The sequence below is a fragment of the Manis pentadactyla genome, chromosome 12, assembly GCF_030020395.1.
Source record: "Manis pentadactyla isolate mManPen7 chromosome 12, mManPen7.hap1, whole genome shotgun sequence".
NCBI classification, from domain to species: Eukaryota; Metazoa; Chordata; class Mammalia; order Pholidota; family Manidae; genus Manis; species Manis pentadactyla.
The window spans coordinates 14980895-15052983 of record NC_080030.1 but is presented as its reverse complement, the minus strand read 5'-3'; the positions used below and the strand labels follow the sequence as shown (position 1 = coordinate 15052983).

General features: G+C 42.2%; 3 protein-coding genes and 1 pseudogene across 3 annotated transcripts; 2 read left to right on the top strand and 2 right to left on the bottom strand.

Moving 5' to 3' along the window:
• The first annotated feature begins 17331 nt into the window (after positions 1-17331).
• LOC118920750 (olfactory receptor 7D4-like) lies at positions 17332-18331 on the top strand. Its single transcript, XM_036902107.2, has one exon. The coding sequence runs from the start codon at positions 17332-17334 to the stop codon at positions 18250-18252; it is 921 nt and encodes a 306-aa protein (XP_036758002.2). The 3' UTR covers positions 18253-18331.
• A 9263-nt stretch (positions 18332-27594) lies between these two features.
• On the bottom strand, positions 27595-28497 carry LOC118921774 (olfactory receptor 7D4-like). Its single transcript, XM_036903786.2, has one exon. The coding sequence runs from the start codon at positions 28495-28497 to the stop codon at positions 27595-27597; it is 903 nt and encodes a 300-aa protein (XP_036759681.2).
• A 23606-nt stretch (positions 28498-52103) lies between these two features.
• LOC130680078 (olfactory receptor 7D4-like) lies at positions 52104-53022 on the top strand (annotated as a pseudogene).
• Positions 53023-70948: 17926 nt separating this feature from the next.
• On the bottom strand, positions 70949-71866 carry LOC118920739 (olfactory receptor 7D4-like). The gene has a single exon (XM_036902085.2). It carries the CDS (start codon positions 71852-71854, stop codon positions 70949-70951), a length of 906 nt encoding a protein of 301 aa, XP_036757980.2. The 5' UTR covers positions 71855-71866.
• Between the last annotated feature and the right edge of the window lie 223 nt (positions 71867-72089).

Sequence of the window (72089 nt, the reverse complement as noted above, 5' to 3'; positions counted from 1 at the left end):
TTGCCTTTTCTTTCCAAAAAATTCAGCCTCTTTGGGTACAGCATGTATAATGGAAAAGTTTCAGCCAATGTTGTGCCTGCATCAGTAATCATAGATGAAGAAAAAGGTGTTTTCTCCAAGCAGAAGTTCTTTCTTTGTTTTGAATTAAGATGACAAGGCATCTCCTAAGGATTTTTTACTTTCTGCAAGAACCAAAACCTGGGAACAACTTTCTGTGATGTTCTTCCCTTAAAGGACCTCTTGGGAATTTCAATGATCACTCGGTGTCCACAGTGTCATGGAGCCCTTTCTGAAGCGGTGAATAGTCTTGCTTCTGTTGAAATGACTAATCAACTGAGACTGAAAAATATCCCTTCACATCAGCTGGTGACACGGAGGCATTGTTTGTGTTGGGGAGGGTTCCGTACATCACCTCTAAATGGACAGGCAGGGGCGGAACAAACCAGGGAGAGTAAGCGGAATAGTGTTGAGGAAGCGTCAGTGACAAATATAAATAACAAATGAAATTTGTCAGGGAAGGGGAGGGCAGAGATAAGACACAGTCTAAAGGGAGTGCGCTATATGGTTAGTTTAAAAAATGTTTTTAATGGAAAATATGGAACATGTTTAATTCCAAAGAGGATGATCATATTTAGTGTAGGCATTGAATGCACAGTTCATTCCAGCCACATAATTCACAGGATGCAGTATACGCTGTAAATCAGTGACCATCCCAAGGTGTTGTATTTCCAGTTTATAGAGCCCATGGGTCCTGAGATCAAGGGTTGGAAGCAGAAGTGGCCCTCTAATGTCACTCCCAGTGAGCCACTGGGAAGTTTGTGCCTCAGGGTCCAGCATTCCAGCCTCTGCATGTATAAACGTCTGGATTTTAAAGGGTAACACGTCCAGAGACACGGCAAAAGTCCCACTGACCTTCAGACTATGCTGCTGCCTGCCACTTCATGTCCTTCCTGCCAAGAAGAGGAGTCACTGCCTGGCAGGGTAATTGGCCATGGTCATCGTGTCATTGTGTGACCGTGCAGAGGCCATGCCCTGGTGGATACAGGGGGCTGTCCCTCAAGCTCCCACAGCATGAAGTCTGAGTGGTGTGTCCTTGGGTGGGGCAGCTTCCTTTAGCAGAGAGCAATTCTCTAGGAGGATGAAGGCTGAGGGCTGTCACCTGGTGGCACTCCCTGCACCTGGAATAATAATCCCTTAATTCTGGTGGGAGAAGTGGGCAACCCCTCAAGGGACTCACCACAGTCCACCCCACCAGCCATTTGGATCAGGATCTGTAACAGCACGTGCAGTGCCCCATGAGCGTTCATCAGTGATGCGTGAGCTTAAGGAGCTGGGATGGACTTTTCTTGAGAAGTGAGTGCCAAATGCACTACTCAAGGATTAAGAGTAAGGCTCAGCCCGGCTCCATCTGTCCTTCTGACCTCCTGTGTAAACCCAATTCTCTCTCCCACTCCTGCCAGTAGGACTGAATGTCAGAGCAACGTGAGGCATTATCTAGTTGAAATCATTAGTGGAATATTTCACAGGTACATCACACTGAACCGTTCCAAGAACAAACTCCATGTTTTCCCCTTGCTTCTCTACTTCCCTTCCTACTTTCCAAAATCCTCTTGCCCATCTTATGCTCCAGCCATGTCTGCTGTAATTATTTCAGTGGAAGCTGTGACCAGCTTTGCACAGCTGCAGCTGGATAGCCACTTGCCACAGGCCCAAGCCGTATACCTGCTGTTTCCCACTCTTAAGCTTCCCTAATCATACCACAAGGGATGCCTGAGAGAATCTGTTCTGTACTGGTAAACATGTGGATGTTAACCCCTCGAGGACCACCCTGGCCAATGGAAGGCATAAGCTGATATCCTGTACCCACCGAGCGGAAAGTTCTGGGGCACATGTCATAACACCCCTCAGAAGGGTTTGGTGGAACTGAGCACCAGGCATCCATTGGGGCATCAAAGTGACAATGATCCCTTTCATTGGCTTTCCTTCCTTCCCTGTTTCACTCCCATTGCTCTTTACTCTTGTTCCTGGGGGTCAAATTCTCCCCAGAAAACCGTTTGCTCTACACAAGCCTTTGTGATGAAGTCCTTTTTTTTTTTTAAGGTATCATTGACATACAATCTTATGAAGGTTTCACATGAGCAACACTGTGGTTACTACAGTCATCCATATTATCGAATCCCCCCCACACCCCACTGCGGTCACTGTCCATTTGTGCAGTAAGATGCTATAGATTCACTACTTGACTTCTCTGTGCTATACTGCCTTCCCCGTGGCGCCCCCTACATTATGTGTGCTCATCGCAATGCCCACTAATCCCCTTCTCCCTCCCTCCCCGCTCATCCTCCAAACCCTTTTCCCTTTGGTAACCGCCAGCCCCTTCTTGGAGTCTGTGAGTCCGCTGCTGTTCTGTTCCTTCAGTTTTGCTTTGTTATTATACTCCACAAATGAGTGAAATCATTTGGTACTTGTCTTTCTCCACGTGACTTATTTCACTGAGCATAATACCCTCTAGCTCAATAAGGGCCTGTTTTTAAGGACATACATAAGATGGAAGAACAGCAGTAAAATAGTGCTTTGGTTTATGAGATAATAATCAATATTTTAATGTTAATAAAAAAATACTAAACTACTTGCAGTTATATTACTATGCCTTGTTGTTTTATACCTCATGTCTTTCTATAGGCTATTTCTGTTTGTAGTGTTCACTCACTAATTCCAGTGATAGGATTTAGCAGTCAGGTACATACACATATTCAAGCTAAATATTCTATGTACAAAGTTTTTCATTACGGCATTATTTGTTATATAAAAAGAAAAGAGGGAATAACATACCTGTCAGTCATCTACATAAATGTGGGTACGTACACTCGTACAATGTAATGCTGTGCAGCAGTAAAAACCAAGATGCCTGGTTAATACACACACACAAAAAAAAATAAAAACCTACTACAGCTAAGTAAATTCAGCAAGACTGCAGGGAATGTCAAAATTTAAAAGCAGGTAATATCAGATAAATGTAACAACTCCCAGCTTCCTCCAATGGACTGTTTATAACAACCCTTCCCAAGTGCCCCTTTCCTTTATAAGAGAGTGGTCCTCTTTGTCCTTGGAGTTAGTCTGTATTTTGCCAGAACTTGCACGTCTTCACTGTTAATTCTACACTACTTGCAATGAACCCATTTTTGCTGGTAAAGTAACCTAAGTTTTAAGGTTAACTGAGTTTACCATGGTGTCCAACATAAAGAAAAAGAAAAAAAAGGGAACTACGGAATTGACTGAAGGCAGGAGATAAGCCTGCGACCAGACTGGCAAATTTACCAACAGGGGAGAAGCACGTACGGGGCGGGGAGAAGTGAGGAGCGCTCAAGGCGAGGTGCGCCCCCAGCCCCGCCCCTCCGACAGCTGCACTCAGCGCGTGGCCCGTCCCACCCGCAGCCACGTCCCCGGCTGTAGGCCCCGTCCTCGAGCCCGGTGCTGGCCACACGCTAGTCGCCAGGCCCGATCATCTCCCCCAGGCCCCCGCGCGGAGCGTCCCCGGGGTGCCTGAGCACCCGCGGGAGGCAACGGATAGTTCCCCCTAACGCGCCCGGCTGTGGCCCCGCTCGTTACGGTCGTCGCGCAAAGCGGAAGTGGTGTACGTAGCGCCCAACGGTGTTTTCCTCCTGTGGCTCGGCGCCAGCGCATGCGTCTTACATCCGTGGCGGGAGGGCAGGGGCCGCAGGGAGGGCGGCGGACAGTGGGTGAGGCTCGGGCCCCGCGGAGCCCTTAGGAAGGCCGGACGCTGCCGTGCGCTGCCCCCGGCCGTCGGACCCTGCGCCGAGGAGGGCGGGGGGGCGCAAGCGCGCACGTTCCCAGTCCGGGGGTGAGGGTGGGGGATTCCAGGCCCGGAAGCCACCGAACAGCAGGGGAGCCTCAGCTCGCGAGGGGGAGGCGAGGGGGAAGGCCCCGTGGGCGAGGCCCGTTTCTCCTTTCCAGCCTCAATCCCTTTCACGAATGGAGTTAATAACAAAGTATCTCAGACATGTTTTCAAAATTATATAAAATTACACATACACGACAAGAAACACCTTGATAGGACAAACTCTTTGATGATGACTATGGCTTAATTTTTATATCATTTTTTTCCAACAGAAAAACAACCAAATTAAGGTGACAAATATAAACATTGGAGAGGGTGATTTGGGGGAAGACCATGTCAACACTTGATGCAGGTGCTTCACGTTTTATGTTGGGGTCTCCAAAATGTCTGTAAAAAGCTGAGGAAGGATAGAACGTAACAGGTGACAAACAGGGAAGAACAGGACCATTCACAGAGGGAGCTGCTGAAGATAATACAAAAACACATAAAAGCAAGCATAGGTGCCCTGGAAATGGAAGAGGTAACGTGTCTCTTAGGAGAAGAACACTGATATCTGCAGCTGTACATTTGCCTCTGGGGCCCAGTGTCTGCTGAGTTCTGAGGCCAGTGACCCAGCACTGACAAGAGGCTGCCTGGTCGAGGAGCCCTCCCGGGGCCCCTTCTTGTCCTTGTTCCTCAGCCTGTAGATGAAGGGGTTAAGCACTGGAGTGACCTCAGTGAACAGTGCACCTCAGCTAGTCAGCACCTGGATACCACCTGTATGTACACGGACATCCTTCACCCTCTGTTCGTCCTTCAAATGCCAGTCACTCGGTCAAAAGGGAGCTTGTTTTCACTTTAAAGGCATTTATCCTTTTCAAAATTTAGCAGAAATCTTTCTATCTTCTACACACTGGTTGTAATTGTGTTTGAAGCTATGGACATAACCTGACTTCTATGATACGATGCTTCTAAAATAATTGAAGGCATCCAATGTCTGTTCTTTGATACTCTCCGTACTTCATTTATACAACTCTATGAGAGTGATTAAGAAGTGGATTCTCAAACCACCTTGAATCATGATGTTTGCCACTGTTGTGACATGACAGCTCTCTCTCACATGCCCTTTTTTTTCTGAACAGGTGTTGAATGCTCTCACCTACTATGTTGTCAGTATTCAAATGCCTTTGTATGCATTAGGTTATAAATAAATGATAGCTATTATTATAATTAATATAGCTAATTTATTCCATTTGTGAAAACCATGCCTGATATACAGCTCCCCCAAATTAGAAAATGGGACCTTGAGTTAAACTTCCTGGGTAGAATTTTGTTCTGCCAGCTTACTCTCTGTGTGACCTTGACCAAGTTATTGAATCCCTCTTAGCTGCAGAAACATCACATCTACAATGGGAAAAGTAAATATTCCCTACATTGAAAGACTGCATTGAATGAGGTGACACATGTAATTTTTCTAGTGTACTTCCTGTGACATACAGGGGACATCTGGTAAACATGAGCTTTGGTTCTTAACATCACAATAAACCTGAATTATATGGCTATTATTTATCAATATTTCCTTGAAGCTGGGGCAGCCATCAATGGGGGGATTCTGATCATTATAAACACAGCAGTCTGTTACCTCTTTTGGCTGCCATGCAGCACTTCAGGTCAGTGAAGGTCTTTACAGCTCCCTCCCAGGACCACCTGCCAGGTGAATTCTTCTAAGAAGAGGGCAGAGCATGTGGACTACATAGACAATACGAAGGAAAAAGACACAACCATTTAAGTAAAATACAAAGTATGTGTGGGAATATGTTTCTGTGTAGGTACTCTCATGTCGGGATGTTTGTATTAAAATTCAGGGGTGATAATTACTTTCACTCCCCAACTCCAGGCCAGGACGTCAGGCCCACTAGGCAGGAGGGTGCCTGCAGGCCTGCAGGGAGGAGTTCCCCAGCCAGACTGACCTCCCGGGGGCTCTGTGGATGCAACCCCCGGGCTCTGTTCCCGCAGAGGGGGAGCCCACGCGGACCTCTGGGCCAGTCTCCGCGACCGCGAAAAGGCGCTCCCGCCTCCTATGCCTCAGATCATTATTCGAGGGATGACAGATGGGGAGAAATGGGAGAGGAAAACATGAAAGGCAGGTGAGACCTGGTGCACCCCAGCCCCAGGAGGTTGTACTACCAGTCGCGCCCAGTCATTCCCGAGAAAGCCTCCCTAGTGGGGAGAAGAAAGTGAAAAGTAGGGAAAACACGTTACTGTGTGTGCTTGTGTGTGTGTGTGTGTGTGTGTGTGTGTGTGTGTGTGTGCGCCTACACAGACACTACATTGGCTGAAACTTCCCCATTCAAACAAACTTGAACCTCAGTGCAGCTGAATTGGCTACACAGCGCAAAGGCAGTGCGACAATTTGTTTAATGAGTGGCTCTGAGAATTCAACCGCGGAGACACTAATGACTTGTCCCCCCTGTCACTGACATATAATTCTCTGATGCCAACCGAGGTGCCAAGCACAAGGCCTTCCCCAGGACAGCCTGCAGGCGCAGAGAGCTCCGGGGCTGACCTTCAGCGGGGGACCCGTGAGAGCAGGTGGAGTGAGACACAAAAGGGGAGAGAACGTGGGTTCGGGGCTTTCTTTCTGGAAAAATGCCACTGAGACAGCCGCATGTTCGTCTAATCCACAAAGGTGTAGTCCCAGTTCTCTGAAGGTACTTTTGTTTAAAAAAAAATTCTTCTCCACCCTTGTTCTTGTCCTTCTCTCTCCTTATGGAATCTAGATCCTCTCTTACAAGAGCGATTTTTCTGGAGAGTCTCCACCTCTTCCCACTCTTTCCCACCTTTCTAGGCTGGTCTTAGATTTCCTGTGGCCAATATTTTGCTCACTGACTACTCACTGGAGATCTATGATGCACGAGGTATTGTCTCTTTCATTCCTAATTCAATTTGATTTTTCTATTAAATTATTTTGGTTTTGCTGTTCTCGCTGCATATTCGACTTACTGATTGACACCTAATACTTCTCTGTAGTTGCTGTTTCACATTAATGTCCACAATATTATCTACAAATACTGTATGTCTGATGTTTGCTACTCAAGCTTATTTCCTTTCCTCATTTTACCAATCTCTTTAAATACTCAAGGGCATATGGCAGGATTGAAGTTGGGTACACAGCCTTGGGCTGTTCATGAGCTTGACACAAATATTTAGTGTGTTAACGTAGAATATCCTGTTGTCTACTGTTTTAAGACAACCATTCTTTACTGGGTTTGGAGATTGTCCTTATTTCCTCATTCAGTGAGAGGCTCTGACCTAGCCACTAAGCAAGTAACAGATGTTACATTTTCTCAGAAGCATTTTCTATTTTGATTATGGTTATTATTTGTTTCAGTGACTCGTTTTGGAATAAATTAAGTGAGCAAACGTTCTAGAATTGAACATGCTGCCCATGCCTAGAATACTGGTCATTTTATTCATTATGATTCTTTTAAAATAGATATAGATGCATCTTATTTAACTTGACTATTCTACTTTGTGTCTTCATTCAGATAGATAATGAGCTTGAAGATTGCTTTTCTGTGTCAAAGTTCGTTGACGCTTTGGGTGTCAGTCTTTATTGTACATCTAACGTGCACGTTCTGAACACACACTACATGCCAGGCAGCACATAAGTCCCTGGAAAAAGAATGGTGAGAAAAAATAGACTTAACCTCTGACCCACAAGTAAGAACTGAATCGCCCACAGGAGAGGCACATCAAGGGACAGCCTGGGAGGCCCGGCCAGGGAGGCCCATGCAGGGTTCCTGCCGACCCCACGCTCTGCTCGCATCTTGCCGGCCCCTCAGGTCCCTTCCATCACCGAACTCACCGACCCACACGGCAGCTGCAAGTTCTGTGCCCCGAATGCTTGCCCTTTATTTACCCTGACGAATAATTTCCCATCCTGCCCCTCACAGCATAGGGATTCTTCTTTTACTGAAGAAGTCTAAATACTTCTTTTCTACCCACCCATCTTCAGACCGAATTAGTCCTCAGTGATATTGTCCTCTCCCATTAATTGCATTCTGTGTATATTAACCACACTGCCCTTTTCCCATGATGGACAGTGTAAATATTTTCTTCTTAAACTTGCCTTTTAATTTTTCAAGGACAGTTTGATTCAACAGAAGCTTTGAATATTTTAATCAAATTGATAAGTCATTTTTAAAAATAATTAACTCCCCTGAATTGTAATACTAACATCCCCACATGACAGTAGGTACACATAAACACACACCCACACATGCTTTGTATTTTACTTTAAAGGTTCTGTGTTTTTATTTCCTCCTCTTATCTACATAGTCCATAGGCTTTCCCTCTTCTTGGAAGAACCCACCTGGCAGGAGGTACTGGGAGGGAGCTGTAGGGACCTTCACTGACTAGACGTGATCCATGGTAGTCAAAAGAGGTAACACACCTGCTGTGTTTATAATGATCAGAATCTCCCCTTTGATGGATTTCCCAGCTTCAAGGAAATATTGATAAATAATAGCCATATAATTCAGGCTTATTGTGACATAGCTCACACTTGTGAAATATACACTCAGTGTCACAGGAACCACACTAGAGAAATTTCATGCATCACCTCATTCAATTAGGTCTTACAATGGAGCGAATACTTATCCCTCCTCTTGTAGAGGTAACGTTTCTCCACCAAAGTGGGAATAAATAACTTGGTTGCGGTCACACAGAAGGTGCACTGCTGGCCCTAAATTCTATCCAAGAAGTCTGACTCAAGATCCCATTTTCTTTTTTTTTGTAGATAATTATTTTTTATTGAAGGGTGGTTGACACAGAGTATTACATTACATTAGTTTCAGGTGTACAACACAGTGATTCAAAAGTTATATACATGATAATTCTAGGTACCAGCTATCACCATACCAAGTTGTTACAATATTTTGACTATATTCCTTATGCTATACATTACATCCCGGTTACTAATTTATTTTACAATTGGAAGTGTGTACTTTTGTTGTTGTTGTTGTGAGGGCATCTCTCATATTAATTGATCAAATGGTTGTTAACAACAATAAAATTCTGTATAGGGGAGTCAATGCTCAATGCACAATCATTAATCCACCCCAAGCCTAATTTTTGTGAGTCTCCAATCTTCTGAAGCATAACAAACAAGTTCTTACATGGAGAACAAATTCTTACATAGTGAATAAATTACATAGTGAACACTACAAGGGCAGTCATCACAGAAGCTTTTGGTTTTGCTCATGCATTATGAACTACAAACAGTTCAAATATGAATACTCATTTGATTTTTATACTTGATTTATATGTGGATACCACATTTCTCGCTTTATTATTATTATTTTTAATAAAATGCTGAAGTGGTAGGTAGATACAAGATAAAGGTAGAAATCATAGTTTAGTGTTGTAAGAGAGCAAATGTAGATGATCAGGTGTGTGCCTGTAGACTATGTGTTAATCCAAGCTAGACAAGGGCAATAAAACATCCACGTATGCAGAAGATTTCTCTCAGAACGGGGGGGTGAGGTTCTAAGCCTCACCTCTGTTGATCCCCAATTTCTCACCTGATGGCCCCCCTGTGACTGTGCCTGTCTTAGGTTGTTCCTCCCTTGAGGAATCTTACCCGTCTCTGGCTAACCAGTCATCTTCCGGGGCCATACAGGGAAATGTAAAGTTGGTAAGTGAGAGAGAAGCCTTATTGTTTGAAAAGTTTAGCTTTTTACTTCTTGGCATATTTATGCCCTGTGGCTTCTATGCCCAGCATTTGTCTTGAGGTATCTTTACCACTTGGAAGAATTATGATACTCGGTAAATCTGATATGAGGCACGAATTCTATTTAAGGGTTGTAATTAGGAAGGAAGAAGAAAAGCTATAGAAGTAGCAGGCGGAAGAAAACATGGGAAGATTGATTATTTCTTTGACATATCCTCTTGTAGAGTAACTTCAGCATTTATAGGTTTTAACCTACTAATTAAATTGCGCACACACATTAACATAATAGGAGTATAGTTACAAAACCAAAGCGTACCTGTAATTACCAGCCATCTCCAGTGAAACCAAGAAAACCAGTTAGGCACCTTAGGCATTTGTGAAAACTTATCTATGATATGGTGGATATTGTCCAACTGAACTTGAACAGTCTGAGAGAAATCAGACAAATTAAAACAACCTATTCCTGGGGACTGTTAATATCCCATATGTTCTTTTAACAGTAAATAGTCTGTAGTTGTAAGATTTTGGAGTGCTACAATTTGCACTTCTCCTAATTCTTGTTTGAGTTCCAACAGTATAGATCCAGTCAAATTTGTTGTTCTACTGTATGCTCAGGCCAGCTTAGATATCTCCTTCTTCATTCCCATGGCAAGTCCAGGAACTGGTGGGATGAGTGCATCTACACCTGTGGCAGTGCGTGGATCTTTGTTGGGGTTTTTTGATGATCATCTTCTGGCATGAGTCTTCCAGAGAGTGCTGATGTTGGAAGTTCTTTTTCATATCGTATCTTAGATCCTTTTCGGGGTAACCCAATTAGGCTTTGATCCTCTGTATAAACACAAACAGACCCTTTGCCTAGACTGTTATATGCCCTTTATACCTTTCTGTAGGACTCATTGGACGTCTCCACACAGAAACTGCCTTTTTTTTTTTTTGGTATCACTAATCTACACTTACATGACGAATATTATGTTTACTAGGCTCTCCCCTATACCAGGTCCCCCATATAAACCCCTTTACAGTCACTGCCAATCAGTATAGCAAATGTTGTAGAATCACTACTTGCCTTCTCTGTGTTGTACAGCCCTTCCTTTTCTCCTACCCCCCCATGCATGTTAATCTTAATACCCCCCTACTTCTCCCCCCCTTATCCCTCCCTACCCACCCATCCTCCCCAGTCCCTTTCCCTTTGGTACCTCTTAGTCCATTCTTGAGTTCTGTGATTCTGCTGCTGTTTTGTTCCTTCAGTTTTTCCTCTGTTCTTATATTCCGCAAATAAGTGAAATCATTTGGTATTTCTCTCTCTCCGCTTTGCTTGTTTCACTGAGCATAATACGCTCCAGCTCCATCCATGTTGCTGCAAAAGGTTGGATTTACCCTTTTCTTATGGCTGAGTAGTATTCCATTGTGTATATGTACCACACCTTCTTTATCCATTCATCTATTGATGGACATTTAGGTTGCTTCCAATTCTTGGCTATTGTAAATAGTGCTGCGATAAACATAGGGGTGCATTGGTCTTTCTCATACTTGATTGCTGCATTCTCAGGGTAAATTCCTAGGAGTGCAATTCCTGGGTCAAATGGTAAGTCTCTTTTGAGCATTATGATGAACCTCCATACTGCTTTCCACAATGGTTGAACTAATTTACATTCCCACCAGCAGTGTAGGAGGGTTCCCCTTTCTCCACAGCCTCGCCAACATTTGTTGTTGTTTGTCTTTTGGATGGCAGCCATCCTTACTGGTGTGAGGTGATACCTCATTGTAGTTTTAATTTGCATTTCTCTGATAATTAGCGATGTGGAGCATCTTTTCATGTGTCTGTTGGCCATCTGTATTTCTTTTTTGGAGAACTGTCTGTTCAGTTCCTCTGCCCATTTTTTAATTGGGTTATTTGTTTTTTGTTTGTTGAGGCATGTGAGCTCTTTATATATTTTGGGCATCAAGCCTTTATCGGATCTGTCATTTTCAAATATATTCTTCCATAATGTAGGGTTCCTTTTTGTTCTATTGATGGTGTCTTTTGCTGTACAGAAGCTTTTCACCTTAATATAGTCCCACTTGTTCATTTTTGCTGTTGTTTTCCTTGCCCGGGGAGATATGTTCAAGAAGAGGTCACTCATGTTTATGTCTAAGAGGTTTTTGCCTATGTTTTCTTCCAAGAGTTTAATGGTTTCATGACTTACATTCAGGTCTTTGATCCATTTTGAGTTTACTTTTGTATATGGGGTTAGACAATGGTCCAGTTTCATTCTCCTACATGTAGCTGTCCAGTTTTGCCAGCACCATCTGTTGAAGAGACTGTCATTTCACCATTGTATGTCCATGGCTCCTTTATCACATATTAATTGACCGTATATGTCTCGGTTAATGTCTGGATTCTCTAGTCTGTTCCATTGGTCTGTGGCTCTGTTCTTGTGATACTACCAAATTCTCTTTATTACTATGGCTTTATAGTAGAGCTTGAAGTTGGAGAGTGAGATCCCCCCTACTTTATTCTTCTTTCTCAGGATTGCATTGGCTATTCGGGGTTTTTGGTGTTTCCATATGAATTTTTGAATTATTTGTTCCAGTTCATTGAAGAATGTTGCTGGTAGTTTCATAGGGATTGCATCAAATCTGTATATTGCTTTGGGCAGGATGGCCATTTTGACGATATTAATTCTTCCTAGCCACGAGCATGGGATGAGTTTCCGTCTGTTAGTGTCCACTTTAATTTATCTTAAGAGTGACTTGTAGTTTTCAGAGTATAAGTCTTTTACTTCTTTGGTTAGGTTTATTCCTAGGTATTTTATTTTTTCTTGATGCAATTGTGAATGGAGTTGTTTTCCTGATTTCTCTTTCTGTTGGTTCATTGTTAGTGTATAGGAAAGCCACAGATTTCTGTGTGTTGATTTTGTATCCTGCAACTTTGCTGTATTCCGATATCAGTTCTAGTAGTTTTGGGGTGGAGTCTTTAGGGTTTTTTATGTACAGTATCATGTCATCTGCAAATAGTGACAGATTAACTTCTTCTTTACCAATCTGGATTCCTTGTATTTCTTTGTTTTGTCTGATTGCCGTGGCTAGGACCTCCAGTACTACGTTAAATAACAGTGGAGAGAGTGGGCATCCCTGTCTAGTTCCCGATCTCAGAGGAAATGCTTTCAGCTTCTCGCTGTTCAATATAATGTTGGCTGTGGGTTTTTCATAGATGGCCTTCATTATGTTGAGGTACTTGCCCTCTATTCCCACTTTGCTGAGAGTTTTTATCATGAATGGATGTTGAACTTTGTCAAATGCTTTTTCAGCATCTATGGAGATGATCATGTGGTTTTAGTCTCTCTTTTTGTTGATGTGGAGGATGATGTTGATGGACTTTCGAATGTTGTACCATCCTTGCATCCCTGGGATGAATCCCACTTGGTCATGGTGTATGATCCTTTTGATATATTTTTGAATTCGGTTTGCTAATATTTTCTTGAGTATTTTTGCATGTACGTTCATCAGGGATATTGGTCTGTAGTTTTCTTTTTGGTGGGGTCTTTGCCTGGTTTGGGTATTAGGGTGATGTTAGCTTCATAGAATGAGTTTGGGAGTATCCCCTCCTCCTCCATTTTTTGGAAAACTTTAAGGAGAATGGGTATTATGTCTTCCCTGTATGTCTGATAACATTCCGAGGTAAATCCATCTGGCCCGGGGGTTTTGTTCTTTGGTAGTTTTTTGATTACCGCTTCAATTTCTTTGCTGGTAATTGGTCTGTTTAGATTTTCTGTTTCTTTCTGGGTCAGTCTTGGAAGGCTGTATTTTTCTAGGAAGTTGTCCATTTCTCCTAGGTTTCCCAGCTTGTTAGTATATAGGTTTTCATAGTATTGTCTAATAATTCCTTGTATTTCTGTGGGGTCCGTCGTGATTTTTCCTTTTTCGTTTCTGATACTGTTGATGTGTGTTGACTCTCTTTTCCTCTTAATAAGTCGGGCTAGAGGCTTATCTATTTTGTTTATTTTCTCGAAGAACCAGCTCTTGGTTTCATTGATTTTTGCTATTGTTTTATTCTTCTCAATTATATTTATTTCTTCTCTGATCTTCATTATGTCCCTCCTTCTGCTGACCTTAGGCCTCATTTGTTCTTCTTTTTCCAATTTCGATAATTGTGACATTAGACCATTTATTTGGGTTTGTTCTTCCTTTTTTAAATATGCTTGGATTGCTATATACTTTCCTCTTAAGACTGCTTTTGCTGTGTCCCACAGAAGTTGGGGCTTAGTGTTGTTGTTGTCATTTGTTTCCATATATTGCTGGATCTCCATTTTGATTTGGTCATTGATCCATTGATTATTTAGGAGCCTGTTGTTAAGCCTCCATGTGATTGTGAGACTTTTTGCTTTCTTTGTACAGTTTATTTCTAGTTTTATGCCTTTGTGGTCTGAAAAGTTGGTTGGTAGGATTTCAATCTTTTGGAATTTACTGAGGCTCTTTTTGTGACCTAGTATGTGGTCTATTCTGGAGAATGTTCCATGTGCACTTGAGAAGTATGTGTAACCTGTTGCTTTTGGATGTAGAGTTCTATAGATTTCTATTAGGTTCATCTGCTCTACTGTGTTGTTCAGTGCTTCCGTGTCCTTACTTATTTTCTGCCCGGTGGATCTATCCTTTGGGGTGAGTGGTGTGTTAAAGTCTCCTAGAATGAATGCATTGCAGTCTATTTCCCCCTTTAGTTCTGTTAGTATTTGGTTCACATATGCTGGTCCTCCTGTGTTGGGTGCATATATATTTAGAATGGTTATATCCTCTTGTTGTACTGAGCCCTTTATCATTATGTAGTGTCCTTTATCTCTTGTTATTTTCTTTGTTTTGAAGTCTATTTTGTCTGATATTAGTACTGCAACCCCTGCTTTCTTCTCACGGTTGTTTGCCTGAAATATGTTTTTCCATCCCTTGACTTTTAGTCTGTACATGTCCTTGGGTTTGAGGTGAGTTTCTTGTAAGCAGCATATAGATGGGTCTTGCTTTTTTATCCATTCTGTTACTCTGTGTCTTTTTATTGGTGCATTCAGCCCATTAACATTTAGGGTGACTTTTGAAAGATAAGTGCTTATTGCCATTGCATGCTTTAAATTTGTGGTTACCAAAGGTTGAAGGTTAGCCTCTTTAGTATCTTACTGCCTAACTTAGCTCGCTTATTGAGCTGTTATATACACTGTCTGGAGATTCTTTTCTTCTCTCCCTTCTTATTCCTCCTCCTCGATTCTTCATATGTTGGGTGTTTTGTGCTCTGCTCTTTCTAGGAATGCTCCCATGTAGAGCAGTCCCTGTAAGATGTCCTGTAGAGGTGGTTTGTGGGAAGCAAATTCCCTCAGCTTTTGTTTGTCTGGGAATTGTTTAATCCCACCATCATATTTGAATGATAGTCGTGCTGGATACAGTATCCTTGGTTCAAGGCCCTTCTCTTTCATTGCATTTAATATATCATGCCATTCTCTTCTGGCCTGTAGGGTTTCTCTCGAGAAGTCTGATGTTAGCCTGATGGGTTTTCCTTTATAGGTGACCTTTCTCTCTCTAGCTGCCTTTAAAACTATTTCCTTGTCCTTGATCTTTGCCATTTTAATTATTATGTGTCTTGGTGTTGTCATTCTTGGATCCTTTCTGTTGGAGGTTCTGTGTATTTACGTGGTCTGTTTGATTATTTCCTCCCCCAGTTTGGGGAAGTTTTCAGCAATTATTTCTTCCAAGATACTTTCCATCCCTTTTCCTCTCTCTTCTTCTTCTGGAACCCCTATAATACGGATATTGTTCCTTTTGGATTGGTCACACAGTTCTCTTAATATTCATTCCTGGAGATCCTTTTATCTCTCTCTATGTCAGCTTCTATGCGTTCCTGTTCTCTGATTTCAATTCCATCAGTGGCCTCTTGCATTCTATCCATTCTGCTTATAAACCCTTCCAGAGTTTGTTTCATTTCTGTAATCTCCTTTCTGGCACCTGTGATCTCCCTCCGGACTTCATCCCATATCTCTTGCGTATTTCTCTGCATCTCTGTCAGCATGTTTATGATTCTAATTTTGAATTCTTTGTCAGGAAGACTGGTTAGGTCTGTCTCCTTCTCTGGTGTTGCCTCTGTTATCTTTGTCGGCCTGTAGTTTTGCCTTTTCCTGGTGCTAGGAATAGTTTGCAGAGCTGGGACGAGTGACGGCTGGAAGAACTTCCCTTCTTGTTGGTTTGTGGCCCTCCTCTCCTGGGAGAACAGCCACCTCTAGTGGCTTGTGCTGTGCAGCTGGACGCAGACAGGGCTTCTGCTTCCTGCCCGGCTGCTATGTAGTTTATCTCTGCTGTTGCTGTGGGCGTGGCCTGGCTCAGGCTGCTGCTCCAAAATGGTGCTGTCGCGTTGGAGGGGGAGCGGCCTGGAGTCTATTTATCTCTGTAAGGGGCCTCTGAGCTCCCTGCAGCCCAGGGGATTAGGGTGCCCAGAGATCCCCAGATTCTCTACCTCTGGATTAAGTGTCCCACCCTACCCCTTTAACACTTTCCAAAAGCACCTGCCAAAACAAATCGACCACAAAAAAAATTTTTTTTAATTAAAAAAATAAAAATAAATGGCCGCTCTTTTTTCTTTATTCTCTGGCACCAGCCTCAGGCATCTTCTCACTGGTCTTGCTGCCCTGTTTCCGTAGTATTGGGGTCCCTATCCCTTTAAGACTTCCAAAAAGCGCTCGCCAAAACAAAACAGAAAAAAAATGGCTGCTCACTTTTCTTATGTCCTCCAGCGCCAGGCCTCCGGTACCCAGTCACTGTTCTTGTTGCTCTGTTTCCCTAGTATCCAGGCCCCTCCGCGCACGCACTGTGTCTGCGCTCTAGCCCGGATGGCTGGGGCTGGGTGTTCAGCAGTCCTGTGCTCCTTCTCCCTCCCGTTCTCCCTACTCTTCTCCCGCCGGGAGCTGAGGGGAGGGGCGCTCGTGTCCCGTGGGTCCGGGGCTTGTATCTTACCCCCTTTAAGAGGCATTGAGTTCTCACAGGTGTGGATGTGGTCTGGATGTTGTCCTGTGTCCTCTGGTCTTTATTCTAGGAAGAGTTGTCTTTGTTATATTTTCATAGATATATGTGGTTTTTGGGAGAAGATTTCTGCTGCTCTACTCACGCTGCCATCTTGGCCCCACCCCACCAAGATCCCATTTTCTAAATGCAGCTCTGAACTGTACTTGGGAAGAGCTGTATATCAATAACAATTTTCGTAAATGGAATAAATTAACAAAAACATAACAATAGATATTTGTTATTATTTTTGAATCCTCACAAAGTAGGTGACAACAGAGAGTGTTTATCAATAAAAAATTAAGGCACTTGAGAGCTAGCTGTCATGTCACATCTGCAGGAAGCATTCAGTCATGGAATAAAGGTTGTTTTGGAATCCACTTCTTAGGAAGCATAATAGAGCTGTTTAAACAAAGGAAGTATGGAGATTATCAAAGAACAGACATTAAATGTCTCCAGTTATTTTGGAAGGGTCATAAAATAGACAAAATTGGCTTCATCGATAGCTTCAAATACAATTACAACCAGTGAGATAAATGCAATTTCGGCTATATTTAAAAAAGGCAAAACAGTTACCTTAAAAATGAAAAAAGGCTACCATTTGACTGAGTGAATCACTGGCCCTTGGTCCAATAGAGGGTGGAGGATGTCCATGTGCAAGTGGTGTCCAAGACTGATGGTTGCCAAGGTGCCGGCAGGCTGTTCATGGAACGTTGTCTTTCCCTCCTTTCCCAGCCGACACCCCACCTGCATGGAAGCAGGAAACAATACAAATGTACCCCAATTCCTCCTCCTGGGCCTATCAGAGGATCCGGAACTGAAGCCTGTCCTCTTTGGCCTCTTCCTGTCCATGCACCTGGTCATCGTCCTGGGGAACCTGCTCATCATCCTGGCCATCGGCTCTGACCCCCACCTCCACACCCCCATGTACTTCTTCCTGTCCCAGCTGTCCTGTGTGGATATCTGCTTCACCTCCACCACCGTCCCCAAGATGCTGGTGAACATCCAGACACAGAGAAAAGACATCTCCTACATAGGATGCCTCACTCAGGTGTATTTCTGTATGGTATTTGCCGGGCTGGACAACTTCCTCCTGACCGTGATGGCCTATGACCGGTACGTTGCCGTCTGCCGCCCCCTGCACTACACGGCCGTCATGAACCCCCGGCTCTGTGGGCTCCTGGTCCTTGCGTGTTGGTTCACCGTTTCCTCGGTCTCCCTGCTTCATACTCTACTGATGGTGCGGCTGACCTTCTGTGCAGGCACTGAGATCCCGCACTTCTTCTGTGAGCTGGGGCAGGTTCTCACGGCGGCCTGCTCTGATGCCCTCATCAATGACATCACCTTGTATGTGGCCACTGCTCTACTGTGTGTGTTTCCTCTCACCGGAGTCCTGTTCTCTTACTCTCAGATCGTGTCCTCCATAGCAAGGATGCCCTCCACGGAGGGCAGGTATAAAGCATTTTCCACGTGTGTGTCTCACCTGTCTGTGGTCTCCTTGTTCTATGGGACAGGCCTGGGGGTCTACCTCAGCACTGCTGTGACCCATTCTCCACAGAGGAGCTCGATTGCCTCAGTGATGTACACGGTGGTCACCCCCATGCTGAACCCCTTCATTTACACCCTACGGAACAAGGACGTGAAGGGGGCCCTGGGAAGGCTCCTAAGTTAAATAGCCTCTTGTCAAGATGGGTCATTGGCCTCAGAACTGAGCAGACACTTTGGGCCCCAGAGGCACAACCACAATTTCAATATCCTGATTCTTTATCTCCCTAAATGACGCACCTCAATATTTCCATTTCCAATTCTTGTATGACTGCCTTTGTTCTTGTATTACCTTCTCAACAACTCCATAACTGTTTACTCTTCTGCCCTCCTTGCAGCCCCTAAAGCTCTAGCCCCAGTCAGCTTTCTGACAGCCATTCCTGAGACTTTCAGCGTTAGGGGTGAAGCACTTCTCTCAAGTGCTGACATGGTTTCCCCATAAGTTATCCTCACATGTTCATATTCTTCACCTTAGTTTGGTTGTGTATTGGTTTTTTCCTGGAAGAAATGGAATGAAAATTACACAATCAGCATAACTGAGGTGCATATCAAGACTGCTCCTGTTTACAATGTTTAACTTTATGTATTTCCGACCATATTTCTTTGCGATGCTTTCTCTCATTCACCTCATTTTTCAGAGGAAGAGATTGAATTGGGATCGTCTTTAACCCCAAAACCTCATATACTTGTAACTTTGCTATTGAGGTTTTCATGAAAAGAGTGATTTGATTTTCAACTTGAAGGGTAGGATCTATATTTGAAAGCATTTGTCCAGGTGAGTCAGAGGAACATGTTGAAGAGGATAATGCTGAGATACCACTTCCCCTTTGCCTTCTTTCTCTCCTCCTTCATTCCTTCCCTCTCTCCTTTCCTGGTTTTTGGACATTTATTTCCCATCTATGAAGATTTACCATGTTCCCCTAAGTCCTATAAATGTATATATGAACACAATAGAATGAGACTTGTTCTCTCACATGGTTTGTGTTTGGAGGAGGGTGCTCTCTGTAGATGCCACCAGGAATGGTAGCTACACACTTATGGAATGTTTTCAGAATCTAGTTAGTTTTTGAAAAGATTATTGATAGGATTGAGTCTGCAGTGAAGGATGGAGAAGTAGATGTTTTCAGCATTTCTGCCACATTTCACAGGATCCTTTTTCTGTTTCCATTGCATACCAGCCTGACTGACAGTGGTCAGCACCAGATGGAACTTACTTTTTTTTCCATATTTTTTTGTGGCTTGATGGCTTGTTTCCTTTTCATTACCAAATAATATACCAGTTTGCAGACATACCAGTTTGTTAGTCAATTCACCTTTGAAGGACACTTGGATTGCCCCTAGTTTTTGGCAGGTTTAACTAAAGCTACTACAAATATTTGTGTATAGGTTTTTCTGTGGACATAATCTTTGAGTCATTTGGATCACTGCTGCAAGACCACATGGTACAGTGATGTTGGGCCTCATAAGGAACTGCCAACCCCTTATAAAAGTGACTGTGCCATTTTGCATTCCCACCAGCAATGAGATTCCTGTTGCTCCACATCCTTACCAGTATTTGAAAGTCATATTTTTACATTTTAGCCATTCTAATAGAAGTGGATCTCTATGCTTTTTATATTTGTATCTCCCTGATGGAAACGTTGAGCATCTTTTTATATGCTTATTTACTATCTGAATATCATCTTTCGTGGAGTGTCTATTCATATTTATCCCATTTTTAAATTGGGTTGTGCATTTTCTGAGTTTTTAGTAACCCCTTTATGTAAGATTTTGTCAACATTTTTTTTTTCTGCATCTGTTGATATGATCAGAAGATTTTTCTTCTTTAGCCTGTTGATCTGATGGATTTCGTCAATCATATTTTGAATGTTGAAACAGCCTTGCATGTTTGGAATGAATAAATTAAACAAATACTTTTTTTTTAGCTTAGTTTATTTCTTCACTGCTCACACCTTTGGTCTGACTGGTCCAGTGAGGGGCAGGGCCGGGCAGGGCACACAGTGAGTGACACAGTGAGTGCACCATTTTCACTGGTATATGGTTCTTTTTATACATGGATTTGATTTGTGAAACTTTTTCTTGAGGATTTTTACATCTACTTTCATGAGAGATATCGGTCGGTACTTTTTTTCTTTTTGTCTGGTTTTGATACTAGGGCAATGCTGTCATCATAATGTGAGTGAGGCAGTGTTTGCTCTGCTTCTGTTTTCAGGCAGGGATTGCAGAGAAATGGTGTTTCATCCTTACATGTTTGGTAGAATTTCCCAGTGGAACTGTCCTGCCCTGGTGCTTTCTTTTTGGAATGTCATCGACTCAATTTCTTTAATAATTATGACTTACTCAGAGTATCTGTCTCTTCTTGTGTGAGTTTTGGCAGATTGGATCTTTTAGAGAATTTTCCATTTCATCTAAATTATGACATTTGTAGCATAGTGTGTTACTCATAATATTCCCTAATTATCCTTTTAATGTCAGGGCTCAGAAGCAATGGCCCCCATTTCATTTCTGATATTAGGGATCTGCGTCTTCCCTCACTTTTTCTTGGGTGAGCTGGCTAGAGGTTTATCTATTTTATTGATTTTTATGCAGAAACAGTTTTTGGATTTGTTGATTTTCTCTGTTCTGTTTTCATTTAATTGATTTCTGCTCTAATTTTTAGTACTATTTTTTCTTCTGCTTGCTTTGAGTTTATATTACTCTTCCTTTCTACTTTCTAGTTTCCTAAACTGGAAGCTTTAGGTGATCTAGTTCTCTTCTAATATATACATTTAGTGATATAACTTTCCACTTAGCTGATCCCATAAATTCTGTGATAAGTTGTATTTTCCTTTTCACTTCTTCACAACACTTTAAAAATGTGTTCTTTACTCTGGGACCTACTTTTGTAAATGCATGATTGGCAGGGGCTGGGAAAAGGGAGGAATGGGGACTGATTGTTTAAAAGGGATCCATTTCAATTGAGAAAAATGAAATGTTTTGGAAATGGTGGTGGTGATGGCTCCACAATAATGTGAATGTATTTAATGCCAAGTGAATAGAACTGTACACCAAAAATGTTTAACATCATAGATTTTACTATGCATATATAAGTACAATAAAATGATGTAGCAGAAAATGATGCAATAAAATTGAGTTATTTCCTTCAGAACTTTGTCATTTGAGCAGGACTATGGGGAGAAAGGAGGTACAAACACAGCTCAGGGGGCAAGGTGGGAGGTGGGATGCTGATCAAAAGCTTTTCTACTTGATTCCTGCTCCTAGAAACTTTACAGTGATTATCCCATATTGATAAGCCCTCACTTTCATAAAATAGGCTATTTCCTGCACTCAATCAAACCCATTTCTAGCTCTTTTATTTTCCCTTACTTATATTGGATACCTTGCTAAACTCTACTGACTTGCATTTTTAATGTAATGAAATTTTCTGCATATTTTATTTCTTCTTCAAATCAGAACATGCTTTAATTTTATGATAGCACCATACAGTCCAGGTCTTCCAACACTGTTGTGGAATAGGACTGATAGCACGCACTGCTCACTTACTCAGGAATAATTTTAAACTTTCTCAGTTAATCTTGTTTACTGTGGATTTCAGTGAGTAGCTGTAGTGGAGTCAATAAAGACCTTTAACAATCCTCATTTACTTACAACTTTTATCAAAAATTGTTCCTGTGCATTTTCAAGTATATTTTATGCATCTATTCAAATAACTTTTGATATGTCTATATTTCATACATTGCTGTACAAAATACTAGATTCTTATGTAGTCAAAACAATCTGTTTTTTTTAATGCCTGGGTTTCTACCTTTGCCTGAAAAAGATTCTTAAAAACTTAGATTACATACAGATTTCATTATATTATTCTTAAATTTAACACATCTAAAGATACTTAAATCTTTAAGTTTCACTGAATGTATTATGGCATGTGGTGTGGAACAGTGGATCCAATATTTTTTCGTCCAAAAAAAGGCAAACATTTCTACTATTGATAAATTGTCCTTGGTCTATTCATTTGAAATTCCACCTTTATTAAACAGTAAGTTCTTACACAAAACTCTGTCAGTTTATATGTTTTGTGTGGTAATATATTTGCTTAGGCCAAATCACACCCTTTGATTATTTTATGTTGTTTTAATATTTAGTAGTAAAAATATAGCTAAATTTTGTGGATCTTAACATGCTAGATGTATGCTACACATTAAATTGTTAATGCTCATAATTGACTTAGGAACTATCATAAGTTTCTCTTTTGCTTGTTTCTTGGAACAGCTTTATTGCATTCAATCTGCATACCATACAATTTGCCTGTTTAAATCTATACGGTTCAATGTTGATTAGTATATTCATAGACTTGTATAAATCATCACAATTTTATAACCTGTTCATTACCTCAAATGCAGCCTGTGGCTTTCAAACCCATTTCCTTCTCATATCTAGGCAACCGCACATCTGCTGTCTCTTTATAGACATTTCACATAAGCAAAATGGATTTTGCATTTTCTAGACATTTCATATAAGTAAAATCCAACAATCCTTTATCAATGGGTTCTTTGCACTTAGAAGTTCTCAATATCTGTGTTGAATGTCACATAAACTCTTGTCTTTTGGAGACTTTTCACATAAATATACCACTTTTTCAGCCACTGAACAACAAAAGCTGGGACCCAATAAACTTAATTTATCTTGTGCCACACTTATTGATGACACTATCACTAGGAATCCAAGCTGCAGAATGAGGCCATGCCACAGTAGTGACCTGAAATGCAACCAGGTCTCAGACTCGGGCAACTGGGGACTAATTCTGCTGGGAACCATAGGTCTTATTTCAGACAATTGGGATCTCCTCTAAGGCCAATCTATGACCCCTCTAACACACACCAAAAGATGAGACTGATCTGATAACTAGCATCATTACGAATAATTAGAGGGTAACCAATGGGCTAAAATATACATACCCAAAGGTAGCCACATGACATACTCCACACATACAAGTCTGTAACAAAAAGGTGCACAGATATTTCCTGAACACGATTTATTGTGAACTTGATTTGGATTATTAGTTTGATTAAGCCTCAAGAAAGTATCATCAAGCAGCTTCAGGACTGATGGCCATACATGACATAATCCAAGCCTGCCTGAGCATCAGAACTTTGTGAACTTGCACCACTGCAGATGAAATGAAGTTGTGCTGATGTGTCTGCACCTAGAGTTCACACTCAGGAACTGCCAGTAGATCATCAAGCATAGTAGATTATCAGGAACAGCTGTATTCACACAAGTCTGTTTTAACAGCAATGGATGGAATGACAAATAGAGAAGCAAGTCATATATAACCAGCAACACATGTTGCTTGACCCAGACAAATATAATTGTTTTGCCAGGCTGTGATGTTGGGCTGATGGGTGAAATAAACATTCATATTATTCTCTCCCTCATCATGCATGCCTTGTGGTTAAAAGTACAAGGTAATTTTACAAAATGTAGAGATGTATATCCCAAACTTTGGTACACCTCACTGTAAATGAATTCAGTGACTGCTGTACACAGTGAAGTGGTCAATGTCTTCAAAATGTATGCCCACATCAATCCAACAAGAGAACACAGGTGGCTAGAGGAGGATTAAGTGTGAATCCTGTTGATCCACTTTTGGCCAGATAGTAACCTGAATAGTGTAGCCACTAAACTGGTCTAGCCTGGATATCTGGGAAAAGACACATTATACCTCAGGGAATTCAGGACAGAATGACAAATATTCAAAATGTACCTACAGGGCCACCCAGAATGCTATGCCTGTCTCAGTAAATCCTGGGATTTATATTTGGTATCATTGCCCATATTTCCTGAATTCGGTTTCTCTTAACTAAGAATCACCCCATGTTTAAGGGTTAAGATCAATCAAATAGAAAATAAAGATGGCTCTGCCAGACCTCCTACATTCATAAGGTTTTCTTTCACAATGAGATGAGAAGCAAACACTAAAGGTGACTAAAAGTACTTTTTTGCCACATATTACATCAATGGAGTTCTGTACTATAGATCTCCACATTCATGGAATTTATTTCACTAATGAAATAGTAAAGGGCTTCCCATATTTCTGACTACTACGGCTTCCCTGTGGCCTAACACTCTGGGCTGTGTGACTGATGGATTTCCCACATTTCTTACATTTATACACCATCTCTCCAGTGCAGTCCTTGCAGGTTTCAAACTGAATGGGTACTACTTAGGTTTATGCCACATTCCTTACATTGCCAGGACTTCTCTCCACGGTGTTTTTTCATCACACTGAAAGGAGCTTGGAGAAGCGAAGGTTTTCTCACACTCGTAACATTTACAGACTTTCCCTACAGGGTCAGATTTTCATGTATCTAAAATGAATTGGTATAACTGAAGGCTTTCAGACACTGTATACAATCTGGATTACTCTATGTGAGTTTTTACATGTCTTGAAAGGTCTGAGCCCTGAGTGAAGGCTTTCCCACATTCCTCACATTTATACAGTTTCTCTCCAGTATGAATTCTTACATGCTTACTTATGATTGAGGAAAAATTGAAGGCTTTCCCACAGGGCTTACATTTATAGAGTTTTACTCCAGTGTGAATTCTTGTATGTTGTGTTATGCTTGAGGAAACAGTAAAAGATTTTTCACATACTGTATATTCACACGTTTTCTCTCCACTATGAATTAGTTTCTGTTTAGTAAAGTTTGAGGGCCAGTTGAAGGCTTTCCCACATTCATTGCATTTATAGGGTTTTCCTTCATTGTGGTTTCACATGTGAATGTTAAGGGGGAAAGAATACATAAAGCCTTTCCCACATTCCCTGCATTTGTAGCGTCTTATTCCACTGTGAATTCGTACATGATTATTAAGACATGAAGAAGTTCTAAAGGCTTTTCCGCATTCCTTCCATCCGAAGGGCCTCTCTCCAGTGTGATTTATTATGTGAGAACTAAGATGAAAAGAAGTGAAAGCTTTCTCACACTCCTTACATTTTTAGGGTTTCTCTCCAATATGAATTCTTACATGTTTAATTAGGCTTGAGGACACAGTGAAGGTTTTCCCACATTCCTTATATTTATAAGGTTTCTCTCCAGTATGGATTCGCATGTGAACTTTCAGATATGTAGAATATCAGAAAATCTTAACGCATTCTTTACATTTGTTACATTTTTTAGGAGTGTGAGATTATACGTGCAAAGCAAGTCTTTTGGAGTGGACAGAAGCTCCCCCGCATTCCTCTTGTTCACAGAGATATTCTCCAGGGTGAGTTCTCATTTGCTTCTGACAGTAAAACTCATTATCAAAGGCATTCCCACCACCAGTGCATTCAAAGTGTTTCTCTTGAGTGCTAGTTTCCCAGTATACAATATTTGGAGTCAGGCTGACAAATTTTCCCTACTGATTTAAAGCAGAAAGGTTCTTTTCAATAGAGGTTTTCTTCTTCAAGGAAAGGAAATTTTCTCCACATTTATTATCCTTCTAAGTGTTCTCACCTTTTGACTGCTCCTCGGTGTCTTAAGGCATGACTGTTCACTGAAGTCTTTATTGCATTGCTCATAGCCATAGAGTTCCCATCCATTCTGGCTTCCTGCCTGTTGATGAATGGATGAATCATTCAAATTTCTCAGACTCATGAATTGATCCGACCCATTGTAAAATAAAAACATCATTATGATAATTATAAATTTTACCATTTCCATTACATTCATACATTTCCTGCCTTGTTGCGTTCTTTTAAGCTGAGTGATGGAATCCTCTGGCCAGAATGATATGCTATCTACTGTGATCTTAAAAACATTTCTGCAGGTTCATGGACTTGGTTTAAAAACTCAATGTCTAGTTGTATATGTGGTAATGGGTACTTGTGGAAATTTTGAAGCTCCAAGTTTCAAGCTAGCTTTAAAAGATATCCCAAAATTCATTATATTCAAAATACATTTATACAAGACTGTCCCTCATGAAATAGAATTACATAGACAGAATGTCAATATTGTCGTGATTTACAAAGCCTGGTAAGGACAGATTAGGAATAAAGTTTTTATCTAAAAAAGTCATTGCTGTATAATATCTTATAAAGATATAGAAAACACTGTCTGAAGGGAATCTCACAATCTTTCTCCATTATTTAGTGCTACTACCACTTTTCTGTTGTGGCTAAGCATACTTAATGCTACATTTACCATTTTAACCATGTTCAGGTGAACAGGTCTACTTATGTAGCATTAAGCACATTCACATTGTGGTCCAAACTTCACCACCATCCTCCTCCAGAACTGTTTCACTTTCTCATTTTGAAACCCTACCCACTAAACATTCATTCCCCATTTCTCCTCCTTCCAAATCCCTGCTAATCATGCACTGGAGAAAGTAAGTGACAGCTGCTGCTGACGATTGGTAGGCTGGTATGTAATGGAGAGAGAGAAAGGACCCCAATGGACTGTGGCAGAAATGCTGAGCTTCTAATACTCTATCTGTCATTATGGACTATCATTAAATTTCCTCAAAAGCGAGCTAACTTCCGAATACACTCCACAAGTGTGTAACTACCAGTACTGACAGCACCTCCTGAGAGTACACTTCCCCCAAAATAAAACACAGAGAGAATAAATCTTATTTTATCATATTCATTATTAAATGTTTTAGGATCTTGGAGCACATATTAAAATTGCAACGGTGGGAAAAAGAAGTCTAATAAAACAATAGAGAGGACAGGAAGGAAGGAAAACTGGAGGGAACAGAGAGAGGAGAAAGCAAAGCAGAGGAAATGTGTTAGCCTATGCAATATGTTACTTATACACACCTGAACAAACTGGCTTCCAAATCTATATTCCTACACTTGAAATTGAAAACCACATCACAGTTTTATGAATAGTAGATAGCAAATTAAGGATTGTGTCAGGTTCCCAGGTAAGAATCCATTCCAGTCTCAATCTTTTCTCTGAAAAATGGGGCTAATAGCAAACAATATCTCAAAGGAATGTTGTAAGGATGACATAAAATTATACATTAGGGCAACAAGAAACATCTCGATACTACAAATTTTTTGGTTATGACTATTTTTCATTCCATTTCTTCGAGGGAAATATGCAACCAAATTAAGACAACTAACATGAATATTTGGTGGATAATTTTTGGGAAAAACATGACAGCACTTGATAGAAGTGCTTCCCATCTAATTCGGGGAGCCTGACAAATGGCTGTAAGCTGACCAAGGAGAGAGGCTTATGGTAAACAAACATGGAAGAACAGGAAATAATCTCAGAGGAAGTGACTGAGGAAAACTAATATAAAGACAAATAAAGGCAAAGCCATAGGGGAAGTGGGAATCGAAGAAACGGAGCATCTCTGTCAGGGGAGGAAAATAACCAGGATATTGAAATTTGTGACATTTGCGTTTGGGCTCAAAATATACACTTTTGAAGTCAATGACCCACTACAGACAAGAGGCTGTTCCGTTGAGAAGCCTTCACAGGGCCCCCTTCACGTCCCTGTTCCACAGGCTGTAGATGAAGGGGTTCAGCATGGGGGTGACCACCGTGTACATCACTGAGGCGATCAAGCTCCTCTGTGGAGAATGCGTCACAGCAGCGCTGAAGTAGACCCCAAGGCCTGTCCCATAGAACAAGGAGACCACAGACAGATGAGACCCGCAGGTGGAAAATGCTTTATACCTGCCCTCAGTGGAGGCCATCCTCGCTATGGAGGAGACGATCTGATAGTAAGAGAACAGGACTCCGGTGAGAGGAAACACACCCAGCAGAGCCTTGGCCACATACAAGGCGATGTCATTGATGAGGGCGTCAGAGCAGGCTGCCATGAGAACCTGCCCCAGCTCACAGAAGAAGTGCGGGATCTCAGTGCCTGCACAGGTCAGCCGCACCATCAGTAGAATATGAAGCAGAGAGACCCAGGAAACGGTGAACCAACACGCAAGGACCAGGAGCCCACAGAGCCGGGGGTTCATGAAGGCCGTGTAGTGCAGGGGGTGGCAGATGGCCACGTACCGGTCATAGGCCATCACGGTCAGGAGGAAGTCCTCTAGCCCAGCAAAAACCATACAGAAATACACCTGAATGAGGCAGCCTACGTAGGAGACGTCTTTGCTCTGTGTCTGGATGTTCACCAGCATCTTGGGGACGGTGGTGGAGGTGAAGCAGATGTCCACACAGGACAGGTGGGACAGGAAGAAGTACTTGGGAGTGTGGAGGTGAGGGTCGGAGCCAACGGCCAGTATGATGAGCAGGTTACCAAGCACGGTGACCAGGTACATGGACAGGAAGAGGCCAAAGAGGACAGGCTGCAGTGCCAGATCCTCTGACAGGCCCAGGAGGAGGAACTGCGGTACTTCTGTGCTGTTTCCTGCTTCCATGTGCGTGGGGTGTCAGCTGGGAAAGGAGGGAAAGACAATGTTCCGTGAACAGCCCGTGGGCACCTTGGCCAGCCGTCCGCCTAGGACACCACCTGCACATGGACATCCTCCACTCTCTATTGGACCAAGAGCCAGTGATTCACTCAGGCAAATGGTAGGTCCATTTTAAAAGTAAATACTTAGCTTACTTAAAATTTAGCAGAAGTCTCTTATCTAGAACTCAGTGGTCCTAATTCTCTTTGAATCTGTGGACATAAATAAACTTCTTCTATGATATGACCTTTCCAAAATAATTAAGATGCCTAACATCCTTTACTCCTAATTTCAATCAGGTTGTTCTCTATGCATGAGTATATGTGGATTCTCAAACCATCTTGATTCTATGACCTGGTGCTTCCTATTGATGTGACAAATAACTCTCAAGAGCCTCAGTTTTTTTCTCTTTGAAAGTGTGATTACTAGTTTACCTTTCTGTGAGGATTCAAATACCTTTCTGTACAGTACTATCTCAATAAAGGATAGCCATTATTGATGTTAAGGCATTCATTTTATGACAATTATTTTTGATAGAAGGCCCTCCCAAAATACAGTACCGAGCTGTCATTTAGAAAATGGGATCTCAATTCAGACATCCAGGAGAGAATTCTGTTCCACCAAGTCACTCTCCGTGAGACCTTGACATAGTTATTTCATCTATCTTAGCAGCAGAAACCTCCCCTCTGCAGAGGGAGGACAAAATATTCCCTACATTGTAAGAATGATGAGTGAATTCAATGAGATGACATATGTCATTATTATAGTGTTGTTCCTGTGACATTCAGTGGATACTTCATAAATGTGAGCCTCTGTTATTAAAGTCACGATCAGTCAGTCTTGCACAGCTATTATTCATTGATATACCCCTTAAACTAGGGCAGCCATCAAACATGGAATTCTGACCATTTTGCACAAAAGTCCATTACCCCTTCTGAACACCATGCAGCAGTCCTAGGCAGTGAAGGTCCCTACAGCTCCCTACTTCAGTACCAACTGCCATGTGGATACTTCCAAGAGGAAGAAGCACGTGTACTACATAGATAAGACCAATAAACAAAGGCACACAACCATTAAAATATAATAAAAGGTGTGTGTGCTCATGTGTACATGCTCTTCGGTGGAGATGTGTTGTATTAAAAACCAGCACAGCTGTGGAGGGGGGAAAGATGGTGGCATAAGAAGTGAGGCAGAAGCCTCCTCCCAAAAATACATATAACATGAAAATACATCAAATACAACTAATCCTGAAAGAGGGCCTGAGGACTGCTGAACAGACTGCCTACATCAGGGGAAAACAGAGGACCTCATACACAAGTTAAAGTTGGAGGCTTAAGAACATGCTGCTAAATAGCCAATGGATCAATGACCAAATAAAAACAGAGATCAAGCATTATATGGAAGAAATGAAAACCACAACTCAGCACCCCAAGACCTGTGGGACGCAGCAAAGGCAGTTCTACAAGGAAAGTATATTGCAATACAGGCCTAGCTCAGGAAAGAAGAACAATCCCATATAAACAGTCTAAATCACAATTAATGAAACTAGAAAAAGAAGAATAAATGAGGCCCAAAGTCAGTTGAAGGAGGGACATAACAAAGATCAGAGCAGAAATAAATAAAATTGAGAACAAAGCAATAGAAAGAATCAATAAAACCAGGAGCTAGTTCTTCAAGAAAATAAACAAAATGGATAAACCCCTAGCCAGACGTATTAAGGGAAAAAGACAATCTACACACATCAACAAAATCAGAAACGAGAAAGGAAAAATCACGACGGACTCCACAGAAATAAAAAGAATTATTAGAGAATACTATGAGAATCTATATGCTAACAAACTGGAAAACCTAGAAGAAATGGACAACTTCCTAGAAAAACACAACCTTCCAAGACTGACCAAGGAAGAAACAGAAAATCTAAACAGACCTATTACCAGCAACGAAATTGAGTTGGTAATCATAAAACTACCCAAGAATAAAACCCCCGGGCCAGATGGATTTACCACTGAATTTTATCAGACATATAGAGAAGACATAATACCCAACCTCCTCAAAGTTTTCCTAAGAGTAGAAAAGGGGGCAATACTTCCAAACTCATTCCATCAGGCCAGCATCACTCTAATACCAAAAACAGGGAAAGACACCACACAGAAAAAAACTTACAGACCAACATCCCTGATGAACATGGATGCACAAATACTCAACAAAATATTAGCAAAACATATTCAAAAACACATCAAAAAGATCATCCATCATGATCAAGTGGAATTTATTCCAGGGATGCAAGGATGATACACTTTTTGAAAACCCATCAACATCATACACCACAGAAAATAAAAACAGGCAAAAACCACATGATCATCTCCATAGATACTGAAAAAGCTTTTGACAAAATTACGCATTAACTCATGAAAAAACTCTCAACAAATTGGATACAGAGAACAAGAACCTCAACATAATAAAGGTCACATATGAAAAAACACAGCCAACATCACACTTAATAGCAAAAAGCTGAAAGCTTTTCTTCCTGGATTGGGAACAAGACAGGGATGCCCACTCTCACCACTTTTATGCCCATTCTCACCAATGAAATTTTTCCTCTAAGATTGGGAACAAGAGAACGGTGCCCACGCTCACCACTTCTATTCAACATAGTTCTGGAGGTCCTGGCCACAGCATTCAGACAACACAAAGAAATAAAATGCATCCAGATTGGTAAGAAAGAAGTTGAAGTGTCACTCTTTGCAGATGACATGATACTGTACATAAGAAACCCTAAAGAATCCACTCCAAAACTACTAAAACTAATAACTGAATTCAGCAAAGTTGCACTACACAAAATTAATGCACAGAAATCTGTTTCATTCTTATATACTAATGATCAACTAGCAGAAACAGTAATAAGGAAAAAAACCTCTACTTACAATTTCATCAAAAAGAATAAATTACCTAGGAATAAACCGAACCAAGGAGTTGAAAGACCTCTACTCTAAAAACTACAAGACACTCATGAGAGAAAGTAAAGAAGCCACCAATATATGGATATACACCCCGTGCTCATAGGTAGGAAGAATTCATATTGTCAAAGTGGTCAACCTGCCTAAAGCCATCTACAAATTCAATGCAATCCCTATCAAAATAACAACAGCATTCTTCAACGAACTAGAGCAAATAGTTCTAAAATTTGCATGGAACCACAAAAGACCCGAAATACTGAAAGAAATCCTTAGAAGGAAGAATAAAGCTGGGGGAATTACACATCCCAACTTCAATCTCTACTACAAAGCCAAAGTAATCAAGACAATTTGGTACTGGCACAAGAACAGAGCTATAGATCAATGGAACAGAATAGAGGGTCCAGGTATAAACTCACACATATATGGCCAGTTAATATACAATAAAGGAGCCAAGGGTATAACAATAGGGAAATGACAGCCTCTTCAACAACTGGTGTTGGAAAACTGGACAGCTACATGCAAGACAATGAAACTGGATTATTTTCTAACCCTACACACAAAAGTAAACTCGAAATGGATCAAAGTCCTGAATGTAAGTCATGAATCCATAAAACTCTTAGAAAACAACATAGGCAAAAATCTCCTGAATATAAACATGGGTAACTTTTTCCTGAATGCATCTCCTCAGGCAAGAGAAACAAAAGTAAAAATGAACAAATGGGACCACATCAAGCTAAAAAGCTCCAATACAGCAAAGGACACTACCAGCAGAACAAAACAGAATCCTACAGTATGAGAGAATATATTCATAAATGACTTTTGTGATTGGGGGTTAACATTCAAAATATAAAAGAGCTCATATGCCTCAACACCGAAAAAACAACACAATTAAAAATGGGCAGAAGATCTGAACAGACACTTTTCCAAAGAAGAAATGCAGATGGTCAACAGGCACATGAAAGCATGCTCCACATCACTAATTATCAGGGAAATGAAAATTAAAACCACAGTGAGGTATCATCCCACACCAATTTGGATGGCCAACATCCAGAAGACAAGAAACAATAAATGCTGGAGAGGATGCAGAGAAAGGGGAACCCTCCTACACAACTGGTGGGAATGTAAATTAGTTCAACCATTGTGGAAAGCAATATGAAGGTTCCTCAAAAAATTAAAAATAAAAATACCATTCGACCTGTAATTCTACTCCTAGGAATTTCTCGAAAGAAAATGAGATTCCTGATTCAAAAAGACATATGCACACCTATGTTTATCGTAGCACTATTTACAATAGCCAGTACATGGAAGCAACCTAACTGTCCATCAGTAGATGAATGGATAAAGAAGAGGCGGTACATATACACAATGGAATATTATTCAGCCATGAAAAGGAAACAAATCCTACCATATGCTGTGACATGGACGGAGCTAGAGGGTATCATGCTCAGTAACATAAGCCAGGTGGAGAAAGACAATTACCAAATGATTTTGCTCATTTCTGGAGTATAACCAAACAAAACAGCAGCAGATGCACAGACACCAAGAAGGAACTAGTGGTTACCAAAGGAAAGGGTTGGGAAGAGTGGATGGGGAGGGAGGGAGAGGGGGATTAAGGAACATTATAATGTGAAGACACAATATAGGTCGGTCACGGGAAGGCAGTACAGCATGAAGACAAGTAAGGACTCTACAGCATCTTCCTACACTGATGGACAGTGACTGCAGTGTGGTGGGGGGCGGGGAGACTTGGTGATATGGGTGAATGTTGAAACCACAATGTTGCTCATGGGAAACCTTCATAAGCTTGTATATCAATGATACATCAATTTTTTAAGACTCAAGGTAAAATGTATCAGCTGACCTTCAGAGGGGAACCACAGAGAAAGCAGAAGCAAGCTGCCACTTCAGAGCCTGCAATTAAAATCTGCTCCTGAAAATACTCTACCGTGAGTATTTCTAAGAAAGAAACAGTGGAGGCCTTATACACATCTACCGTATAGACACATGAATATATTTTACATGTCTTTAAAAGGGAAAACAGCTGTTGGGTTGCAGTCTCACTCTTATGAACACCTACCACCACCAAAATTAAGAATAAACTTTGTATTTTGAAGAAAAGAAACACAGCACAGCTAAGTGCATGTAAGTGATTGATCCACAATTAAAAATATTCAAAGCCTCTACAAATCAAATATTCTTTAGAAATCAATGGCAAATTTGAGATGAAAAGAAATGTTTATAAGCTCCATGATAGAAAATGGTCAGCATTATTAATTTATAAAGAATGCAAGTAATTATAGAATAAATACCATTGAGTACCACTTCGCTACAGGGAGGCATATGGAAAATGCTTCTCTTAAATATGAATTATGGAGCTGTGAGAGTAAGGGTAGGTAATTGTTCATCAGGAGACGTAAGGAATTGGCAAGCATTTGAGCTGAGAGCACGGAATTCACAATTGCTCCATGGCTAGTAAGCTTGGAAATGGAAGGGATTTGAGGGGCCAGAGAGATGTTGAATGGAGTGTGGGGATCAGGACGGACACCATGTGTGGGACTCACTCATAGAGCATCCTGCACAATTCACTGATGTGCCTCTCATGTTGGCAATTTTATGTTTATTTGTGAGTCACAGGTCATGAACGGTTTTGCTCACCATTGCCTTTCCTCTGACTTCCACGTTGCCTCGCTTATGGTTGGTGCTCAGCATGACTACATCTTAGATATCTATTAAAGACTGAAACAAAAAGTGCCAACTATAACACACAAAAACATCTTCAGGCTCATCATACGCATGAATGTAAACACAAAATAAAAGATTAAATAAATTGCATTCATTTCTATTTTAAAAGAATAACATATCTTAAACAAATACTACCTATTCTAGGAATGAGAAACTGGGTTAACATAGGATGCCTGCTAAAATAATTCATCACAAAAATAGGGAAATGAAAAGAAATCATAACCGTAATCACAATAGAAAATGCATCGAGAAACTGTACCATTCATCAGTGTGCTTAGCAGCCAGGATGGAGCGTCTGGCTAAATGAGGAAACCGAAAGCAATTTGTTGATTGTTTTAAAGAATGGTTGTTTTAAAACGGAAGACAAAAGAATAATCTACATTCAAACACCAAAATGTTCACATCAAATTCATGAACAGGCCAAGGCCATCTACAACAAGTACAATCATTTGATATTCTCCTGAAGATCAAAGAGATTCTGAAGATGAGAAAAGGAAATTAGCCCGATTACTGAGCATCAGAAATGATTATATTATTTGTAGCTGATATTGTGGATGCCTAAATGAAACAACAATCAATACAGAACTATTAAGTGTTATCAGTAAATCAAATATGCAAACAACAGTGATGGATACACCAGCTTATATAGCTCTCATGCTCTGTGCTGATTGGTGCTGCTATACGTGCTTCATTAGCATGGCAATTTTTAGTAGATCTGATTGGTTCTTATGCTAAGGAGTGATTAGCATGTGGTTTTGTGACGTAGGGTATTTTGCAACTGGGAAGTATGGGATTTTCCAGTTGCCCCACGTTGAGCGCCACCCTCTGGGTGCGGCTGCCAACATCTCCCCCTTTTTTGTTTAATAGAAACTCAGGACGGAACTTGTCAGCTGAGGCGGAGATAGAGGCCTGACCTCCAGCAAACATTTCTTGATGCCCCCTTTTTGGAGAGGGGTCTCTGGGCATCTACCCCTATGCAGTCAGGCGTGTCTCTCAGAGGGGTCCAAAACCTCTTGCAGTGCTTTGCCTCGCATCCTCTAGCAGACGTTGGGACCGCCTGGTACAAAGGGTCTTGGACCTTTTCTTTGACCCTCTTGCACCGCGAGTTTCTTAGGGAAAGCTGCAGGTAAGCGATAAGGTACCCGGGCCTGGTGCAATGCCACAAGGGCTCAGGGTGCAAGGGCTACCTCAAGCTAAAGCTGAGCTTCTTTATTGAGCATGTTGAGCCATACTTGGGGAGAGGCGCCAATATCTACCGCCATTAAGGCTTGAGCAAGGATTACTTTATCTTGCCTATGTCGGGCACGGAGCCTGCATAACAACCAGAGTAGGAGCATGAGACCTCCAAGCATGAATACACTCATCCCAGCCATGCCCGCCCACTCTTTAACGTGGGAGAGAGCTCTGTGGAACCAGGAAGAGAGTCCTTCTGCTACGGAGATATCTAGCCGGGTGGAGTTGATGTGGATTATTTCTCGCCGTAGCTCTTCCAATGCTCTATCAAAGTCTTGGGACCAGTTTCCTGAAAGATACTGGGACAGGCTTCGTGACAGATTAGCTGCTCGCGTAAAGTTTTTATATTGTATGCTAGTAATGCAGAGAGCGCGAAATTTTCACTCACATCCCAATTGGGCTAACTGCCAGAGCACATCTAGTTGCTCTTCCACTAGATCTACTCGCTGATTGAGGACCATTATTCCTCCTTTCAGCTTGCCATCAAGCGTGGACTGATGGTCAAGGGCAGAGGATACTGATTCCGCAAGGTTATTGAGTTCTGAAGCTGTTTTGATAGAGGTGTCTAAAGCTATGCCAGCTGCGGTGGCTGCAACTGCGGTTATGGAGATTAGAAGCACTATAGCGGCTGTAGCACCGAAGTCGCGTTTCTCTCGAAACAGTGTCATGGTATTAGGTGCGTCTACTGGGACGGGGACTCAACGAGGAATACGGGCTATTAAGGCATTGGTAAAGTTAAGTGCATCTCAGCACTGAGACAGAAAACAGGAGGTATTGGAACAGGAGTTAAAACCATCATTGGACAAGATAAACAGGAATGGGGGGGAAAGGCATACTGGAGCTGGTGGGAAGGGGAGCCTGGGGGCTCCCTGTGTAGAATTGACCGGGGAACAGAAACGAGTGGTAGGGCTTGAGGATTTCACATCAGTATAGCACTGATAGGTCATGTTGTAGCTGACGCCTTTTCTTCTACCCAAAAGGGCGGATAGTGGGGACAGGTCTGTACAAGAGCCATTAATGCCACACAGCATCCATTTGTGAAAAGGATTCCTGTTCATAGGCTGGGAGTAATTGCTATCTTTTACCATTGCTGTTCCCCAACTTCTACCTTCGGTCATATCTGGGGAGATAGTGAACCTCTGGTGTGTGTCTGCCCAAGTCACTGTAGCTGACTGGCAGTCTGTCCAGGGCCATGGTTCTCCCTCATAATCACCTAAGCAGTGGGGAGCATATTTGGGTTGACGGAGGCTGGTGGTTGAGTTAAGGCCTCCGGGAGGGTCTACAAATGTTCCATTGATCCAGAGAACATTCTGGGGGATCGTTAGGTTCTCGGGCCCCCCAAGCACGATCCCCGTTATCGGATCACTGAACCAGCCATATTTTCTCTGCTTTAGGGAGATACAGTTGGTTAGATTCTTAGTGGTGAAACATAATGATCCATCGGTTACAAAGGATCGGTTTTCTCCCAAAGGAGCTGTCATGGTGTCTTTTGCCAGGTATGGCAGATTTATGCTAGAGTTGGAAGTAAAAAAACGTGGAAAAACCGCTGCATTGAAGCGGACGGGCATGGGCTTAGGAAAGGCAGACAATATTCCCCATCTCAGTACTCCCTGAATCGGGGTTCCCAGCGACGAGAGCAGGATCAGTAGGCACAGAGAGGTCATCTCCTTTGTCCAGGACCTTCCTTGTCAGGCGCTCTGGGATCCAGAAGGGGTTTTCTTCACCCTGGGGGAAAACACATACAGCTCCCCTGGATCTTATTATAATTGGATCCGGGCCTTTCCATTGGTTAGATAATACATCCTTCCATTTCACTAGTTCCTGTGGGTCTTTTGGCCACTGATTGTGGCGGTCTGCTGCTGTATGGCCTCTAGCATCCAGGTTCAAAAAATTTATAGTGAAAAGTGCTAGGGCTCTTGCTGTTTTTGGTGTGGGGGGTACATCCTCAATTCCCCCTTTTTGTTTAAGTAAATAGGATTTGAGAGTGCGATTTGCACGCTCTACAATCCCTTGACTTTGCGGGTTGTAGGGAAGACCAGTGACATGTTTTATCCCCATGTGATGGCAAAATTGAGCAAATTTGGTAGAGGTATATGCTGGACCATTGTCTGTTTTGAGAATTTGGGGTAACCCCCATGCGCTCCAAGCCTCAAGACAGTGCTGGATGACATGGGAAACTTTCTCTCCAGACAATGGGGAGGCAAAGATGACTCCCGAACACGTATCTATAGACACATGTACGTATTTCAGCTTCCCAAAGGAAGAAATATGTGTCACATCCATTTGCCAAATTTGCAAAGGCTTAATACCTCTGGGATTGATCCCAACATGAGGTGTGGGAAGAAAACTGCAGCAATGTTGGCAGCTAAGAACAATGTTCCTAGCTTCAGCTCTGGCTATGCCAAAGCGCTTGTGCAATGTTTCAGCAGTGACATGGAATTGTGAATGGAATTTTGAAGCTGTGGCGACAGGGTCTAGCAGAGGGAAAGCTATACTTCTAGTTGCAAGGTCTGCTAAGTGGTTGCCTTGGGTCATAGGCCCCGGAAGGCCTGAATGTGCTCTAATGTGGGTCATATATAAAGGAGAGCGTCTAAGGAGTAATTGTGATTGTATTTGTTTGAACAGGGTAGCTACCGAACTTGATGCTTTGATCAGTCCAGCTACTTCTAGGGAATTAACTGCATTAACAACATAACTAGAGTCTGACACAATATTTAAAGGTCCATGAAAGGTTTGTAGTACTTCCAAAACTATATGGCATTCTACTATCTGTGGAGTATTGGGTGTATAGTTTTTTGTCACAATTTCGCCATTATGGACATAGGCACCTGTACCTGTCTTGGATCCATCTGTGTAGACTGTTTCTCCATGTGGCAACGGGGTTTGGCTAGTGATCCGAGGGAACACTAGGGGATGAGTTTTGGCAAAATTGAGGAGGGGATGTTTTGGGAAATGGTTATCAAAGGTTCCTGAGAAGCTATAAGCAAGTATGGCCCAATCATCATTCATAGTGCATAATGTTTGTATCTGCTCCATATTGTAAGGGGTTATGATTGTTGCTGGAGCTTTCCCAAAATGTGTTAATGAGTTTTTTACTCCTCTCAGAGCGAGATTGGCTATGGCAGCTGGGTAATATTCTATAGTTCTAACTTGAGAGGCTTGGGGGTGGACCCAGATCAATGGGCCTTGTTGCCACAGGACAGCAGTTGGCAGTCCCGGAGTAGGAAGGATGCATAACTCAAAGGGTTCATTTAATTGTATCCTATTCAATTGTGCTGTCATAAGGGCTTGCTCTACTTTGTGGATAGCTTGTATTGCCTCAGGCGTAAGAGAGCGCGGAGATGTTAGTTGTGAGTCCCCCTCTAGGATTTTAAACAGTGGTTTCAAGTCAGTGGTAGGTATCTTTAAAAATGGCCGCAACCAATTAATGTCTCCTAGGAGTCTTTGGAAATCATTCAAGGTTTGCAGCTGATCATGTCTTATCTCAAGCTTTTGGGGGTAAATAACATCTGTGGAAATAGTGGTTCCTAGGAATTTGCTAATACTAGACTTTTGGACTTTCTCACTGGCTATATTCAGTCCCCAAGTTTCTAGGGATTTAGTGAGCTTTACATAGGCCTCTTCTACCTCTGCTGATTGTGGGGAGCAGAGAAGGATATCATCCATATAGTGAATAATTTTTAGTTTGGGGTAGTTCTCGCGGATTGGTGCTAGCGCTTGCTGAACATACAGTTGACATATGGTGGGGCTATTTGCCATCCTTTGAGGGAGGACTTTCTACTGAAATCTGGCGTCGGGTTGTTCATGGTTAATAGCTGGCAGGGTAAAAGCAAACCTTTCCCTATCTTTGGTATTTAGGAGTATAGAGAAAAAACAATCTTTGATGTCTATTATGATTACTTTCCATTCTCTGGGTAGAGCAGAGAGGAGTGGCAGTCCTCGCTGGACAGGTCCAAACAGCCTCATTTGAGCATTTACTGCTCTCAAATCATGAAGCAATCTCTATGATCCTGACTTTTTTCTGATTATAAATATGGGCGTATTCCATGGAGATACAGAGGGTTCTAAATGTCTTAATTGGAGCTGTTCTTGTACTAAGTGGTGAGCTGCTTCTAATTTCTCAGAGGATAGGGGCCACTGAGGAACCTATATGGCCTCCTCTGTAAGCTAGGGTATGGGCATGGCGTCTTCAATGGCCCCTACGAAAAACCCAAGCCACGATGGTCATTTTTTACTTTGGGTAGGATAGGCTCCGTGCGTCCCTGTTGATGTTTCTCTAGCCCTCTGCCAGGGATGTATCCCATATCTATCATCATGCCTTGGGCAGGGGTGGAGTACTCATTGAGTTTAAGGCCTAAGCCTTGCATAACATCTCTCCCCCACAAATTGACTGGCAGTGGGAGCACATAAGGGGTAACTGTACCTTCTTGCCATCTCAATGGTTTGGCACTAATGGTAGGACTAAACTCATATCCTAAACCTTGTAAAGAGTGTGAGGACTGTGTTACAGGCCATTTGGAGGGCCACCAGGTTGCAGAGATAATACTTTTATCTGCTCTAGTGTCTAGGATTCCTTCAAAACTCTTTTCTTCTATTTTGAGGGTCAATTTTGGTCTGTCTGCTAAGTCTAATGCTATGAAAGCGGAATTGTAGTTGGAGGAGCCGAAACCCTTTTCTCCTCTCTCCGCTGCGATGGAAGGGTAATTGGCGTGGAGACTAGGTAACACTAAAAGCTGGGCTATGCGGTCTCCTGGGGATATGGGGTAGATACCTCTGGGGGCTGAACACATAATTTTCACTTGTCCCTCATAGTCTTGGTCAATAACTCCGGGGTGGACTACAAGGCCTTTTAAGGCAGCAGAAGAGCGCCCCAAGAGTAATCCAACTGTGTTTGGTGGTAAAGGGCCTTTGAAGTCTGAGGGAATAGGTTGAACTCTCATCTGCGGAGTTAACACTATTCTGGTGGTGGCACGGATGTCCAATCCCGCGGAACCTGGAGTGGCTCTCCTTGGGGGGCTTTGTTGCTCCTGAATGACACTTGTGTGCTAGTTGCCCCATATATTTGCGGGCCCTGACAGCGGGGGCCCCTCTGGGTGTTTTTTGGCAGCTCTAAGGGTTTCCCTTCTATGTCTTTAACAGATCGGCATTCATTGGCCCAATGTCTGCCTTTTTTGCACTTAGGGCATAATCCAGGGGTCTTTTGGGTCATGTGCTCTAAAGTTGGGCTTCTACATTCTCTCTTTATATGTCCTAATTTACCACATTGAAAACATTTAATATTTTTATTGGTAATTCTGGCTTGTTTGTGGCTTTGTAATATAGCCGCGGCTAGGCCCGCATTGGTGAGTGGTCCCCCTATTTCTCTGCAGGCTTTTAGCCAAGCATGCATCCCCTTCTGTTTCCAGGGTGTTATCGCTTGCCTGCATTCTTTGGTACACTGCTCGAATACTAATTGCTCCACCAGGGGCATAGCTTGCTCTTGGTCCCCAAATACTCTACCCGCGGCCTCCATCATGCGAGCGACAAAATCTGAAAATGGCTCGCTCGGCCCTTGGATAATCTTTGTCAAATTGCCTGACACTTCCCCTTTGTTAGTGAGGGCTTTCCATGCCTTAGCAGCGCACGCGTTTATTTGTGCGTACACCTGTGCGGGGAAGGCGGTCTGGTTGGCCACCCACTGTCCCTGGCCTGTCAACATATCATACGACCACGCGGGTTGCCCTTCGGCAGCGTTTGCACGTGCCTGGGTCATGCTGATATCATGCCACAACGCTTCCCACTCTATATATTGTCCCATGCTAGTAAGGCATGCTTTAGTCACATACTGCCAATCTGTAGGTGTCATAGCTGTCTCTGTCAACCTTTCAATCTGTGCTAAGGTGTAGTTAGCACTGACTCCGTAAGCCCGAACGGATTCTGCTAAATCTTTAACTTGTTTATGGCTTAGGGGCTGGTGGGAGCGTACCCCGTTGTCCTCAAACACAGGGAACATTTGCTTAATTGCTTGTATGGTATCTGGGTGACAGAAAGTATGTGTACCGCTCACATAAGGTGGCGGAGCAGTGGGCGACGGAGAGCACCCTGCTTTCATTTTCTCTTTGGTCTGCCTTTCAGCCTTGCTAGTTCTCTCACTTCCGCAGTTCACGGTCCTGGTCTCTCCCCCCTCTTCCGAGGATATGAGCTCCTCCTCTGGCTCCCTGTCAGAGAGTTGAAGCTCTCTCAACTCTTCCCATGGGTACTTGCTACTTTCTCCGAGGCGGTCGTCACCTGCTCCTCGGGGCTCTTTCACTTTTGCCCTGGGCGGACTTTCCCCCTCACTCTGGGGTTTTTTAACTTTCATTTTAGCGGTCCTCTTTCGGCCGCGAGCTGGCTCTGTCTCCCGTTCCGTTTCTGACATGCTTTCTTGGATCTCTGTTAAAGCTCTCTGTCCTGCCTTTATCCTTTTCACATTTTTCATCTTGTAGGCAAGCTCTAATCAGCTTCCATAGTGGTCTAGTGCCTCCTCTCAAGTGTCCCTCTTCTTCTTCTCTATCAAGATCTTTCCCTAACTTGTCCCAACTTGGGATGGAGAGGGACCCTGAACAGATAAACCAGGGAGCGACGTGGTCTACCTCCTTCACAAAAGATCCTAAGACTTTGCTGGAGACCTTCAAATTTCACTCTTTGAGTGCTGTCTGCAGCGCTGTGACTAATGACGGCGCGTTTCCCATAGTGTCTCTTTATCTACCGAGAACCATCAGCCTCTACCCTTAAAAGCGCGTCTCTCGGAACTTACCACTCCGGGTTTTCTTCAATCCTGCAGTTCTGAATCCTCTCCAGATGTCTGAAGGGTCCTCCCTGTGCCGGTGATGTTCTGGGTCCCGGGTTTCGGCACCACTTGTAGCGCGCCCTGTCCTCTCCGGCAAGAACAGCACACAACAACAGCAGGATTCTTCTGCAGAAAGCTTTAATCTTCAGCTCTTTGTGAAACAAATGTGTCGGGCAGGACTCAGACTAAACGAAGGGGCCAGCTTATATAGCTCTCATGCTCTGTGCTGATTGGTGCTGCTATACGTGCTTCATTAGCATGGCAATTTTTAGTAGATCTGATTGGTTCTTATGCTAAGGAGTGATTAGCATGTGGTTTTGTGACGTAGGGTATTTTGCAACTGGGAAGTATGGGATTTTCCAGTTGCCCCACGTTGAGCGCCAACCTCTGGGTGCGGCTGCCAACAACTCCTCATTTCCTTCTTACTCCACCAGTGCTCACTGGGACACAGTGACCCTCGCCAAAGGTTATCACGGCAGCTTTCTGCTCTCTGTTCCACGGGAACCGTTTGGGTGTCACATCGGCTGGGACCAGGGAATTATAGGAGAGAGGCACCTGGGACATGTTATCGTCGCAAGGGTAGAATTCTCCAAGCTCCTCATTAAGAATTGTATTGCCTTTTCTTTCCAAAAAATTCAGCTTCTTTGGCTCAGCATGCATAATGGAAAAGTTTCAGCCAATGTTGTGCCTGCATCAGTAATCATAGATGAAGAAAAAGGTGTTTTCTCCAAGGAGAAGTTCTTTCTTTGGTTTGAATTAAGATGACAAGGCATCTCCTAAGGATTTTTTACTTTCTGCAAGAACCAAAACCTGGGACCAACTTTCTGTGATGTTCTTCCCTTGAAGGACCTCTTGGGAATTTCAATGATCAGTCGGTGTCCACAGTGTCATGGATCCCTTTCTGAAGTGGTGAATCGTCTTGCTTCTGTTGAAATGACTAATCAAATGAGACTGAAAAATAGCCCTTCACGTCTGCTGGTGACACGGAGGCATTGTTTGTGTTGGGGAGGGTTCTGTGCATCACCTCTAAATGGACAGGCAGGGGCGGGACAAGCCAGGGAGAGTAAGCAGAACAGTGTTGAGGAAGCGTCAGTGACAAATATAAATAACAAATGAAATTTGAAGGGATAGAGGAGGGCAGAGGTAAGACACAGTCTAAAGGGGGCATATAGAATATGGTTACTTAAAAAATGCTTTTAATGGAAAATATGGAACATGTTTAATTCCAAAGAGGATGATCATATTTAGTGAAGGCATTGAATGCACAGTTCATTCCAGCCAAGTAATTCACAGGTTGCAGTATACGCTGTAAATCAGTGACCATCCCAATGTGTTGTATTTCCAGTTTATAGAGCCCATGGGTCCTGAAATCCAGGGTTGGAAGCAGAAGTGGCCCTCTAATGTCACCCCCACTGAGCCACTGGGAAGTTTGTGCTTCAGGTTCTACCATTCTGGCCTCTGCATGTTTAGAGGTCTGGATTTTAAAGGGTAACACGTCCAGAGACACGGCAAAAGTCCCACTGACCTTCAGGCTATGCTACTGCCTGCCACTTCAGGTCCCCCCTGCCAAGAAGAGAAGTCACCGCCTGGCAGGGTAATTGGCCATGGTCATCGTGTCATTGTGTGACCGTGCAATAGCCGTGCCCTGGTAGATACAGGGGGCTGTCACTCAGGCTCCCACAGCATGAAGTCTGAGTGGTCTGTCCTTGAGTGGGGCAGCTTCCTTTAGCAGAGAGCAATTCTTCTAGGAGTATGAAGGCTGAGGGCTGTCACCTGGTGGCACTCCCTGCACCTGGAATAATAATCCCTTAATTCTGGTGGGAGAAGTGTGCAACCCCTCAAGGGACTCACTACAGTCCACCCCACCAGCCACTTGGATCAAGACCTGTAACAGCACATGCAGTGTCCCATGAGCGTTCATCAGTGATGCGTGAGCTTAAGGAGCTGGGATGGACTTTTCTTGAGAACTGAGTGCCACACTCACTATTCAAGGATTAAGAGTAAGGCTCGGCCCTGCTCCGTCTGTCCCTCTGACCTCCTGTGTAAACCCAATTCTCTCTCCCACTCCTGCCAGTAGGACTGAATGTCAGAGCAACGTGAGCCATTACCTAGTTGAAATCATTAGTGGAATATTTCACAGGTACATCACACTGAACCGTTCCAAGAACAAACTCCGTGTTTTCCCCTTGCTTCTCTACTTCCCTTCCTACTTTCCAAAATCCTCTTGCCCATCTTATGCTCCAGCCATGTCTGCTGTAATTATTTCAGTGGAAGCTGTGACCAGCTTTGCATAGCTGCAGCTGGACAGCCACTTGCCACAGGCCCAAGCCGTATACCTGCTGTTTCCCACTCTTAAGCTTCCCTAATCATACCACAAGGGATGCCTGAGAGAATCTGTTCTGTACTGATAAACATGTGGATGTTAACCCCTTGAGGACCACCCCTGCCCACTGGTAGACATAACCTGATGTCTTGCACCCACTGAGTGGTAAGTTCTGGGGCACATGTCATAACGCTCCTCAGAAGGGTTTGGTGGAACTGAGCACCAAGCATCCATTGGGGCATCAAAGTGACAATGATCCCTTTCATTGGCTTCCCTTCCTTCCCTGTTTCACTCCCATTGCTCTGTACTCTCGTTCCTTGGGGTCAAATTCTCTCCAGAAAACTGTTTCACACAAGCCTTTGTGATGAGGGCCCATTTCTTTTTTATTAAGGTATCACTGACATACAATCTTATGAAGGTTTCACATGAGCAACACTGCAGTTACTACAGTCACCCATATTATCGATTCCCCCACCGCACCCCATTTCGGTCGCTGTCCATCAGGGTAGTAAGATGCTATAGAATCACTACTTGTCTTCTCTGTGCTATGCTTCCTTCCCCATGGCGCCACCTACATTATGTATGCTAATCGCAATGCCCATTAATCCTGTTCTCCTCCCTCCCCACCCAACCTCCAAACCCCTTTCCCGTTGGTAACCGCCAGCCCCTTCTTGCAGTCTGAGTCCGCTGCTGTTTCGTTCCTTCAGTTTTGCTTTATTATAACCCACGAATGAGCGAAATCATTTGGTACTTGTCTTTCTCCAAGTGGCTCATTTCACTGAGCATAATATCCTCTAGCTCTATGACGGCCTGTTTTTAAGGACATACATATGATGGAAGAACAGCAGTAAAATAATGCTTTGCTTTATGAGATATTAATCCAAATTTTAATGTTAATGAAATAATACTACACTACTTGCAGTTATACTAATATGCCTTTTTGTTTTACACCTGATGTCCTTCTGTATGCTGTTTCTGTTTGAAGTGTTGACTCACTAAGTCCAGTGATAGGATTTAGCAGTCAGGTACATACACATATTCAAGCTAAATGTTCTATGTACAAAGTTATTCATTGCAGCATTATTTGTTATCTAAAAAGAAAAGAGGGAACAACATACCTGTCAGTCATCTACATAAATGGGGGTACACTCGTACAATGTAATGCTGTGCAGCAGTGAAAAGCAAGATGCCTGGTTAATACATACAAACACACAAAAAAATCCTACTACAGCTAAGTAAATTCAACAAGATTGCAGGGAAGGTCAAAATTTTAAAGCAGGTAATATCAGAAAATGTAACAACTCCCAGTTTCCTCCAATGGACTGTTTATAACAACCCTTCCCAAGTGCCCCTTTTAAGAGAGCGGTCCTCTTTGTCCTTGGACTTAGTCTCTATTTTGCCAGAATTTGCACGTCTTCATTATTAATTCTATACTACTTGCAATGAACCCATTTTTCCTGGTAAAGTAACCTAAGTTTTACGGTTAACTGAGTTTACCATGGTACCCAACATAAACAAAAAGAAGAAAAAGGGGACTACGGAATAGACTGAAGGCAGGAGATAAGCCAGCGACCGGACTGGCGATTTTACCAACAGGGAAGAAGTCCGTACGGCACGGGGAGAAGTGAGGAGTGCTCAAGGTGAGGCCCCGCCCCGAGGCACGCCCTTCCGACGGCTACACTCAGCGCGTGGCCCCTCCCACCCGCAGCCACGTCCCCGGCTGTAGGTCCCGTCTACGGCCCGGTGCTGGCCAAAGCCTAGTCGCCACGTCAGTTCCTCTCCCCAGACACCAGCGCTGAGCGCCCCCGGTGCCCCTGAGCCCCCGCGGGAGACAACGGCTAGTTCCCCCTGACGAGCCCGGATGTGTCCACGGCCCAAGCCCTGGCCACGCCCCTCACGGCCGCCTAGCAAAGCGGAAGTGACGTTCCAGCGCGCGACGCTGTTTTCCTCCGGTGACCAGGCGTACAATAGACGTCTTGCATCCGTGGCGGGAGGGCCTGGGATGCACGGAGGGCGGCGGACGGTGTGTAAGGCTCGGTCCCCGCGGGACCCCTCATAAAGGCTCGACGCTGCCATGCGCTTTCCCCGTCCGGCATACCCGCGCGGAGCGGGGTGGGATGTGCGGCGGGGGCGCTTCCGCGGACTTTCACAGCCGCGGGGCTTCCACGCCCGGAAGTCGCCGAACAGCCGTGGGGACTCAGCTCGCGAGGGGGAAGGCCCCGTGGGCGAGGCCCGTTTCTCCTCTCCAGCCTCAATCCCTTTCACGAATGGAGTTAATAAACTATCTCAGACGTGTTTTCAAAATTACATAAAATTACACACATAGGACAAGAAACACCTTGATAGGACAAACTCTTCGGTGATGACTATTGTATAATTTTTTTCCCAGGGAAAAACAACCAAATTGAGGTGACTAATATAAACATTGGAGAGGGTAATTTGGGGGAAAACCATGTCAACACTTGATGCAGGTGCCTCACGTTTTATGTTGGGGTCTCCAAAATGTCTGTAAAAAGCTGAGCAAGGATAGAACTTCACAGGTGACAAACAGGGAAGAACAGGACCGTTCACAGAGGGATCTGTTGAAGACAATACAAAAACACATAAAAGCAAGCATAGGTTCCCTGGAAATGGAAGAGGTAACGTGTCCCTTAGGGAGGAGAAGAACCTGGATATCTAAAGCTGTACATTTGCCTCTGGGGCCCAAAGGGTCTGCTGAGTTCTGAGGCCAGTGACCCAACACTGACAAGAGGCTGCCTGGCCGAGGAGCCCTCCCGGGGCCCCCTTCTTGTCCTTGTTCCTCAGGCTGTAGATGAAGGGGCTAAGCACTGGAGTGACCACAGTGAACAGCCCACCTCAGCTAGTCAGCACCTGGATTCCACCTGTATGTACACGGACATCCTTCACCCTCTGTTCGTCCTTCAAATGCCAGTCACTCGGTCAAAAGGGAGCCTGTTTTCACTTTAAAGGCATTTATCCTTTCCAAATTTAGCAGAAATTTTTATCTTCTACACACTGGTTGTAATTGTGTTTGAAGCTATGGACATAACTTGACTTCTATGATACGATGCTTCTAAAATAATTGAAGGCATCCAATGTCTGTTCTTTGATAATCTCCATGCTTCATTTATACAGCTCTACGATAGTGATTAAGAAGTGAATTCTAAAACAACCTTGAATCCTTGTGTTTGCTACTGTTAGCTCTCTCTCACATGCCCTTTTTTTTCTGAACAGGTGGTGATTGCTCTCACCTACTAAGTTATCACCTACTAAGATTCAAATGCCTTTGTATGCATTAGGATATCAATAAATGATAGCTATTATTATAATTAATATCGCTAATTTATTCCATTTATGAAAACTGTTCCTGATATACAGCTCCCCCAAATTAGAAAATGGGACCTTGAGTCAAACATCCTGGGTAGAATTTTGTTCTGCCAACTTACTTTCTGTGTGACCTTGACCAAGTTATTGAATTCCTCTTAGCTGCAGAAACATGACATCTAGAATGGGAAAAGTAAATATTCCCCACATGAAAGACTGCATTGAATGAGGTGACGCATGTAACTTTTCTAGTGTAGCTCCTGTGACATACAGTGGACACCTGGGAAACATGAGCTTCTGTTCTTAACATCACAATAACCTGAATTATGTGGCTATTACTTATCAATATTTCCTTGAAGCTGGGGCAACCGTCAATGGGGGGATTCTGATCATTATAAACACAGCAGTCTGTTACCTCTTTTGACTCCCATGCAGCACTTCTGGTCAGTGAAGGTCCCTTCAGATCCCTCCCAGGAACACCTGCCAGGTGGATCCTTCCGAGAAAAGGACAGATCTTGTGAACTACATAGACAGTAGGAAGGTTAAAAACGCAACCATTAAAGTAAACTACAAAGCGTGTGTGGGGATGTGTTTCTGTGTACCTGCTCTCATGTGGGGATGTTTGTATTAAAATTCAGGGATGATAATTATTTTAACTCCCCAACTCCGGCCACCGCGTCAGGCACCAGAGGCAGGAGGGCACCTGCAGGCCTGCAGGGAGGAGTTCCCCAGCCAGTCTGACCTGGGGGAGGGGGCGCTGTGGACGCAAACCCCGGGCTCTGTTCCCGCAGAGGAGGAGCCCACACTGGCCTCTGGGCCAGTCTCCGCGACTGCGAAAAGGCGCTCCCGCCCCCCACACCTGAGGTCAGTATTCGATGGATGGCAGATGGGGAGAAATGGGAGAGGAAAACATGAAAAGCAGGTGAGACCTGCTGCATCCCGGCCCTAGGAGGTTGTACTACCAGTCCCGCCCAGTCATTCCCGAGAAAGCCTCCCTAAACTGGGAGAAGAGGGGAAAACACGTTACTGTGTGTGCGTGGGTGGGTGTGGGTGTGTCCTGTGTGGGTGTGTGCGTGTGCGTGTGTGTGTGTGTGTGTGTGCGCACGCGCCTACACAGACACTACATCGGCTGAAACTTCCCCATTCAAACAAGCTTGAACCTCAGTGGAGCTGAATTGTCTGCAGAGCGCAAAGGCAGTGCGACGATTTGCTTAATGAGGGGCTCTGAGAATTTATCCGCGGAGACACTAATGACTTGTCCCCGCTGTCCCAGACATATAACTCTCTGGTGCCAACCGAGGTGCCAAGGCACAACAGCTTCCCCAGGACAGCCGGCAGGCGCAGAGAACTCCGGGGCTGACCTTCAGCGGGGGACCGGTGAGGGCAGGTGGAGTGAGACGGAGAAGGGGAGAGAACGTGCGTTCGGAGCTTTCCTTCCGAAAAACTGCGACTGGGACAGCCCCATGTTCATTTGGTCCACAAAGGTGAAGTCCCTGTTCTCTGAAGGTACTTTTGTTTTTAAAAAAATTCTTCTCCAGCCCTTGTTCTTTTCCTTCTTTCTCCTATGGAATCTAGATCCTCTCTTACTAGAGAGATTTTTCTGGAGAGTCTCCACCTCTTCCCACTCTTTCCCACCTTTTCAGGCTGGTCTTAGGTCACCTGTGGCCAATATTTTACTGACTACTCACTGGAGATCTATGATGCACCAGGTATTGTCTCTTTTATTCCTAATGCGATTTGAGTTTTCTATTAAATTATTCTATTTTTGCTGTTCTTGCTGCAGATTCGACTTACTGATTGACACCTAACAGTTCTGTATAGTTGCTGTTTCACATTAATGTCCACAATATTATCTACAAATACTGTATGTCTGACGTTTGCTACTCAAGCTGATTTCCTTTCCTCATTTTACCAATCTCTTTAAATACTCAAGGACATATGGCAGGATTGAACTTGGGTAAACCACTTTGGGCTGTTCATGAGCTTGACACAAATATTTAGTGTGTTAACATAGAATATCCTGTTGTCTACTGTTTTAAGACAACCATTCTTTGCTGGGTTTGGAGATTGTCTTTATTTCCTCATTCAGTGAGAGGCTCTGTCCTGGCCACTAAGCAAGTAACAGATGTTACATTTTCTCAGAAGCATTTTCTATTTTGATTATAGTTATGATTTCTTTCAGTGACTTGTTTTGTAATGAATTAAGTGAGCAAACGTTCTAAAATTGAACATGCTGCCCATGCCTATAATACTGGTCATTTTGTTCATTATGATTCTTTTAAAATAGTTATAGATGCATCTTATTTAACTTGACTATTCTACTTCGTGTCTTCATTCAGATAGATAATGAGCTTGAAGATTGCTTTTCTGTGTTAAAGTTCATTGACGCTTTTGGTTTCAGTCTTTATTGTACATCTAATGTGCACACGCTGCACACAGTACATGCCAGGCAGCACATAAGTCCCTAGAAAAAGAATGGTGAGCAAAAACAGACTCAACCTCTGACCCACAAGTAAGAACTGAATCGCCCACAGGAGAGGCACATCAAGGGACAGCCCGGGAGGCACAACCAGGGAGGCTCACGCAGGGTCCCTGCCGGCTCACACTCTGCTCGCATCGTACCAGCCCCTCGGGTCCCTTCCATCACCGAGCTCACCGACCCACAGGGCAGCTGCAAGTTCTGGGCCACGAATGCTTGCCCTTTATTTCCCCTGACGAACAATTTCCCATCCTAACCCTCACAGCACAAGTATTCTTCTCTATTTTACTGAAGTAGTCTAAATACTTCTTTTCTACCCACCTCTTCAGACTGAATTAGTCCTCAATGATATTGTCCTCTTTAATTCATTGCATTCTGTGGACATTAGTTAACACTGGCCATTTCCCATAATGGACAGTGTAGATATTTTCTTCTTAAACTTGCCTTTTAATTTTTCAAGGACGGTTTGTTTCAACAGAAGCTTTGAATATTTTAATCAAATTGATAAGTCATTTTTAAAAATAATTAACTCCCCTGAATTGTAATACTAACATCCCCACATGACAGTAGGTACACATAAACACAATTCCACACATGCTTTGTATTTTACTTTAATGGTTGTGTGCTTTTATTTCCTCCTCTTATCTACATAGTCCATAGGCTTTCCCTCTTCTTGGAAGAACCCACCTGGCAGGTGGTACTGGGAGGGAGCTGTAGGGAACTTCACTCACTAGAAGTCCTGCATGGTAGTCAAAAGAGGTAATGCACCTGCTGTGTTTGTAATGATCAGACTCTCCCCTTTGATGACTATCCCAGCTTCAAGGAAATATTGATAAATAGTAGCCATGTAATTCAGGTTTATTGTGACATAGCTCACACTTATGAAATATACACTAAATGTCACAGGAACCACACTAGAGAAATGTCATGCATCACCTCATTCAATTCAGTCTTACAATGTAGGGAATACTTACCCCTCCCGTGGTAGAGGTGACGTTTCTTCACCTAAGTGGGAATAAATAACTTGATCGATGTCACACAGAAGGTACATTGCTGGTTGAAAATTCTATCCAAGAAGTCTGACTCAAGATGCCATTTTGAAAATGACAGCTCTGAACTGTACTTTGGAAGAGCTGTATATCAATAACAATTTTCATAAATGGAATAAATTAACAATAACATAACTATAGTTATTTGTTATTATTTTTGAGTCCTCACAAAGTAGGTGATAACAGACACTGTTTATGAATAAAAAATTAAGGCACTTGAGAGCTAGCTGTCATGTCACATCTGCAGGAAGCATCCAGTCATGGATAAAGGTTGTTTGGGAATGCACTTTTTAGGAAGCATAATAGAGCTGTTTAAATGAAGGAAGTATGGAGATTATCAAAGGACAGACATTAAATGTCTCCAGTTATTTTGGAACGGACATGCCATAGACAAAATTGGCTTCATCGATACCTTCAAATACAATTACAACCAGTGAGATAAAATGCAATCTTTGCTATGTTTTGAAAAGGATAAATAATTACCTTAAAAATGAAACCAGGCTACAATTTGACTGAGTGAATCACTGGCACTTGGACCAATAGAGGGTGGAGGATGTCCATGTGCAGGTGGTCACCTAGGCTGAAGGTTCCCGAGGTGCCCACGGGCTGTTCACTGAACTTTGTCTTTCCCTCCTTTCCGAGCAGACACCCCACCCGCATGGCAGCAGGAAACAGCACAGAAGTACCCCAATTCCTCCTCCTGGGCCTCTCAGAGGATCCGGCACTGCAGCCTGTCCTCTTTGGCCTCTTCCTGTCTATATACCTGGTCACCATCCTGGGGAACCTGCTCATCATCCTGGCCATCGGCTCCGACCCCCACCTACACACCCCCATGTACTTCTTCCTGTCCCACCTGTCCTGTGTGGACATCTGCTTCACCTCCACCACTTTCCACAAGATGCTGGTGAACATCCAGACACAGAAAAAAGACATCTCCTACATAGGCTGCCTCACGCAGGAGTATTTCTTTATGGTTTTTGCGGGGCTAGATGACTTCCTCCTGACCGTGATGGCCTATGACCGGTACATGGCCATGTGCCGCCCCCTACACTACACGGACATCATGAAACCCCGGCTCTGTGGGCTCCTGGTCCTTGCGTGTTGGTTCACCGTTTCCTGGGTCTCCCTGCTTCATACTCTACTGATGCTGCGGCTGACCTTCTGTGCAGGCACTGAGATCCCGCACTTCTTCTGTGAGCTGGGGCAGGTTCTCACGGCGGCCTGCTCTGACGCCCTCATCAATGACATCGCCTTGTATGTGGCCACGGCTCTGCTGGGTGTGTTTCCTCTCACCGGAGTCCTGTTCTCTTACTCTCAGATCGTCTCCACCATAGCGAGGATGGCCTCCACTGAGGGCAGGTGTAAAGCATTTTCCACCTGTGGGTCTCACCTGTCTGTGGTCTCCTTGTTCTATGGGACAGGCCTGGGCATCTACCTCAGCGCTGCTGTGACCCATTCCCCAGAGGAGCTCGACTGCCTCAGTGATGTACACGGTGGTCACCCCCATGCTGAACCCCTTCATCTACAGCCTGCGGAGCAGGGATGTGAAGGGGGCTCTGGGAAGGCTCCTCAGCTAAACAGCCTCTTGTCAGGATGGGTCATTGGCCTCAGAACTGAGCAGACACTTTGGGCCCCAGAGGCACAACCACAAATTTCAATATCCTGAATCTTTACCTTCCTAAATGATGCTCCTCACTACTTCCATTTCTTATATTACCTTCTTCTTAACAACTCCATAATTGTTTACTCTTCGCGCTCCTTACAGCCCCTAAAGCTCTAGCCCTGGTCAGCTTTCTGACCGCCATTCCTGAGACTTCCAGCGTTAGGGGTGAAGCACTTCTCTCAAGTGCTGACACGGTTTCCCCATAAGTTATCCTCACATGTTCATATTCTTCACCTTAGTTTGGTTGTGTGTTGGTTTTTTCCTGGAAGAAATTGAATGAAAATCACACAATCAGCATAACTAAGGTGCATATCAAGGATGCTCATGTTTACAATGTTTAACTTCATGTATTCCTGACCATATTTTTTGCGATGCTTTCTCTCATTTACCTCATTCTTCAGAGAAAGAGATTGAATTTGTATAGACTTTAACCCCAAAACCTGATATCCTCATAACTTTTCTCTCATAGTTTTCATGAAAACAGTGATTTTATTTTCAACTTGAAGGGTTGGATCTAGATTTGAAAGCATTTGTTCAGGTGAGTCAGAGGAACATATTGCAGAGGATAATGCTGAGATACCACTTCCCCTTTGCCTTCTTTCTCTCCTCCTTCCATTCTTCCCTCTCTCCTTTCCTGGTTTTTGGACATTTATTTCCCATCATTGAAGACTTACCATGTTCCCCTAAGTCCTAAAATGTATATATGAACACAATAGAGTGAGACTTGTTCTCTCACATGGTTTGTGTTTGGAGGAGGGTGCTCTCTGGAGATGCCACCAGGAATGGTAGGTACACACTTATGGAATGTATTCAGAATCTAGCTCATTTTTTGAAAAGATTATTGATAGGATTGAGTCTGCAGTGAAGGGTGGAGAAGGAGATGTCAGCATTTCTGCCACATTCCACGGGATCCTATTTCTGTCTCCATTGCATACCAGGCTGATTGACAGTAGTCAGCACCAGATGGGACCTACTTTTCCCCCCAACCCCAGTTTTTATGTGGCTTGATGGCTTGTTTTCTTTTCATTACCAAATAATATCCCAGTTTGCAGACATAGCAGTTCGTTTGCCAATTCAACTTTGAAGGACATTTGGATTGCTTCTAGTTTTTGAGAGCTTTAAATAAATCTACTACAAATATTTCTGTAAAGGTTACCTGTGGACATAGTTTTTGAGTCATTTGGATCACTGCTGCACGACCAGATGGTACGGCGATGTTGGGCCTTATAGTGAGATGCCAAAGCCTTATAGAAGTGTCTGTCCCATTTTGCATTCCCACCAGCAATGAGATTCCTGTTGCTCCACATCCTTACCAGCATTTGATAGTCAGATTTTTACATTTTAACCATTCTAATAGAAGTGCATGTCTCTGTTTTTTTAATTTGTACCTCCCTGATGGAAATGTTGAGCATCTTTTCATATGCTTATTTACCATCTGACTATCATCTTTGGTGGGGTGTCTATCCATATTTATCCCATTTTTAAATTGGATTGTTCGTTTTCTGAGTTATTAGTAACCCTTGGATGTAAGATTTTGTCAACGCATTTTTTTCTTTTTCTGCATCTGTTGATATGATCATAAGATTTTTCTTCTTTAGCCTGTTGGTCTGATGGATTATGTCAATTAATTTTTGAATGTTGAACCAGCCTTGCATGTCTGGAGTGAATAAATTAAACAAATACTTTTTTTTCAACTAAGCTTATTTATTCCGTGCTGACACCTCTGGTCTCACTGGTCCAGTCAGGAGCTGGACTGGGCAGGGCACACAGTGACACAGTGAGTGCACCATTTTCACTGGTATATGGTTCTTTTTATACATGGATTTGATTTGCTAAACTTTTTCTTGAGGGATTTTTACATCTACTTTCATGAGAGATATCGGTCTGTAGTTTTTGTCTTTTTGTCTGGTTTTGATACTAGGGCAATGCTGGCGTCATAATGTGAGTGAGGCAGTGTTTGCTCTGCTTCTGTTTTCAGGCAGGGATTGCAGAGAATTGGTGTTTCATCCTTACATGTTTGTTAGAATTTCCCAGTGGAACTGTCCTGCCCTGGTGCTTTCTTTTTGGAATGTCATCAACTCAGTTTCTTTAATAATAATAATGACTTACTCAGATTATCTGTCTGTTCTTGTGTGGCTTTTCGCAGATCGGATCTTTTTGAGAATTGTCCATTTCATTTAAATTATGAAATTTGTATCATAGTGTGTTACTTATAATATTCACTTATTATCCTTTTAATGTCGGGGCTCAGAAGCAATGGCCGCCATTTCATTAGAGATATTAAGGATCTGTGTCTTTCCTCATTTCTTCTTGGGAGAGCTGGCTAGAGTTTTATCTATTTTATTGATTTTTACAAAGAACCAGTTTTTGTTTTTGTTGATTTTCTCTGTTCTGTTTTCATTTAATTGATTCTTGCTCTAATTTTTATTACTATTTTTTCTTCTGCTTGATTTGAGTTTATATAGCTCTTCTTTTCTAGTTTCTAGTTTCCCAAACTGGAAGCTTTAGGTAATTATTTTACTTCCCTCATATACGTTTGGTGATACAACTTTCCACTTAGCTGATCCCATAAATTCTGTGATAAGTTGTATTTTCCTTTTCACCTCCTCACAACACTTTAGAAATGTGTTCTTTTATCTGGGACCTACTTTTCTAAATGCGTGATTGGCTGGGGCTGGAAGAAGAGAGGAATGGTGAGTGACTGTTTAAAAGGGTTCAGTTTCAATTGAGAAAAATGAAATGTTTTGGAAATGGTGGTGGTGATGGCTGCACAATAATGTGAATGTACTTAATGCCAAGTGACTAGAACTGTACACCTAAACATGTTTAACATCATAGATTTTACTATGCATATATAAGTACAATAAAATGATGAAGTAGCAGAAAATGATGCAATAAAATTGAGTTATTTCCTTAAGAACTTTGTCCTTTGGGCAGGACTACGGGGAGAAAGGAGGTATAAACACAGCTCAGGGGGCAAGGTTGGAGGTGGGATGCTCATCAAAAGCTTTTCTACTTGCTTCCTTCTCCTAGAAACTTTACAGTGATTATCCCATATTGATAAGACCTCACATTCATAAAATAGGCTATTTCCTCCATTCAGTCAAACCCATCTTTAGCTCTTTTACCTTCCCTTACTTATATTGGACAACTTGCTAAACTCTACTGACTTGCATTTTTAATGTAAAGAAATTTTCTGCATATATTTTTCTTCTTCAAATCAGAACTTGCTCTAATTTTTATGATAGCACCATACAGTCCAGGTCTTCCAACACTGTTGTGAAATAGGACTGATAGCCCACATTGCTCACTTATTCAGGAATGGTTTTAAACTTTCTCAGTTTATCTTGTTTACTGTGGATTTCAGTGAGTGGCTGTAGTGGAGTCAATAAAGATCTTTTACAATCCTCATTTACTTACAGCTTTTATCAAAAATTGTTCCTGTGCATTTTCAAGTATATTTTATGCATCTATTCAAATAACTTTTGACATGTCAATATTTCATACATTGCTGTACAAAATACTAGATTCTTATGTAGTCAAAACAATGTGTTTTTTTAAAAATATCTCTGGGTTTCTAGCTTTGCCTGAAAAAGAATCTTAAAAACTTAGATTACATACAGATTTCATTATACTATTCTTAAATTTAACACATCTAAAGACACTTAAATCTTTAAGTGTCACTGATGGTATTATGGCATGTGGTGTGGAACAGTGGATCCAATATTTTTTCTTCCAAAAAAAGGCAAACATTTGTACTACTGATAAATTGTCCTTGGTCTATTCATTTGAAATTCCACCTTTATTAAACAGTAAATTCTTACACAAACCTCTCTCAATATCTATGTTCTGTCTGGTAATATATGTGCTTATGCCCACATCACACCCTTTGATTATTTTTATGTTGTTTTAATATTTAGTGGTAAAAATATAGCTAATCTTTGTGGATCTTAACATGCTAGATGTATGCTACACATTAAATTGTTAATGCTCATAATTGACATAGGCACTATCAGAAGTTTCTCTTTTGTTTGTTTCTTCGAACAGCTTTATTGCATTCAATCTGCATACCATACAATTTGCCCAGTTAAGTCTATACGATTCAATGTGGATTAGTATATAGACTTGTATAAATCATCACAATTTTATAACCTGTTCATTAACTCAAATGCAGCCTGGGGCTTTCAAACCCATTTACTTCAGATATCCAGGCAACTACAAATCTACTGTCTCTATACATTTGCATTTTCTAGACATTTCATATAAACAAAATCCAACACTCTTTTATCAATGCGTTCTTTTCACTTAAAAGTTCTCAATTTCTGTGTTGAATGTCACATATCATCTTATCTTTTGAGGAATTTTCACGTAAGCATACCACTTTTTCAGCCACAGAACAACAAAAGCTGGGATCAAATAAACTTAATTTATCTTGTGCGGCACTTATTGATGACAATATCACTAGGAATCCAAGCTGCAGAATGAGGCCATGCCACAATAGTGACCTGAAATGCTACCACGTCTCAGACTCGGGCAACTGGAGACTAATTCTGGTAGGAACCATAGGTTTATTTCAGACAATTATGATCTCATCTAAAGCCAATCTATGACCCCCCCAACACACACCAAAGGTTGAGACAGATCTGATCCCTGGCATCATTGCCAGTAATTAGAGGGTAACCAATAGGCTAAAATATACATACCCAAAGGTAGCCACATGACATACTCCACACATACAAGTCTGTAACACAAAGGTGCACAGATAATTCCTGAATACAATTTATTGTGAATTTGATTTGGATTATCATTAGTTTGATTAAGCCTCAAGAAACTGTCATCAAGTAGCTTCAGGACTGATGGCCATACCTGACATAATCCAAGCCTGACTGAGCATCAGAACTTTGTGAACTTTCACCATTGCAGATGAAATGAAGTTGTGCTGATGGGTCTGCATCTAGAGTTCACACTCAGGAACAGCCAGTAGATTATCAAGCCTAGCAGATTATCAGGAACAGCTCTATTCACACAAGTGTGTTTTTACAGCAAAGGAAGGAATGACAAATACAAAAAGCAAGTCATATAACCAGCAACACATGTTGCTTGACCCTTACAAATATACCTGTTTTACCAGTCTGTCATGTTGGGTTGATGGGTGAAAAAACATTTGTATTATTCTCTCCCTTATCATGCATGCCTTGTGGTTAAAAGGACAAGGTAATTTTACAAAATTCAGAGATGTATATCCCACACTTTGGTACACCTCATTGTAAATGAATTCAGTGAGTGCTGTACACAGTGAAGTGGTCAATGTCTTCAAAATGTATGCCCACATCAATCCAACGAGACAACACAGGCGGTTAGAGGAGGATTAAGTGTGAATCCTGTTGATCCACTTTTGGCCAGGTAGTACCTGCAAAGTGTAGCCACTAGACTGGTCTGGCCTGGCTATCTGGGAAAAGACACATTATACCTCAGGAAGTTCAGGACAGAATGACAAATATTCAAAATGTATCTACAGGGCCACCCAGAATGCTATGCCTGTCTCAGCAAATCCAGGGATTTATATTTGGTATCATTGCCCATATTTCCTAAATTCAGTTTCTCTTAACTAAGAATCACCCCATGTTTGAGGATGAAGAACAATCAAATAGAAAATAAAGACGGCTCTGCCACACTTCTTACATTCATAAAGTTTTCTTTCACAGTGAGATGAGAAGCAAACAGTAAAGGTAACTACAAGTATTGCTTTGCCACATATTGCATCATGGATTTCTGTACTATAGATCTCCACATTTATGAAACTTATTTCACTAATGAAATAGTAAAGGGCTTCCCATATTTCTGACTACTATAGCTTCTCTGTGACCTAACACTCTGGGCTGTGACACTGATGGATTTCCCACATTTCCTACATTTATAAACCATCTCTCCAGTGCAGTCCTTGCAGGTTTCAAAGTGAATAGGTATTACTTAGGGTTTTGCCACATTCCTTACATTGCCAGGACTTCTCTCCAGGGTGTTTTTTCATCACACTGAAAGGATCTTGGAGAATTAAACGTTTTGTCACACTCTTACCATTTACAGACTTTCCCTACAGGGTTATATTTTCATGTATCTAAAATGAATTGGTATAACTGAAGGAATTCACACACTGTTTACAATCTGGATTACTCTCTGTGAGTTCTTACATGTCTTGAAAGGTCTGAGCCCTGAGTGAAGGCTTTGCCACATTCCTCACATTTATATGGTTTCTCTCCAGTATGAATTCCTATATCTTTACTTATTATTGAGGAAAAGTGAAGGCTTTCCCACAGTGCTTACATTTATAGCGTTTCTCTCCAGTGTGAATTCTTGTATGTTGTGTTATGCTTGAGGAAACAGTAAAAGATTTTTCACATACTGTACATTCATATGGTTTCCCTCCACTGTGAAATAGTTTATGTTTAGTAAAGCTTGAGTGCCAGTTGAAGGCTTTCCCACATTCATTGCATTTATAGGGTTTTCCTTTAGTGTGGTTTTGCATGAGAATATTAAGCGGGAAGGAATACATTAAGCCTTTTCCACATTCCTTACATCTAAAGGATTTCGGCATTCCTTACATCCAAAGGGCCTCTCTCCAGTATGATTTATTATGTGAGTACTAAAATGAGAAGAACTGAAGGCTTTCTCGCATTCACTGAGTGCTGTACACAATGAAGTGGTCAATATCTTCAAAATGTATGCCTACATCTATCCAACAAGAAAACACAGGTGGTTAGAGGAGGATTAAGTGTGAATCCTGTTGATCCACTTTTGGCCAGGTAGTAACCTGCAAAGTGTAGCCACTAGACTGCTCTGGCCTGGCTATCTGGGAAAAGACACATTATACCTCAGGAAGTTCAGGACAGTTTCTCTCCAATATGAATTCTTACATGTTTAATTAGGCTTGAGGAAACAGTGACGGCTTTTCCCCATTCCTTACATACACAGGGTTTCGCAACAGTATGGATTCACATGTGAACTTTCAGGTATGAAGAATATCAGAAAATCTTCCCACATTCCTTACATTTGTTACATTTATTAGCAGTGTGAGTTTGTACATGCAAAACAAGTCTTGAGGAGTGGACAGAAGCTCTCCCACATTCCTGTTGTTCTCAGAGTTCTTCTGCAGGGTGAGTTATCATTTGCTTCTGACAGTAAAACTCATTATCAAAGGCATTCCCCCCGCCAGTGCTTTCAAAGTGTTTCTCTTGAGTGCTAGTTTCCCAGCATACAATATTTGGAGTCAAGCTGACAATTTTTCCCTACTGATTTAAAGCAGAAAGGTTCTTTCCAATACAGGTTTTCTTCTTCAGAGAAAGGAAGTTTTCTCCACACTTATAATTATATGTGTTCTCACCATTTTGAGTGCTCCTCGGTGTCTTAAGGCATGACGGTTCACTGAAGTCTTTATTGCATTGCTCATAGCCATAGAGCTCCCATCCATTGTGGCTTCTTGCCTGTTGACGAACGGATGAATGATTCAAATTTCTCAAACTCATGAATTGATCCCACCCATTGTAAAATAAAAACATCATTATGATAATTATAATTTTGACCATTTCCATTACATTCATACATTTCCTGCCATGTTGATTTCTTTACAGCTGAGTGATGGAATCCTTTGGCCAGAATGATATGCTATCTACTGTGATCTGAAAAACATTGCTGCAGGGAGCCAAGATGGTGGAGTGAGAAGAGGAGCAGTAATCTCCTCCCAAAACCATATGTATTTTTGAAAATACAACAAAGACAACTCTTCCTAAAAGAGAGACCAGAAGACACAGGACAACATCCAGACCACATCCGCACCTGTGAGAACCCAGTGCCTCACAAAGGGGTTAAGATACAAGCCCCGGCCCGGCGGGACCAAAGCATCCCACACCTCAGATCTGGGTTTGAGGAGAGGAGTCAGAACGGGGAGGGACAGGCAGCCCAGGACTGCTAAATAGCCAGCCCAAGCCATCCGCACCGGACTTCAGACACAGTGCATGCATGGGGTCATAGATACTAGGGAAACAGGACAGTAAGAACTGTGAGCAGGACCCCGCAGACAGCGCCATGGGGAAAAAGAAAAGTGAGGGCTTTTTGGAAGTCTTAAAGGGACAGGGACCCCACCGCTGCACGGAAGTATCCTGGGTCATTTAGCCAAGCAGCAGGGAATCTGGGAACTCTGGGCACTCTAACCCCATGGGCAACAGGGAGCATGGAGGCCCCTCACGGAGATAAATGGCCTCCTGGCCATTCACCCTACAACATGGCTCCACCATATCGGCTCAGCAGTCTGAGGCAGACCACGCCCACAGCAACAGCGGAGATAAACTCCATACTGGCCAGGCAAGAATCAGAAGACCCGTCTGCGCACAGCTGCCCAGCACAAGCCACTAGAGGTCGCTGTTCTCCCAGGAGAGGAAGGCCACAAACAAACAAGAAGGGAAGTTCTTCCAACTGTCACTTGTGCAAGCTCTGCAAACTATCTCTATCACTACGAAAAGGCAAAATTTTAGGCAGACCAAGATAACAGAGACAACACCTGAAAAGGAGACAGACCTAACCAGTCTTCCAGAAAAAGAATTCAAAATAAAAAATGATAAACATGCTGAAGGAGATGCAGAGAAATATACAAGAGCTGTAGGATGAACTCCAGAGGGAGATTACAGACAGCCAGAAGGAGATTACAGAAGTGAAACAACCTCTTGAAGGATTTATAAGCAGAATGGATAAGATGAAAGAGGCCATTGATGGAACAGAAACCAGAGAACAGGAATGCATAGAAGCTGACACAGAGAGAGATAAAAGGATCTCCAGGAATGAAACAATATTAAGAGAACTGTGTGACCGATCCAAAAGGAACAATATCCGTATTATAGGGGTACCAGAAGAAGAAGAGAGAGAAAAAGGGGTACAAAGTGTCTTTGAAGAAATAATTGCTGAAAACTTTCCCAAACTGGGGGAGGAAATATTCGAAGAGACCATGGAAATACACAGAAATCCCAACAGACAGGACCCAAGGAGGACAACACCAAGACACATAATAATTAAAAAGGCAAAGATCAAGGACAAGGAAAGAATTTTAAAGGCATCCAGAGAGAAAAAGGTCATCTGTAAAGGAAAACCCATCAGACTATCATCAGACTTCTCAACAGAAACCTTACAGGCCAGAAGAGAATGGCATGATATATTTAATGTAATGAAACAGAAGGGCCTTGAACCAAGGATACTGTAACCAGCACGATTATCATTTAAATATGAAGGAGGGATTATACAATTCCCAGACAAGCAAAAGTTGAGGGAACTTGCCTCCCACAAACCACCTCTACAGGGTATTATAGAGGGACTGTTCTAGACGGGAGAACTCCTAATACTAAAAAGATGTCAACAGAGAAAATAAAATCACAGCAAAGAAAGCAAACCAACCAAATACTAACTAAAGGCAAAAACAAAATCAACTAGCCACTAAAACCAGTTAAGGGAAACACAAAAGAGCACAGAATAAAACAACCAACATATAAAGAATGGAGGAGGAGGAAAAAGAAGGGAGAGAAGAAAAGAATCTGCAGACAGTCTATATAACAGCTCAATAAGGGGGCTAAGTTAGGCAGTAAGATACTAAAGAAGCTAACCTTGAACCTTTGGTAACCACGAATCTAAAGCCTGCAATGGCAATAAGTATATATCTTTCAATAGTCGCCCTAAATGTAAATGGACTGAATACACCAATCAAAAGACACAGAGTAATAGAATGGATAATAAAGCAAGACACATCTATATGCTGCTTACAAGAAACTCACCTCAAACCCAAAGATATGCACAGACTAAAAGTAAGGGATGGAAAAACATATTTCAGGAAAACAACAGACAGAACAAAGCAGGGGTTGCAGTACTAGTATCGGATAAAATAGACTTCAAAACAAAGAAATTAACAAGAGATAAAGAAGGATATTACATAATGATAAAGGGCTCAGTCCGACAAGAGGATATAACCATTCTAAATATATATATGTACCCAACACAGGAGCACCAACATATGTGAAACAAATACTGACAGAACTAAAGGGGGAAATAGAATGCAATGCATTTATTTTAGGAGACTTCAACAAGCCACTCACCCCAAACAATAGATCACTGGGCAGAAAATAAGTAAGGACATGGAGGCACTGCACAACACACTAGAACAGATGGACCTAATAGACATCTATAGAACTCTACATCCAAAAGCAACAGGATATACATTCTTCTCAAGTGCACATGGAACATTCTCCAGAATAGACCACATACTAGCTCACAAGAACAGCCCCAGTAAATTCCAAAAGATTGAAATTCTACCAACCAACTTTTCAGACTGCAAAGGTATAAAACTAGAAATAAATTGTACAAAGAAAACAAAAAGGTTCACAAACACATGGAGGCTTAACAACATGCTCCTAAATAATCAAAAGATCAACAAACAAAACAAAATAGAGATCAAGGAAAACCTGGAAACAAATTACAACAACAACACAAAGCCCCAACTTCTGTGGGACGCAGCGAAAGCAGTCTTAAGAGGAAAGTATATAGGGATCCAGGCACACTTGAAGAAGGTAGAACAATCCCAAATGAACAGTCTAATATCACAATTATCCAAACAGGAAAAAGAAGAAAAAATGAGGCCTAAAGTCAGCAGACGGAGGGACATAATAAAGATCAGAGAAGAAATAAACAAAATTGAGAAGAGTGAAACAATAGAAAAAAATCAATGAAACCAAGAGCTGGTTCCTTGAGGAAATAAAAAAAATAGATAAGCCTATAGCCAAACTTATTATGAGAAAAAGAGACTCAACACACATCAACAGAATCAGAAATGAGAACGGAAAATTCACGACAGACTCCACAGAAATACAAAGAATTATTAAAGTCTACTATGAAAACCTATATGCCAACAAGGTGGAAAACCTAGAAGAAATGGACAACTTCCTAGAAAAATACAACCTTCCAAGACTGACCAAGGAAGAAACACAAACGTTAAACAAACCAATTATAAGCAAAGAAATTGAAGCAGTAATCACAAAACTACCCAAGAACAAAACCTCCGGGCCAGACGGATTTACCTCGAAATTTTATCAGACAGAGATAGAAGACATAATATCCATTCTCCTTAAAGTTTTCCAAAAAATAGAAGAGGAGGGAATACTCCCAAACTCATTCTATGAAGCCAACATCACCCTAATACCAAAACCAGGCAAAGACCCCACCAAAAAAAAAAATAATAGACCAATATCCCTGATGAATGTAGATGCAACAATACTCAATAAAATATTAGCAAACCGAATTCAAAAATATATCAAAAGGATAATACACCATGACCAAATGGGATTCAACCCAGGGATGCAAGAATGGTACAACATTCGAAAATCCATCAACATCATCCAGCACATCAACAAAAAGAAGGACAAAAACCACATGATCATCTCCATAGATGCTGAAAAAGCATTTGACAAAATTCAACATCCATTCATGATAAAAACTCTCAGCAAAATGGGTATAGAAGGCAAGTACCTCAACAAAATAACGGCCATATATGATAAACCCACAGTCAACATCATACTATACAACGAGAAGCTGAAAGCTTTTCCTCTGAGATCGGGAACAAGATAGGGATGCCCACTCTCTCCACTGATATTTAACATAGTACTGGAGGTCCTAGCCATGGCAATTAGACAAAACAAAGAAATACAGGGAATCCAGATTGGTAAAGAATAAGTTAACCTGTCACTATTTGCAGATGACATGATATTGTACACAAAAAACCCTAAAGACCCCACTCCAAAACTACTAGAACTGATTTCGAAATACAGCAAAGTTGCAGGATACAAAATTAACACACAGAAATCCGTGGCTTTCCTGTACACTAACAATGAACCAATAGAAAGAGAAATCAGGAAAGCAACTCCATTCACAATTGCATCAAAAAGAATAAAATACCTAGGAATAAACCTAACCAAAGAAGTGAAAGACCTATTCCCTGAAAACTACAAGACACTCTTAAGAGAAATTAAAGGGGACACTAACAAATGGAAACTCATCCCATGCTCTTGGATAGGAAGAATTAATATCATTTAAATGGCCATCCTGCCCAAAGTAATATACAGATTTGAGGCAATCCCTATCAAATTACCAGCAACATTCTTCAAAGAACTGGAACAAATCGTTCAAAAATTCATATGGAAACACCAAAGACGCTGAATAGCCAAAGCAATCCTGAGAAAGAAGAATAAACTGGGGATGATCTCACTGCCCAACTTCAAGCTCTACTACAAAGCTATAGTAATCAAGACAATTTGGTACTGGCACAAGAACAGAGCCACAGACCAGTGGAACAGATTAGAGACTACAGACATTAACCCAAACATATATGGCCAATTAATAGTTGATAAAGGAGCCATGGACATACAATGGAGAAATGACAGTCTCTTCAGCAGATGGTGCTGGGAAAACTGGACAGCTACATGTAAGAGAATGAAACTGGACCATTGTCTTACCCCATACACAAAAGTAAATTCGAAATTTATCAAAGACCTGAATGTAAGTCATGAAACCATAAAACTCTTAGAAAAAAACATAGGCAAAAACCTCTTAGACATAAACATGAGTGACCTCTTCTTGAACATATCTCCCCAGGCAAGGAAAACAAAAGCAAAAATGAACAAGTGGGACTATATTAAGCTGAAAAGCTTCTGTACAGCAAAATACACCATCAACAGAACAAAAAGGTACCCTACAGTATGGGAGAATACATTTGTAAATGACAGATCCGATAAAGGCTTGACATCCAAAATATATAAAGAGCTCACCCACCTCAACAAACAAAAAAACAAATAATCCATTTAAAAAATGGGCACAGGAACTGAACAGACAGTTCTCCAAAAAAGAAATTCAGATGGCCAACAGACACATAAAAAGGTGCTCAACATCACAAATTATCAAAAAAATGCAAATTAAAACAACAACAACATATCACCTCACACCAGTAAGGATGGCTACCATCCAAAAGACAAAAAACAACAAATGTTGGCGAGGTTGTGGAATAAGGGGAACCCTCCTACACTGCTGGTGGGAATGTAAATTAGGTCAACCATTGTGGAAAGCAGTATGGAGGTTCCTCAAAATGCTCAAAATAGACTTACCATTTGATCCAGGAATTCCACTCCTAGGAATGTACCCTAAGAATGCAGCACTCCAGTTCCAAAAAGACAGATGCACCCCTATGTTTATCGCAGCACTATTTACAATAGCCAAGAATTGGAAGCAACCTAAGTGTCCATCAGTAGATAAATGGATAAAGATGTGGTACATATACACAATGGAATATTATTCAGCCATAAGAAGAAAACAAATCCTACCATTTGCAACAACATGGATGGAGCTAGAGGGTATTATGCTCAGTGAAATAAGCCAAGCAGAGAAAGAGAAATACCAAATGATTTTACTCAACTGTGGAGTATAAGAACAAAGGAAAAACTGAAGGAACAGAACCGCAGCAGAATCACAGAACCCAACAGTGGACTAACAGGTACCAAAGGGAAAGGGACTGGGAAGGATGGGTGGGTATGGAGGGATAAGGGAGGAAGAAGAAAGGCGGTATTATGATTAGCCTGCATAATGGGGGGTGGGAGAAAGGGGAGGGCTGTACAACACAGAGAAGACATGTAGTGATTCTACAACATTTTGCTATTCTGACGGACAGTGACTGTAAAGGGGTTTGTGGGTGGGACCTGGTATAGGGGAGAGCCTAGTAAACATAATATTCTTCATGTAATTGTAGATTAATGATAACAAAAAAAAAAAGAAAGAAAAGGGGGATTACTCCCTGATAGGATAAAATAACTGCAAATCAACGATTAATGCATACTTTACATATCCTTAATTTTGATCTTTTAAAGGGTGTCAGATGACCAGCTATGGAAGTACATTTTTCTGATAATATTCCTTTCTCTTAAAAAAAAAGCAGTTCCTGTGTGGTGATCTCCAATAGGTTCTTCACAATGGTATAAAGGGAATATCAAAGTCTGGGCAAAAGGTTTGTTTGTGTTTATACAGAGGATCAAAGCCTAATTTGGCTACCCAGAAAACGAATTAAGATACGATATGAAGAACTCCCAACATCAACATTCTCTGGAAGAGTCATTCCAGAAGATGATCATGAAAAAACTTCAGCAAAGATCCTGGCCCTGTTGCAGTTGTAGCTGCATTCATCCCACCAGTTCCTGAACTTGCCATTGGAATGAAGAAAGAGATATCTAAGCTGGCCTGTCCATACAGTAAAACAGCAAATTTGACTGGATCTATAATGTCGGAACTCAACCAGGAACTAGGAGAAGTGCAAGTTGCAGTGCTCCAAAATCGTGCAACTATAGGCTATCTACTGTTAAAACATATGGGATGTGAACAGTTCCCAGGAATGTGTTGTTTTAATTTGTCTGATTTTTCTCAAACTATTCAAATTCAGTGAGACAATATCCATCATATCATTGATAAGTTTTCACAAATGCCTAGGCTGTCTAACTGGTTTTCTTGGTTTCACTGGATATGGCTGGTAATTGTAGGTCTGCTTTTGTTATGTAGCTGTATTCCTATTATGTTAATGTGTGTACGCAATTTAATTAGTAGTTTAAAACCTATACATGCTTATGTTACTCTACAAGAAGATATGTCTAAGAAATAATCAATCTTCCCATGTTTTCTTCCATCTGCTACTTCTATAGCTTTACTTCTTCCTTCCTAATTACAACCCTTTAGTAGAATTCATGCCTCATATCGAAAATTACAGAGTATCATAATTCTTCCAAGTGGTAAAGATACCTCAAGACAAATGCTGGGCATAGAAGCCACAGGGCATAAATCTGTAAAGAAGTAAAAAGCTAACCTTTTCAAAGAAAATTGCTTCTCTCTCACTTACCAAATTTACATTTCCCTGTATGGCCCCGGAAGATGACTGGTTAGCCAGAGACGGGTAAGATTCCTCAAGGGAGGAACAACCAAAGGCAGGCACAGTCACAGGGGGGCCATCAGGTGAGAAATTGGGGATCAACAGAGGTGAGGCTTAGAACCTCACCCCCTCTGTTTTGAAGAAATCTTCTGCATCCGTGGATGTTTTGAGGCACCTGTCTAGCTTGGATTAATACTTAGTCTATTGGCACACACCTGATCATCTACATTTGCCCTCTTACAGCACTAAATTATGTTTTCTACCTTTATCTTGCCTCTACCTACCACATCAGCATTTTATTTAAATAATAATAATAATAATAAGGGAGAAGTGTGGGATTCACATATAAATCAAGTATAAAAATCAAACGAAAAATCATATCTGACTTGATTGTTTATAGTTCATGATGCATGATCAAAACCGAAAGTTTCTGTGATATGACTGCCCTTGTACTGTTCACCATGTAAGAACTTGTTTGTTATGCTTCAGAAGATTGGAGACAGTTGAGAATTAGGCTTGGGGTTGATTAATGATTGTGCATTGAGTCCCCTATACAGAATTTTATTGTTGTTAACAATAATTTCATCAATAAATATGAGATATGCCCTCTCAAAAAATAAAAATAAAAATAAATAAATAAAATAAAAACATTTCTGTATTTTCATGGAGTTAGTTTAAAAACTCAATGTCTAGTTGTATATGTGGTAATGGGTACTTGTGGAAATTTTGAAGCTCTAAGTTTCAAGCTAGCTTTAAAAGATATCCCAAAATTCATTATATTCAAAATACATTTATACAAGACTGTCCCTCATGAAATAGAATTACATAGACAGAATGTCAATATTGTCGTGATTTACAAAGCCTGGTAAGGACAGATTAGGAATAAAGTTTTTATCTAAAAAAATCATTGCTGTATAATATCTTATAAAGATATAGAAAACACTGTCTGAAGGGAATCTCACGATCTTTCTCCATTATTTAGTGCTACTACCACTTTTCTGTTGTGGCTAAGCATACTTAATGCTACATTTACCATTTTAACCATGTTCAGGTGAACAGGTCTACTTATGTAGCATTAAGCACATTCACATTGTTGCCCAAACTTCATCACCATCCTCCTCCAGAACTGTTTCACTTTCTCATTTTGAAACTCTACCCACTAAACACTCATTCCCCATTTCTCCTCCTTCCAAATCCCTGCCAATCATGCACTGGAAAAAGTAAGTGACAGCTGGTGCTGACAACTGGTAGGCTGGTAAGTAACGGAGAGAGAGAGAAAGGACCCCATGGAATGTGGCAGAAATGCTGAGCTTCTAATACTCTATATGTCATTATGGACTATCAATAAATTTCCTCAAAAGCTCTATTCCTACAAGTGTGTAACTACCAGTACTGACGGCACCTCCTGAGAGTACCCTTCACCCAAAATAAAACACAGAGAATAAATCCTATTTTATCATATTCATTATTAAATGTTTTAGGATCTTGGAGCACATATTAAAATTGCAACGATGGGAAAAAGAAGTCTAATAAAACAATAGAGAGGATAGGAAGGAAGGAAAACTGGAGGGAAGAGGGAGAAGAGAAAACAAAGCAGAGGAAATGTGTTATCCTATGCAATATGTTATTAACACACACCTGAACAAACTGGCTTCCAAATCTATATTCCTACACTTGAAAATGAAAACCACATCACAGTTTTATGAACAGTAGATAGCAAAGTAAGGATTGTGTCAGGTTCCCAGGTTAGAATCCATTCCAGTCTCAATCTCTTCTCTGAAAAATGGGGCTAATAGCAAACAATATCTCAAAGTAATGTTGTAAGGATGACATAAAATTATACATTCGGGCAAAAAGAAACATCACGATACCATAAATTCTTTGGTTATGACTATTTTTCATTCCATTTCTTCCAGAGAAATACACAACCAAATAAAGGGAACTAACATGTGTCCCGACCCGCAGGACTATCAACGGGGGTCGACGACCTGGAGGAGAGAATGAAGGGGCAAGAGACACAAAGAACAGACAGCAAGACAGGATGTCTGATCAAGCTGACAAATTTTATTTTTCTCAGGCTCAATTTATATACGTTGTGACGAGAATATATGTAAAGAGGTGATTGGTTTTCAGTTGGCGCCGGTGGAAACCTGTAGAGAGGTGATTGGGCTTCAGGTGGCGCCGGCGGGAACCGAGGACCCGGAAGAGAAGCAAGAAGTTCAACATTTTGTGGGCAGGGGCCCTTGGGAGGGAGGTTTAAGGGTGGGGTTTTCCCGTGGGGCAGCGGGTGTTCTTGAGAAGCAGGGTGTTGGCAGGGTTAGAAGGCCAGTGGAAAGAACAGAGGAGGAAATATTGCTTACAAACTTGACCGCAAGATTTATATTTGTTTGGCTAGGAGAGCAGCTTTGCTTTTTCTAGGATACTGCAGAAATGATTGCTGTTGTCTTAAGACTTACATAACTGGTATTGCTTAAAGTCCATAGGCTCGCTCCCAACAAACATGAATATTTGGGGGATAATTTTTCGGGAAACCATGTGAGCACTTGATAGAAGTGCTTCCTATCTAATGCAGGGAGTCTGACGAATGGCTGTAAGCTGAACAAGGAGAGAGGTTTATGGTAAACAAACATGGAAGAACAGGAAACAATCCCAGAGGGAGTGACTGAGGATAACTAAGATAAAAACAAATAATGGCAAAGCCATAGGTGCAGTGGGAATGGAAGAAACGGAGCACGTCTGTCAGGAGAGGAAAACAACCAGAATATTGACATTTGTGACATTTGCGTTTGGGCTCAAAATGTCCACTTTTGAACCAATTGACCCACTACAGACAAGAGGATGTTCCGCTGAGAAACATTCACAGGGCCCCCTTCACGTCCCTGTTCTGCAGGGTGTAGAAGAAGGGGTTCAGCATGGGAGTGACCACTGTGTACATAACTGAGGCAGTCGAGCTCCACTGGGGATAATGGGTCACAGCAACGCTGAGGTACACCCCCAGGTCTGTCCCATAGAACAAGGAGACCACAGACAGGTGAGACCCACAGGTGGAAAATGCTTTACACCTGCCCTCAGTGGAGGCCATCCTCACTATGGAGGAGACTATCTGAGAGTAAGAGAACAGGACTCCGGTGAGAGGAAACACACCCAGCAGAGCCGTGGCCACATACAAGACGATGTCATTGATGAGGGCGTCAGAGCAGGCCGCCGTGAGAACCTGCCCCAGCTCACAGAAGAAGTGCGGGATCTCAGTGCCTGCACAGAAGGTCAGCCGCAGCATCAGTAGAATATGAAGCAGGGAGACACAGAAAACGGGGAACCAACACGCAAGGACCAGGAGCCCACAGAGCCGGGGGTTCATGACGGCCGTGTAGTGCAGGGGGTAGCAGATGGCCATGTACCGGTCATAGGCCATCACGGTCAGGAGGAAGTCATCTAGCCCTGCAAAAACCATAAAGAAATACACCTGCGTGAGGCAGTCTACGTAGGAGATGTCTTTGCTCTGTGTCTGGATGTTCACCAGCATCTTGGGGATGGTGGTGGAGGTGAAGCAGATGTCCACAAAGGACAGCTGGGACAGGAAGAAGTACATGGGGGTGTGTAGGTGGGGGTCGGAGCCGACGGCCAGGATGATGAGCAGGTTCCCCAGGACGGTGACCAGGTACATGGACAGGAAGAGGCCAAAGAGGACAGGCTGCAGTGCCGGATCCTCTGCGAGGCCCAGGAGGAGGAGCTGGGGTACTTCTGTGCTGTTTCCTGCTTCCATGGAGGTGGGGTGCCGGCTGGGAAAGGAGGGAAAGACAACGTTCCGTGAACAGCCCGCGGGCACCTCAGCAGCCATCAGCCCAGGACACCACCTGCTCATGGACATCCTCCACCCTCTATTGGACCAACAGCCAGTAATTCACTCAGGCATATGGTAGGCCCATTTTATAAGTAAATTCTCAGCTTACATAAAATTTAGCAGAAGTCTCTTATCTAGAACTCAGTGGTCCTAATAC

Bases quoted from the DNA above. Each gene is read 5' to 3' on its own strand.
- LOC118920750 (XM_036902107.2), top strand. From the start codon at position 17,332: ATGGAAGCAGGAAACAATACAAATGTACCCCAATTCCTCCTCCTGGGC.
- LOC118921774 (XM_036903786.2), bottom strand. From the start codon at position 28,497: ATGGAAGCAGGAAACAGCACAGAAGTACCGCAGTTCCTCCTCCTGGGC.
- LOC118920739 (XM_036902085.2), bottom strand. From the start codon at position 71,854: ATGGAAGCAGGAAACAGCACAGAAGTACCCCAGCTCCTCCTCCTGGGC.